At 41.7% G+C, this 55,454-nt stretch overlaps 2 protein-coding genes and 1 long non-coding RNA gene across 7 annotated transcripts; 2 read left to right on the top strand and 1 right to left on the bottom strand.

Annotated features, from left to right (window-relative positions):
• Nucleotides 1–15,585: 15,585 nt before the first annotated feature.
• LOC124959867 (uncharacterized) lies at nt 15,586–26,360 on the bottom strand. Of its 2 annotated transcripts, none has more exons than XR_007103998.1 (3): nt 26,223–26,360; nt 23,646–23,725; nt 15,586–15,757 (listed from the first exon to the last, which is right to left on the bottom strand). It is a non-coding gene; the product is annotated as an uncharacterized LOC124959867 (long non-coding RNA). The 2 variants fall into 2 exon arrangements; XR_007103999.1 differs by lacking the exon at nt 15,586–15,757 and adding an exon at nt 18,462–19,066.
• A 94-nt stretch (nt 26,361–26,454) lies between these two features.
• Nucleotides 26,455–31,737, top strand: Lipt2 (lipoyl(octanoyl) transferase 2). The gene is made up of 2 exons (XM_047517092.1): nt 26,455–26,939; nt 27,422–31,737. Exons 1-2 carry the CDS (start codon nt 26,474–26,476, stop codon nt 27,649–27,651), a joined length of 696 nt encoding a protein of 231 aa, XP_047373048.1. The 5' UTR covers nt 26,455–26,473; the 3' UTR covers nt 27,652–31,737.
• Nucleotides 31,738–46,356: 14,619 nt separating this feature from the next.
• Nucleotides 46,357–55,183, top strand: Kcne3 (potassium voltage-gated channel subfamily E regulatory subunit 3). 4 transcript variants are annotated; one of them, XR_007104006.1, is made up of 4 exons: nt 46,357–46,519; nt 53,243–53,371; nt 53,992–54,793; nt 54,879–55,183. XR_007104006.1 is itself a non-coding variant. In XM_047518403.1 (3 exons), exons 2-3 carry the CDS (start codon nt 53,350–53,352, stop codon nt 54,345–54,347), a joined length of 378 nt encoding a protein of 125 aa, XP_047374359.1. In that variant the 5' UTR covers nt 46,357–46,519; nt 53,243–53,349; the 3' UTR covers nt 54,348–55,183. The 4 variants fall into 4 exon arrangements, 3 of the variants coding, with proteins under 3 accessions (XP_047374359.1, XP_047374361.1, XP_047374360.1); XM_047518403.1 differs by having other exon boundaries at nt 53,992–55,183; XM_047518404.1 differs by lacking the exon at nt 46,357–46,519 and adding an exon at nt 51,001–51,183 and having other exon boundaries at nt 53,992–55,183.
• The last annotated feature ends 271 nt before the right edge of the window (nt 55,184–55,454 follow it).

Here is a 55,454-nt window from a genome sequence, read left to right as displayed (position 1 = left end):
GGAAGGCCCAGAATGAGAAAGTTTCTCCAGGACACTAGTGAATTAGCATAAGAACCAAGACTACAGCTGGAGTTCCTAAGTCCCACACCAGTGTCCTTTCTGCTGGGTGACCATCAATGCTCAGAGGAGGAAGTGGTATTCTCCTCCTTCCTTTAGCTAATGGAAATAGGAAGTTTCAAGAAAACCACTCAAAAAGCTTGACATCTGACAGGCCCTGAAGTTTGGGAATCCTAAGAGGAGTTTAACACATACTCAAGGAATTAAAAGCTGAGAGATTGAATGGAATTTGTAGGACAAAGAGAGAACCGGTTGTGGTGAGAACAAACTTCCCCCACTAACTGTGGGGCAAAGATGGATGTTCCCTCAGGGCTGAGGTGGACCTGGAAGAAGGGAGTTGACCTGTGATCTTAGACATGACCTGTCCTCAAAAGAATCTCATGGAGGGCACTATGACCCCCACAAGAGGAAGGACTGCTAGCAGTTCAAGAGCTAGTCCAGAGAACAGGCTTGGCTTGCCATGGGACGTGCAGTTGGAGGCTCAGGGATCCCCAAAGGACTGGATAAAACCTTCTAGAGAAAAAGAATCAGGGCTGGGCATCTGACCCACCCAAACAGCAATATCACATTGTAATTTATGTCCTTCCCACTTGTCTTCTCTTCCTGGAGGCAGAGATGGACTTATCTTGAAACTGATGGTGCTAAACATTCAGGACCCCTCACTTGTATGGACTCCTTTAGGCCCATTCATTTTGTATTTTTTCCAAGGGTTATTAATTTTCTATTGATGCATAAGTTATTACCACAAACTTAATGACTTAATATAAATTTGTTATCTCAGTTTCTGCATGGCAGAATTCTGATAGGGTATGACTGGGGTCTCTACTCAGGACTAAATGCAAGATGATGAATGTCTAGGGTTCAGCGTCCTCTTTCAAACTCACTATTATTGGCAAAATCTAGTTCCTTATGCTTTTAGGACTGAGATCCCTGTTTTCATGCTAGCTATTAGCTGGGGACCACTCTCAGTTCCCACAGGCCACTCACAGTACATTGTCATATGGACCCTGTGATGGTCTAAGTGTTTATGTTCCCTAAAACTCACATGTTGAAGCCCTAATCCCCAATGTGGTGGTAATTGGAGATGGGGTCTTTGGGAGGTAGTTAAGATTAGATGAGGTTTTGACGATGGGACCCTGATTCAGTAGGGAAGGAAGTACGTAGGAGTAGGGGAGGTGAAGAAGAGATAAAGGAGGTTTGTAACACTTGCTCTACCGCTGTGAACTACCTTTGAGTTTGGAGAAAGAACAAATCAACTTCCATGAACTTGGATTGGTAATCATGATTAGAATTTAGGTGATCACATAGACTGGACTGGATTTTTAATACTTACTGAACTGAAGAATTTTCAATAACTGAGAAATAAAACAAAACTAAAAGACTTTGTGGGATCAGGTCAATATTTCATCAAATGGTGGGGAAAGACCTATTTGATGAATTTTAGAGAAAATGCTCAGGAAAAACAAGTTTTTCTGGCTATGACAGAGTGAGTTCAGCTTGTTCAACAAAATACATTTACATGGGGCTGGGGTTAACATGTATGAGGCACTGGGTTCAATCCTCAGCACCACATAAAAATAAATTTTAAAAGAAGCATCCTGTCCATATATAACTACAAAAAAATATATTTACATTACAGCAAAGGAGGAATAAGCACAATAAAACAAATATGCACATAACAGTCCAGAGTGCAAAAATTTCCTAGCCTCAGGGTTGGGAGATTAGGTAGTAGTTCTAATTTTTTCATTGACCACTTAAAATTGCAGTGTGGCATGTATGCAAGAAAAATGAGGAAATAATAGAACAGTCAATTCACGAGAGGAATTGTGACCGAACAAAAACATGAAAAGTTGCTCAAACCTGGTAGTTGTCAGAGAAATTTAAATTTTAAAAATAGGATATAGTTTTTGACAATATGTCTGACAAAAATTAAAAGCTTGAGGACACCCAGCTCTTGTTACTGTAGGGGAAATAAGTGTTTTTCCTTAACATTTTAGCTTCATGTCTGAGGCTCCTGAAACAAGACAGATTAACAAGGGGGAAAGCATATAAACTTATTTGATATAAGTTTTAGGTGACTCGGGAGATTTCCTAAGGAAATAAAGACCAAAGAAATGGATAAACCTATGTATTCTTTTATGTATTGCCTGATGAAGAAGTGGATAATATTGAGTCTATGAGTGGAAACTGAGATAATAAGTTCGTATTAACTCATTAAGTTTGTGGTAATTGCTTATGCATCAATGGAAAATTAATACACCCTTTAAGAAAAAGAATACAAAGCTATAAGAAGAAATTTGATAGGCCTAAAGGAGCCTATGCTTTATGAGTGGTTCATGAAAATTATGCTGTAATGATAAAAAACTGGAGGGAAGGTAGCAAGACCTGTCTGTTCGTCTTTAGTGATAAGGAAGTTCTTTTCCTTTAGCTATGGGGGGCACACCTCTGAAATGCTTCAGGAGAAGGTCAGAAAATCTTTCCTAGTTTTCATGTACTGGTTTGGAGAGAGAAGGGCAGGAGAAAGGTGAGGACCTTCCTACTTCTGCTGTTTTCTCAGGTGCCTAGGTGCCATATTTTAGGGTACCATGTTCCAAACCTCATCATTACAGTAAGGAAATGGACATCATTCAGCATTGTTGGTGAAGCTACAACATATACCATACTCTGTTTGGAAAGTATTCTGGAAGAATCTATTAAATTTAAAATGTCTATACCTTTGGCCCAGGCATCTCTCTTGTTAGACTACACTGTCAGAACAGAAGTATCAGTGCCTAAACATTTATGTTCAAGGATGTTTGTAAGAACATAATTTATGGCGGCAAAAAAAAAAAAAAACAACTGGAAATAACCTAGATGTGTCCAGAAGCAGAGAAATGATTGAATATATTTTTGTGCACTTATATTACATTATAGAATATGACCTGGCTATTTAGAACACAGGCTAAATCTTAAACATGTTTAAATCAAGCTAAACACGAACCATCCAGGAGTGTCTATGAAATGCCATTAAGTAAAAAAGCAAGAAGAGGGCTGGGGTTGTAGCACACTTGACTAGCATGTGTGAGGCACTGGGTTCGAGCCTCAGCACCACATATAAATAAATAAATAAAATGAAGGTATAGTGTCCACCTTCAACTAAAAAAATTTTTCTTAAAGTTCTATTTCTTAAAAAAGCAAGTGGTACAGTAATGTTTGATGCTGTGAAACATTTTTGTTAAAAAATAGTAAAGAAAAAACCCTTCATATGCCTATATTTTTGAATTAGCAAAAAGAAGAATGGCTAGTTATGCAACACAGTGTTAATGTTGGTTGACTGGGGGTGGGTGGGGAACAGTGGTGAGAAAGCGGTGAAGATGTTAAAGGGAAGAAAATGGAAATTTTTTCTATGTAGAAGCTCATTTTATTTTCATCTTTTTTATTATTGTAATCGGTAGCACATATTAATTATAAAAATTAATGGGCCTCATGGCACATTTCCTTCCACACCTATATCATACCTTGATCATATCCACCTTCCCTTTTGCCCTCTCTTGCCCTTCCCATCCTCCCTGAAGGAGGAAATCAATCATGTGTTTTATATGTTAATTCTTCCATTGTTTGTCTTATAAAAAGCACGTATTGTTCTTCTAATTTTAAAAAGTACTTTGATAATCCCAGCAGCTCAGGAGGCTAAGACAGGAGGATTGTGAATCCAAAGCCAGCCTCAGCAACTTATCAAGGTCCTACGTAACTCAGCAAGACCCTGTCTCTGAATAAAATATTAAAAAGGGCTGGGGATGTGGCTCAGTGGTTAAGTGCCCCTGGGTTCAATCACCTGCACCAAAAAAAAAAAAAAAAAAAAAAAAGTACATTGAAAGAATTAAAAGGAAAGGAAGGAGGAGGAGGAGGAGGAGGAAGAACAACAACATCAACAACAACAAAAAAGCATGTTTGGCAGTCAGAAAAACACAAGTTTAAATCCTTGGGTTCTATCCCTTACTAACTGGGTAACTGTGAATGATTCATTTAAACTTCTCTGAGCTTTAGTTTTCTCAGATGTTAAAATGGGGGTAACACCTAATTCCCAGAGCTGATGTGAGGGTTACATGAGATAATACATTTAAATGCTGAGCACATGGTAGGTACTCAAAGGAATGGTACTTATTGGCCCCATGCAGGATTGAATTGACTTGAGGGGACCCTAAGCAGGTTAATGATTTTACATTTTGCAATAGTTAGGTCACTTCAATGAAAACATAATTCACACTAATCACAAAGAGAATTTAACAGGGATTTAGTTAAACGGGTATGAGCGGGTTGGAAAAAGGGAACAAGGAAATAATAGAATAATTGAACTATGTAGCTCCCTGTCCCAGGGAAGGGCCATAAATAATGTTGCTCATTATAATTGAATCCACATGGCTTCATTTCATATCACCCCCCTTGCTATCAGTGTGCCTCATTGTGTATGTTTCTCCTACCATGAGCCCTGGTGTAGAGGAGAGGCACCACTAAATTTTTAGTAGTGCTGGTACCTTTCTCACCAGCACATTCCTTGTGACTTTAGTAAATGGTATAAACTTCTTTGAAGCATAGTCTTCTGGTGAATCTTCTAGCCTAATATTCTATTTTCTTTTTTTTTTAATTTTAAAAAATTTTTTATTGTAAACAAATGGGGTACAACTTGTTTCTCTGTTTGTACATGAAGTAGAGGCAAACCATTTGTGTAATCATACATTTACATAGGGTAATGGTGTTTGATTCATTCTGTTATTTTTTTCCTCCCCCCCACCCCCCCCACCCCTCCTTTCCCTCTATACAGTCCCTCCTTCCTCCATTCTTGCCCCCTCCCACCCCCATTATGTATCATCATCCGCTTATCAGCAAGATCATTTGATATTCTATTTTCATTCCAGCATGAGTCATTTAATTCTTCCATGATTCATTTAATCCTTTCCTCTGTTATTTTATCAACATGTCTGACATTTTAAATTACTTAATGTGAGTCATCACTTTTACCATGCTTCTAGGAGCCATCCTAATAGTAGATTTGCATATCTACTAAGTCAATGAGCTTTCCTATCCAGTTTCAGGTTCCAGTCCCATTGATGAAGGTCCCACAGAATCTAGTCCTATGTATACCCTTACTCCTGCTAGTAATGATGGCTGATTCTGTGACTTTTTTGCTGAATAAGTCCTCCTTTTCTTCCCTTATCAGGGTTAACATCAATTATAGGATTAGTGGCCAGGAGGAGAGGTGGGGACAGATCCTGAGGGAGGCATATTGCCTGAAGATCTGAGTTTTCTGCATTGCTTTCAAATAAGAGGGATAAAGGGGAGTTCTAGCTTTTATAAGCAGAGGGGAGCTACTTCTACATGTTCAGAGGATTTAGAGGAGTCTGAGGATTCAGAATATACCCAGATGTCCCCAACCCAAGTGTCAGAGTCCCATAAACCTTGGTATATCTGACCTACCTTGGTTAGACATTTAATCTTCTCTGGAGATTTGGCTACTACATAAATTCCCAGTCTTCATCTTTCTCTGCCCTCCTGCTATAGAATATGACAGTCTTTCTGTAAATTTTCATAGTTGACTTTCATTACTTGTTAATTGCCTGTAGTTTTTCACTATCTTCTTCTAAGGTATATATAAACCTAGCAAAAGTCAATTCCATAACATTCAATTTCCATACTAAAAATTATTTCTGTTCCTTCTATATTTCTGCTGTGGGCTGAACACGTTTTGAAGTTGGTCCCTAGTGTGGCAATGTTGGGAGGTGGTGGAATCGTTAAGAGGTAGAACCCAGTGAAAGGTAATTAGATCACTGGGGTGCTGCCTCAGAAGGGATAAGCATAGCTCTTACAGAACATAAATGGGCTGTAGGACATCTTTAATCAGTCTAATATACATGTAATTGGAGTTCCCAAAGCAGAGAAAGAGAGAGTTGGAATAATTTGTAAAGAATAACAGTGGAAATTCTTAAAAATGAAAACCCACTGAAAATAAAGCTCAGTAAGTGCCAAACAGAAGAAACAGAGAAAACCACATTAAGACACATCATAGGACTGGGGATGTAGCCCAGTGGAACAGTACTTACCTAATGTGTAAAACTTGGGATTCTGTTCCCAACAAAAACCCCCTCACACACTCACAAAGATATATCATAGTCAGATTATTCAAAATCAGTGAGAAGATGTTGACAGCAACCAGAGTGTGTGGGGGAGGGCATGTTACATACAAAGGAAAAAAGACAAGGATAACAACAGATTTCTTGTTGAAAATAATGCAAGTGAGAAAGCAGTGTAGCAATATCATTAAGGTATTAAAAAATTGTGAACCAAATACTTTATAATCAGTGAAAACATCATTTTAAAAAATCAAAACAAAGTTTTTTTCAGACACATAAAAACTGAAAGAATTTATCATTAGGAAACAAGCACTGTAAGAAAGGTTGAATGAATCTATCCCATTTTTTGATTCTTGATTTTACTTCTTGCTCTTTAGGCATCTTGTTAAGGAAGTCAGATCCTAGGCCCACTGATGAAGATTTGGGGTAAGCGAAATAAGCCAATCCCCAAAAACCAAAGCTTGAATGTTTTCTCTGATATGCAGATGCTAATTCACAATAGATGGTGGCTAGGTAAGAATAGAGATACTTTGGACTAGGTAGAGGGGAGTGAAGAGAGGGGAGGGGGTTTGGGGGTAAGAAGGATTGTAGAAAGAATCAGACATTATTGACCTATGTGCATATATGATTACATGACTGGTGTAATTCTACATCGTGTACAACCAGAAGAATGAGAAGTTATACTCTATTTACATATGATGTGTCAAAGTGCAGTCTACTGCCATATATAACTAATTAGAACAAATTTTAAAAATTATTAAAGAAGGCTACATGAAATTCTTCAGCAAGAAGAAGAATAACACCAAAAGTAGTAGAAGACAGGAAATAATTAAAATCAGAGCTTTTGAAATCGATGAAATCAAAACAAAAGAAAAAATTTTAAAAATTGACAAAACAAAGTTGGTTCTTTGAAAAAGTAAACAAAATAGATAAGCCCTTAGCTACAATAACAAAGAGGAGAGCGAAAACTCAAATTACTAAAATTCAAGATGAAAAAGGCAATATTATGACAGATACCACTGAAATACATAACATAATTAGAAGCTACTTTGAAAATCTATACTCCAACAAAATAGAAAATATCAAAGACATCGACAAATTTCTAGAGACATATGATCCTCCCAAACTGAACCAGGAGGACATACACAATTTAAACAGATCAATTTCAAGCAATGAAATAGAAGAAACCATTAAAAGCCTACCAACCAAGAAAAGCCTGGGACCAGACGGATTCTCAGCTGAGTTCTACAAGACCTTCAAAGAAGAACTTATACCAATACTCCTTAAAGTGTTTCATGAAATAGAAAAGGAGGGGACCCTTCCAAATTCATTCTGATAACAAAACCAGACAAAGACACATCAAGGAAAGAAAACTTCAGACCAATATCTCTGATGAATATAGATGCAAAAATCCTTAACAAAATCCTGGCAAATCACATACAAAACATATTAAGAAGATAGTGCACCACAATAAAGTGAGGTTAATCCTGCGGATGCAAGGTTGGTTCAACATCTGGTAATCAATAAATTAAATTCATCACATCAATAGACTTAAAGTTAAGAATCATATGATTATTTCAATAGATGCAGAGAAAGAATTTGACAAAATACAACACCCCTCCATGCTCAAAACACTAGAAAAAATAGGGATAGTAGGAATATACCTCAATATTGTAAAGGTTATTTATGATAAGCGCATGGCCAATATCATTCTTTTTTTTTTTTTTTTGCGTGCTGGGTATCGAACCCAGGACCTTGTGCTTATAGGGCAAGCACTCTACTGACTGAGCTATCTCCCCAGCCCCCAACATCATTCTTAATGTAGAAAAACTGAAAGCATTCCCTTTTAAAACTGGAACAAGACAGGGATGCCCTCTTTCACCACTTCTATTCAACTTCTATTGTCCTTTAAATACTAGCCACAGCAATTAGATAGACCAAAGAAATTAAAGGGATACAAATAGGAAAAGAGGAACTCAAGCTGTCACTATTTGCCCATGACATGATTCTATATTCAAAGGATCCAAAAAACTCCACCAGAAAACTTCTAGACCTAATAAATAAATTCAGCAAAATAGCAGGATATAAAATCAACACACATAAATCTAAAGCATTTTTATTCATAAGTGATGAATCATCTGAAAGGGAAATAAGGAAAACAACTCCGTTTACAATAGCCTCAAAAAAAAAAACAACTTGGGAATCAGTCTAAACAAAGAGGTGAAAGATCTCTACAATGAAAACTATAGAATATTAAAGAAAGAAATTGAAGAAGGCCTTAGAAGATGGAAAGATCTCCTTTCTTGGAGAGGCAGAATTAATATTTTCAAAATGGCCGTACTTCCAAAGGCACTATACAGATTTAATGCAATTCCAATTAAAATCCCAATGACATTTCTCATAGAAATAGAGAAAGCAATCTTGAAATTCATCTGGAAGAACAAAAGACCCAAAATAGCCAAAGCAATCCTGGGCAGGAAGAATGATGCAGGAGGTATCACAACACCAGAACTTAAACTCTACTACAGAGCAATAGTAACAAAAACAGCATGGTATTGGCACCAAAATAAACAGGTAGACCAGGATAGAAGACAAAGAGATAAACGCACATAAGTACAGTTATCTCATACTAGACAAAGGTGCCAAAAATATGCAATGGAGAAAAGATAGCCTCTTCAACAAATGGTGCTGGCAAAACTGGAAATCCATATGCAGTAAAATGAAATTAAACCCCTATCTCTCACCCTGTACAAAACTCAACTCAAAATGGATCAAGGATCTAGGAATTAGTCCTGAGACCCTTCACCAAATAGGAGAAAAAGTAGGCCTGAATCTCCATCACCCTGGCTTAGGACAGACTTCCTTAACAAGACCCCCATAGCACAAGAAATAAAAGCAAGAATCAATAAGTGGGACAGATTCAAAGATTTTTCTCAGCAGAGGAAATAATCAATAATGTGAAAAGAGAACCTACAGAGTGGGAGAAAATCTTTTCCACACACACTTCAGACAGAGCACTAATCTCCAAAATTTATAAAGAACTTAAAAACTTTACACCAAAAATATAAAGAACCCAATTAATAAATGGGCTAAGGAACTGGGCAGACACTTCACAGAAGATATACAGGTGATCAATAAATACATGAAAAAGTACTCACCATCTCTAGTAATTAGGGAAATGCAAATTAAAACCACCCTAAGATTTCATCTAACTCCAATTAGAATGACTATTATCAAGAACACAAGCAATAATAAGTGTTGGCATGAATGTGGGGGAAAAGGCACACTCATGCATTGCTGGTGGAGTTCCATATGGATGCAGCCACTCTGGAAAGCAGTGTGGAGGTTCCTCAGAAAACTTGGAATGGACCCAACATTTGACCCAGCTATCCCACTCCTCAGTTTATACCCAAAGGACTTAAAATCAGCATACTACAGTGACACAGCCATGTCAATGTTCACAGTTGCTCAATTCACAATAGCTAGATTGTGGAACCAACTGAGATGGCCTTCAATTGATGAATGGATAAAGACACAGTGGTATATATACACAATGGAATATTACTCGACCATAAAGAAGAATTAAATTATGGCATTTGGGGGCTGGGGAGATAGCTCAGTCGGTAGAGGGCTTGCCTTGTAAGCACAAGGCCCTGGGTTCGATCCCCAACACCCCCCCCACATAAAAATATGGCATTTGCTGGTAAATGGATGAAGTTGGAAAATATCATGCTAAGTGAAATAGGACAAGCCAAAAAAACCAAAGGTCAAATGTTTTCTCTGCTAAGTGGATGACGATACATAACACATAACAAGGCGGGTGGCAGGGGGCGGGGGTGGGTGGAGAGAAGAATGAAGAAACTTTGGATGGTGTAGAGGAAAATGGGGTGGAAGGGGGTGGGGAAAGGAATGATAGTAGAACAAGACAGACAGTATTACCCTATGTACATGTATGATTACATGAATGGTGTGAACCTACATTGTATAACCATAGAAATGAAAAGTTGTACCCCATTTGTGTGCAGTGAATCAAAAATGCAGCCTGTAAAAATAAAAATTTAAATTAAAAAAATTATTAAAAGGCTGAATGAAATTATTCAGCATGAAAGAAAATAATGCCAAACGGAAAAATGAATCCCTACATAGGAATGAAGAGCAGCTGAAAGCCTACCTACATGGATAAAAAATCTTTATGTCTCTTTAAAAGAAAATTAACTGTTTAAAAATAAAATAGGTAGTGTAGAGTGATAACCCATGTAAAAAATGTGTGACAGCAATGGCACAAAGGGCAGAAGAAGAGAAATGGAAGTAGATTATTTTATGATTCTTATACCATATGTGAAATGGCACAGTATCACTTAATGGTAGACTGAAAATTAAAGATGTATATTCTAATGTCTAAAACAGCCCTAAAAGAACAACACAAAGTGTTACAGCTTATGAGTTCAAAAAAGGAGATGAAATGGAATCATTTTAAAAATTATACAAAAAATACAGTGAGGGAGAAAGAATTACCTTTCACATCCAAAAAGAGTTGATTATTTTTCTAGACAAAATTTTATCTTTATTGGAAACTAGGACATTCCTTGGAAGGCACACATGACTGATACATTTTGTTTTCAATATCCATTTTTTTCCTTCTTGCTACAATTCATGTACAATATATTTAATATAATAATATACCAATACAATAAATGTTTTGCTGCAAGAAGCTTAATCTGGTCACAGGTCTCATCCTGATGCTCACAGTTTTAAAAGCGTAGAATGTTAATGATTGGTAGGACTTCACCAAGCGCCCATTACATACAGCATTTTATAGAGTGTGAGGCCCAGAGAGCAGAAATGACTTGTTTGAATAAGACAGTGATCACAGAACAGGAGCTGGAGCCCAAGTCTCCTGGCTCTATTAAATTCCATTCAATGTAAAAAAAAAAAAAAAAAAAAAAAAAAAAAGCTCCGAAGTGGGCCCTGGGGACCCAGCCAAGGAAAAGGAGTGGTGGGGGTTTTCTGGGAAGGGGCTCTAGACGTGGGTGACTTCACTGGGTGGGGGCTCAGAGCCAGGGAACATTTGATTGTTTTACATAGTTGATAATCTGCCCCATCCCCACCCAACAGTGGGTGTGTCCTGGGTAAGTGACCCTGAATGATGCAAAGCTAGATTAAATTCCTGCAACCCAGGAGGCCAAGCATGAAAAAAAGAGGAGAGTGTACTTCTGGTAAGGGATTTTAAAAAGACAGACGCTTCCACAAGCGAAGTTGGCCACATGTGAGCCATGCATATGCCATAATCATGCCAAAAATGACTTGCATGTCTGAATTAGGTCTGAATGCCAGTTCAGCTATTTGAGCGAATTCTCTTCACTCTCTATGCCTATTTGTTGAGCTATAAATTTTAGAAAAACTATTTCCATGCAGTCTTGTTGGGAGGACTGAATAAGAAAAAGTAGGAAATGTGCCTAAAACTAATGGTGTAGATTAGAACTATTATTATTGTATTCCAGGCATTTGCCCAATTAATCCTCATAACCACCTCGAGAGAAAAAGAATTATTGGCATGACTGTTTTATAGATCAGAAAGGGTAGCATGGGGCAATGGGGGACCTTATCCAAGTCACTTAATACATACTGCTAAGGTATCAACCACAAGGTTGCAGAAGAGGGTACATATTGGGGGGCAGTGGAAAGTGGCAAAGAACAAAAAGTACAAAAGTCACACTGTTCCTGACCCTGGAAGATGCGCTTACCTCCCTGAGGCTCTGTGCACCTTTTTCTGGAACTATGTGATAACAGGTTATGGTTCAACTCTTTGGAAGTCCTTCTGACCTAAGGTGGCAGCAGGAAAGATTCCCTTTCAATTAGAGGAAGGAATTCTGAACAATGAGGATTACCAAGAGGCTAAGAGAATGTTTCTTGAACTCAGGTAATAGGTGGGTGTAAGGAAATCCCACGAAACCATGCCGGACATGGGAAATCACATATGGGAATTTATTAAGCAATCAGAGTGTCTCCCTGCAGGGTAAGAGAGAAAATGAGAGGAAAATAGAAAGGAAAAGGGTGCATGCTAGAGAGAGTGGAAAGCCAGGAGGATAGAGAAAGTGAGTAGGACAGACAGAAGAATGGAAAAAGATGGTGGGGAAGCTACAGTAAAACAGTTGAATTCCGCCTAGCTAACAGGGGACGAATATTGGAGAAGGATACTTGCAAGCTGACTGATGAACCAATAGCTAGCCAGGATGTTCACAGATTGACAAGTGGTTGGGAGGCAGGAAAAATTATTGCACCTGATGGGCGGGGAAGCAGCTTTATACATTACATTCCCCCATTTCTTTTTTTATAAGAAAATCTTTTGCCCTCCAGTTCTTTTTGAAGACTTCTGTCTCCTTCCTGCCTAAGTGACTGGGTCTGGTTTTGCAGGTGGGATGTAAAAAGTCCATTTTCCTTCCAGACTTCCAAAGGCAGATGGTCTTTATGAACTTCATTTCCTCGGTTTGACTGATTCCCTATTTCTACACTAACTGTCTGTCCCCAATTCTGACTTCATTTACCCCTCTAATTCTAGGAACTCCTTCACTGCCGTAGGGAAAGGGTGTCGATGACTGATCTGGCTTCTTTGAGCTGGAAGGGGGCAGCGTGGGGCAAGCAGTTTGGAGTTCCTTTTTTAGAAATCGGGTCAGTTGAGGGGTTCATGGTAGAAGTCTGATTGGGAAGAGCAGGTTGTAAAGGCATCTGGGGATGGGTGCTTCTATGAGAGAAGAACAAAAGACATGAGTACTGAAATGAGATTGATACAATATAAATGTTGCAGGATCTGGAACATGCCAATGCATATCATAAAGATGACAGAAGTCAATAATTCCTCACCAGGGGGTGGAAGAACTGAGAAGTCGTTCCCATAACAAGGCCTAGCAAAGGCTGGAGAGGACAAGGCCTTTATTTGGGAACTTTAACATTGTCTAGGTTATCAGGAATGTAAACACAACATTTAGTAGAGATACTAGCAAACATAGATTAAGCCTACCTGTGTCTGTAAGCCTTAAACTGACTAAAAACTTCTGACTCTGGCAGTTTCTCTTGGTAGTTATTAGGCATATTTGCCTAAGAATCTCTCTTTTGTAGCTTTTAGTCTTTATTCTAGTGGGCTAACACAAGTGTACATCTTAAGTTACATTTAAGTATTATTTCTTTTAAATGCCCAAGAATGGCTATATTTTGGTTTAACTGTTTTGCTAGGTGTTTAAGATCAAGTTGGTCAAAGTGACCTGTTCCTGTCCGTTAATGAGTCAGCTGAGTTCCCACAGGGGTCACTCATAGAGAACTTAAGAGCAGCTTCTTAGCTCCATTAGTGCCATTGGTTAGGCAGGGTCTTCTCGATGAGGTGGCTCCCTTTGGAAGCATTAGGGGTGTCTCCCTTTTTCCATGACCCTCCTCTGCAGCAGATGTACTGAGTGGCTTTTTCTCTAGCAGCCCCATCAATCTCCTTGATCAGGAGGTTGTGTGACCCAGAGTTGCAAAGCTCCTTGGAGAAGTCCTCTTGTTCCCTGGATTCAGGCTGACTTTGAGGGCAAGACCCAAATATGGACTTTTCTTGACCTCTGTATTTAATCTCAATCTCTAAGTTTGATCTTAACCATCAAGCAAGTCAGTCTCACCAGTCATAAAGCAAGAGTACTGGGCTTTAACTTCAATGTCTATGACTTTACAGTTATTTACCCCCTTTTATCTAATTGGGGTTTACATTATCTGTCCTACAGCTGATGGCTTACTATTCCAAGTTAATTTACATTGTTCACTCTTGAAGCAATACTTCTGCAAAATATTGATCAGGCAACAATTAGAGTTTACAAGGAAAATATAAAATGGAATTATCAACAGTAAAACATTCAGTTTGTGCATAGCTATTTTGAATTTTGGCTGAGTTCCTGTTTGAGATCACAGTAATCTTTACAACAAACATCAGACTTTTGAACACAACTTTAAATGAGTTAAAGTCTGGCTTACTTTGGAGCCATTCTGATGTGCAGCAGAGCTGTGAGGCAGAGCCTTATCTCAGGTAAGGTGAGGCTTTTCCTAAAGCTAATTTTTCCTCTTTTGCTATGACCAAATTCTCAAATTCAGTGAGGGGCAAAGGAATATTAGAAAATAAAGGTTTATAAACACAGATTTTGAAGATTAAGCTGAGATTAGATGGAACTGTGTTCTGTGATGGAAATGCAGATCTAAAGAGTTATGTCAGCAATGTTTTTATATGTATGTAAGCATTAAAGAAAAGCTGAGAGAACTTTTAACTGTCCTCTCAATAACTTTTAGAAATACATTTTTTTTTCTAGAAATACATTTAACAAATTTTACATATACCCTATTGATGACAGGTCCTATAATAGAACATTAAATGATAGGTTTACCATTACAGACAAGTTTAATTTGGACAATAGTAGCTTGATAAATTTTCTGCTTTAAAGGCTTGCATACCTGGAAAATATGAACACATTTAATATACAAAGAATAATGTTTTTAAGTATGTTAATCCATGGAATAACTTTATAAATTAATTAGATGTCTCTAACAAACACATCAGAGTAATCCCATACATGTCAACTTTAATTCACTCATCTTATTGTAGAAAAACCAAGATATCAGACAAGTGTACCAACAGTATTTGCCATCTCTTTCCTGTTGAAGAAAAGTCCTAGAAAAATTGATGTTAGACATTTTATAAACATCAACATGTTATTAGTTTGACCACTTAGAGACTTGTGAGTTAATTTTAAGGACATTTTACTTCTATTAGTTTACCCAATTTAAATTGAACCTCTTTAAATCACGTGAATTAAAAATATTTGGATCCATTTTTAAAATTTTAATTTTATGCACGCTTATATTTAACACAAAAGCAAAGGCCTTGTAATATTTATCTCTATTGCAATGTAATGGATGTTCAAAAATAACTCTAGATTTGGATAAAAATAACTGATCAAAAATCATTAACCTAGGTATGTAGGATCAAAATTGTGAGCTCAAAAATATAGCATTTAAGAAAAACAAGAGTCCTAGAAGAAAAATGATAATAGTTATTAATTAAAGCATGAGAAAATGAGAAGAAAGAAAAGGTGAAAGGGAGAAACGTATTCTGAGTTGTAGCCCAGGAGAAATTTAAAATGGACACTTTTTTCCTTGGGTTTGAGACTGGTTTCCCACTTAGCATTCTGGTTTCCTCCATTTACATCTCAATGTAAGCCTCAACTGAGATCTGGATCTGAAAGGGGCTAAAATGTTCTAGCAGAAACTTGATGCTGAGGTCCTTTTAATTTAGGTTTGGAGGCGCTTGAGCCTGCAGGAAGAGCCAAGAAGCGAGAAAGAAAAGACTTGAAAAATGGAAGCTGTGTGCCATTACACAACGGATTTTGATGGCTTTAAGTACCGGGGGTCGGGCGAAGGCTTCCCAGGGTGGAATCTGCTAGATTGGAGGACCCGGATTCCATGGTGGGGACTGATACAGCCAAGTCTGTGCCCCGGCGTCCTGAGGCCACAGAGTAATCGACTGGAGACGAGAAGGTGGCACATAGATGGTGTCTTCACACAAACATCCAAGTGAGCTAGGCAAAAGTCGAGAAGATATAAGGGTTTTCTATTGCGAATGCGAGTAGGAGATGAGCCTCAACCCTGAGAGAGATCTCCACCATAAAATCAGGAATCTACCCAGCAGATAAGACCGACTATAGGGCCTGCCGTAACTATAAATCGGCCTACTCACCACCTGAAGTCCGTGATAAACGCAGAGCAGAGCAACCAGGCAGAATGGAAGGTGGATCCGTGTCCGGGTGGCACTGGGGCTTAGATGGGGTTCCACTCACGGCAGTGGAAGGCCCATCCCAAGTCACGGCACCAGATGTATGGAAATCCCACAAAACCACGCCGGACATGGGAAATCACATAAGGGAATTTATTAAGCAATCAGAGTGTCTCCCTGCAGGGTAAGAGAGAAAATGAGAGGAAAATAGAAAGGAAAAGAAAGGGCACTGCTAGAAAGAGTGGAAAGCCAGGAGGATAGAGAAAGTAAGTAGGACAGACAGAAGAATGGAAAAAGATGGTGGGGAAGCTATAGTAAACAGTTGAATTCCGCCGGGTTAACAGGGGACCAATACTGGAGAAGGATACTTGCAAGCTGACTGATGAACCAATAGCTAGCCAGGATGTTCACAGATTGATAAGTGGTTGGGAGGTGGGAAAATGACTGCACCTGATGGGCGGGGGAGCAGCTTTATACATTACAGTGGGTCCCTGTTAAAAATGCTTACGGACCTATTCAAAACTTAAATTATTTTTATTTTAATACCACTTTCATGTTTATAAGCACACAACTCAGTACAAATTCCTCGTGCTTATAGCTATTCTAAAAATCTGAAGCAAAATAAGTGGGAAATAAATAAAACAAATATGCCAGATACCACTGCTTTGCTGAAAGTAAATTGCTAATTGCAACCTGAGTGTGCTGCAGATTGCTCTGGCACAAGGTCTTTTGCTTCTTTCACACCCACTGCTCTGTGCAATGCGGGCAGCTCCTACCATGCTGCTCTGATCAAACTCCTGAAAACCTTCTAACCACCCCTCATTGTTTTAGGTTTTTGTTTTTTTCTCTTTTGTTTTGCAGTGCTGGAGAATGAACCCAGGGCATGACCCCCTTTGACTTCCACTTGGCATGGAGGCATCTTGTACATCAAGTTCATCTCCCAATTTGCCTTGTTCAGGTTATCACAATTAATATGGCACTATCAGGCATCAAATAAAATCACAAAACATCAAAGTGCCAGGGCAGGTGAGGAAAATTTAGAATATGATTATTTTCATTTGATTGCATTATCGCCAAAATGAAAACATTCTAACATTTCATAGCTTAGTTTCAGTCTCCTAAAAATACAACTATTAACCACGAGGGAATCTACAGACACAGGTTTGAGACATTATGATGTAATCCTTCCTCAACCCCTGGGCCATCTTTTTTTTTTTTTTTTATTGTAAACAAATGGGATACATGTTGTTTCTGTTTGTACATGGAGTAACAGCATACTATTTGCATAATCATACATTTAATAGCGTAATGATGTTTGATTCATTCTGTTATTTTTTCCTCTCCCCCACCCCTCCCACCCCTCTTTTCCCTCTATACAGTCCCTCCTTCCTCCATTCTTGCCCCCCTCTCACCCCCCATTATGTGTCATCATCAGCTTATCAGTGAGATCATTCGTCCTTTGGTTTTTTGAGATTGGCTTATCTCACTTAGCATGATATTCTCCAATTTCATCCATTTGCCTGCAAATGCCATAATTTTATTCTTCTTTATAACTGAGTAATATTCCATTGTATATATATACCACAGTTTATTTATCCATTCATCAATTGAAGGACATCTCAGTTGGTTCCACAATCTGGCTATTGTGAATTGAGCAGCTATGAACATTGATGTGGCTGTATCTCTGTAGTATGCTGATTTTAAGTCCTTTGGGTATAGGCCAAGGAGTGGGATAGCTGGGTCAAATGGTGGGTCCATTCCAAGTTTTCTAAGGAATCTCCACACTGCTTTCCAGAGTGGCTGCACTAATTTGCAGACCCAACAGCAATGTACAAGTGTACCTTTTTCCCCACATCCTCTCCAACACCTACTGTTCCTTGTATTCTTGATAATCGCCATTCTAACTGGGGTGAGATGGAATCTTAGTGTAGTTTTGATTTGCATTTCTCTTATTACTAAAGATGGGGAACATTTTTTCATATGTTTGTTGATTGCTTGTAGATCTTCTTCTGTGAAGCATCTGTTCATATCCTTAGCCCATTTGTTGATTGGGTTATTTGTATTCTTCATGTTTAGTTTTTTGAGTTCTTTATATATTCTGGAAATTAGTGCTCTATCTGAAGTGTGAGTGGCAAAAATTTTCTCCCACTCTGTAGGCTCTCTCTTTGCATTGCTGATAGTTCCTTTGCTGAGAGAAAGCTATTTAGTTTGAATCTGTCCCAGTTATTGATTCTGCTTTTATTTCTTGTGCTATGGAATTCCTGTTAAGGAAGTCTGATCCTAAGTCAACAAGTTGAAGATTTGGACCTACTTTTTCTTCTATAAAATGCAGGGTCTCTGGTCTGATTTCAAGGTCCTTGATCCATTGTGAGTTGATTTTTGTGCAGGGTGAGAGATAGGGGTTTAGTTTCATTCTGCTGCATATCGATTTCCAGTTTTCCCAGCACCATTTGTTGAAGAGGCTATCTTTTCTCCATTGCATATTTTGGCACCTTTGTCTAGTATGAGAAAATTGTATTTATTTGGGTTTGTGTCTGTGTCCTTTATTCTGTACCACTGATCTACCTGTCCATTTTGGTGCCAGTACCATCCCCCTGGGCCATCTTTACCTTAACACTGTAAGGTAGGACACAGGTATTTGGAGATTGGAATGACTGAGTCACTCTGCAGCATCTGTGCTTATACTCTCCAGCTGTTTCCTTCTTTATCAGCTGTTGAACTTCCATTTACTCTGAGTAGATTCTTCCTCTGGCAGTGTTTTCTGACTTCTGCAAGCTGAAGAGGTTTCACCTCCTCTGCCCACTACTGTCCCAGGGAACACTCAGTCCCCAGCTCAGAGACTTGGGAGCACAATCATTCATTAAACTTCTTACCTCACCCCCAAGTCACCCCCTTTGTCCCCTAGACTGTGAGCTCCATGAAGGCAGGGACCAAGTCTGATCATTCCTCATCCTCACTTCCCTACACAGAGTTAGGCTTGGGTAGGAATACCCAACAAATGAGTGAGTGAGCTAGACCACCTCTCAGATTCTTTCAGCTCTGGGATATTCAACTCCATCACCCAGCTCAGCATTTTCTTTCTTCTCTCCAACTCCCATTTTTGTCTCTGCAAGGGCTTAAAAAGAGCACATCCATGGGCAGAAAGAACCAATCAAATATTAATACAAGAGCCTAAGGGAAAGGAAGTCTAGTAAAGGAAGGAGAATGAGAGAGGGGAAGGACAGGAAGGAAAAAAGGGAAGGGAAAAGGGAGGATCATGGACTGAAATTGAATTCCACGCATGTATGAGTTTGTTGAGAAGAACCCAACTACTATGTATGACTATAAAAGCTCTTAAAAAAAAAAAAAAAAAAAAGAGCACATCCTAGACTCTTTCGATGTGAGAGACAGATCCAGTCTCAGGTCATCTGGGGCCTCCCCTCAATCTGCACATGAAGCAGATGCATCTCTGATATGCAGAGATGGGGAGTGACCTGCCCCAGGATACCCAGCTTGGATAAAAATATGCCAGATGAGAAGTCATGTGCCCTGATACTCACTTGAGTGTTGCTGCTAGGACATGGTCTGTTTATCATTTACTCATTTATGTCTTTTGGTCAGGGCTGCCTTGGGGGAAAGCAATGTTCCCTATGACTTCACCTTCCCATGGCAGTGTTTTGAGAACAAACTAGATTCTCACGGTTTTCCCAATAGTGGCAGGGTGCCCATATCAGGCAAGGTATTTTTCACACTGAAAAAGAAACAAGGATAGCGTCAGACCTCATTTGTAATTTCCCCAGAGCAGCTGGAATCTAAAAATCTGTTTCCCTTCATAGCTTATAGTGTTATCCTCGTCCTTGGTAACATGGAGCAAGAAGGTGGGAGTTGGGGGCTTTAAAAAATCTGTACTTATTTATTTATGTATGTATTCATTTCCGGATGCATTTATTTTTGCAACATAGGCCAACATCCTGCAACTCCTGCCTGCCTTTCCTCCTTAATTTAGGTATTTCTCACTTCTTTCCCGTGGCCAAAAACACTAGTGTCATCCCTGACCCCCGGACATCCTTCTTCCTTCCAGGCAAGGAGGTAGCCTGCCTTCTTATGCCTGGCCTCCATTGGGCTGTCCTGTCTTTGACCTCACAACCACCAGACCCTCGTTCAACATTTAATCACTTCTGCTCTTGACATGCTGCCTGCTCTCCCTTACCCTGCCTTTTGACCATGGCCCTGGAACCCAGGTGGAGAGAAATTCACAGGGAGGAAGAAGAAAACACAGACCCATGGTCAAATATTACTATAGGAGCACACAATAAATTATAAAATACATAATAAATTTATAAATACATAATAAATTATAAATTTATAATTTATAAGTTTATAAATACATTTATAATTTATAAATTTATAAATACATAATAAATTTATAAATACATAATAAATTTATAAAAGTTACAAATGCATATAACAAATTGTTTAGTTTTATCACGTCACTACCACTTATATTGATTTTCATCATTCCTTAAAGCAATATCTAAGTTTATAAAGAATCAATATCACACATCCTCAACTAGACCTTCATATAAATAACTATAATAGTAGGAGGAACTGTTTAATATTGCAAAATATTTACTGATTCTCATGTGCAACTGTTTCAGATACTGAGTAATTCCTAAGTTTCACCCAGACCACAAATGGAAACACAAGAAGAAACAAGAAAATAAACTCTCTATTCCCCTAGAAATGATACCCTATTATGCACTTATGCTGTCAGAGAGGAAAAAATTTCACAGGACTTATGTGGTGGTGCACACCTGTAATCCCCAAGACTTGTGAAGCTGAGGCAGGAGGATCATAAGCTTGAGGTGAGCCTCAGCAATGTATCAAGATCCCGTCTCAAAAAATAAAAGGACTGGGGATATAGCTCAGTGGTAGAGCACCCCTGGGTTCAAACCCCACCCCAGTACAAAAAAAAGAAAAGATTTTACAGGACCAGTAAATTGATGTGTCTTTTTTCTTACCCTAGAGCTCTTGTCACTCACATGCTTTTCATATTCCAAAACAGTGGCCATTTTTGTTATGGATGGCAGATGAACCATGGAACATCAATCAGGGTTTGGAAATGGAAATGGTCTGTACTCATGATCAAGAGGGTGGTGGTTGCACAGATATATACATTTGTCCAAGTTGCTTGAACTAGGTACTTTGACATATGCATCTTATTTTATGCTTATGTAGTGTGTTTTGAGGACATAAGGCAAGACACAGAAGTGTTTCCATTGGCCTGAATGGGATTAGACAGGAAGAGTGTTAGGGACATAGAAAATGTAGTGCCAGTATTGAGCATAGCTCCTGAGTGTCACGGTAACCACACATTCATTATTAAGCTCTGCATTTGTTTGGGTAAGTGTCCCCTCTATGCAAGTCCATGGGTGCTACTGCTTCCTTGATTTTTTTTTTATTGTAAACAAATGGGATACATGTTGTTTCTCTGTTTGTACATGGAGCCAAGGCATACCATTTGTGTAATCACAAATTTACACAGGGTAATGTTGTTTGATTCATTCTGTTATTTTTTCCTTCCCCCCCACCCCTCCCACCCCTCTTTTCCCTCTATACAGTCCTTCCTTCCTCCATTCTTGCCCCACTCCTTAACCCTAACCCTAGACCTAACCCTAACCCTAACGCTAACCCCTCCCACCCCCCATTATATGTCATCATCCGCTTATCAGCGAGATCATTTGTCCTTTGGTTCTTTGAGATTGGCTTATCTCACTTAGCATGATATTCTCCAATTTCTATACCAAACCTACCAGCTGGTTCTGTGGATTTCACCACCTAAAATTTCTCCCCTCTCTCCATCTCAAGGGCCACCCTCCCCACAAGGCTAGGCAGTATTTTTCACTTGGATCACAACAACCTCTTCTTAATAGACCCCTCTGCCTCTACTCTTGCCTTCTTATAGCCAGCATGATCTTAGAATGTAAATGGTGCTATCATTGTTTTGGTTAAAACTATACAATAACATTACCTTTGCTCTGAAGATAAAGACCAATAACCTTAACGTGACTTTCAGGGCTCTCTGGTCTCATTTCACAGCAACCTTGACCACCCTTCTCATGTTTTCTTCAATCCACCATCCTGCACCTCCACACAAACTCTTCCCTTAGCCTGGAATAGTCTCCCAGATGACACTGGCTTGTCCTTCAGCTTCCTCAGAGACTGCCATATGGACATTGTCTCTGATTATCCTCCTGTTAGTTTCTATCACCACACCTTGTTTAGTGATTTGTTTGATTGTCAACAGGTTTGTGGGCTCCCTTACTTAACCCAAATAGGCAGACTATTATATTCATTCTACTTCTAGTGCTTATTCTAGTACCTTGCATGATGAAAGCACTTAATAAAGGTTGTTAGACAAATGGACAAATGCATGTTTTAAAACAGGAGGGTGGCATTGACAGGCCTGGGTCTTTGAAAGCTCTCTGGCTACAGTGTGGAAGGGGAAGGAAGTAGATAGGTACCGGCAGTAGGGAGGGAGGTGGCTACCAACTATGCTGGGCTTAAGATCTCAGTGAACCAACTGTCACTGTTGAGAGGCTCTGATTAAAAAAAAAAAAAAAAAAAAAAAAAAAAACAGGTTTTACACAAAGGCTGAGACAGAAAGGGAAAATTCAAGAGGGTGATCTGGGAGCCTTACTTAAATAGTGCCGTTCTGCTTTCTATAATGGAGACCTGTGTAATATTTATTATAAGCTGATTTCACACTTGCTCCCATAATGCAAAAAACACCAGACTAAAGGTCAAGAGTCCTGAGTTCCTGTCCTGTCTCTTTTACTGCATGCCCTTGGGTAAGTCCCTTGCCTGTCCTGAACCTTGAGATGGGCAAAGGATCCAGGCAATTTCTGAGGTTAGGCCAATGCTAACATAGTGTACAACAGTGTGGTTGCTCCAGCCAGAATCCTTGCTTAGTCTGACCTTCACCCTCCTTAGAGGTTGATGAAGAAAGGGCCAACGATACAGATCAGGAAACCAAGGACCCAAGTCTTGTATATTACCACATGCCTTGGTATGAAGGATCGGGGTCAGCTTCAGAATCAAAGTCCAAAGGGGTAGAAGTAGCTCAATCTAAGGGTACATTAGCAAGCAAGAACACCAGGATTCAGACTACAGACAGAACTCTGGATCTTCAGGGCAGGAGAGTAGCCAGCATCTGGGACAGGTTGTTCTGTTTCTGGATACGAGGGCTAGGGTCAGGCAGGACCCCAATCTGAATCTGTTCTATAGATTAAACAATGTTTCTTGATCACCCCTTTCTGCATACTGTGCTGCCATTGCCTGTGGACAAATATGAGTATACGCCAAGATTGGCAGCTTCTTCAGAACAAGGACAAAATCAGATTTTTTTTTTATGCCTGGCACTGTAAGGTGAGGGAAAGTGGGGGTAGGATAATAGCTATTCATTGGCTGGACGGGCACACAAACCACATATGTTGAGGGAAATCTGGGGCTAAACAAGGCACATTGGTAGTTAGGGAAACCTAATGCCCTTCTGATACCCAGCTGCCAAGCTTACTACAATCGAGTCCATTTATCCAGCAAACATTTGCTGCATACCTACTGTGTGTTGGACCATGAGATGTATGCAATGGGTTATTTAAAGATCAATAAGACAGGGTCCTGGTTAAGGTCAAAGATTCTGAATCCTAACTTACCAAATTTGAATCTTTTCCCTGCAGCTTTCTAGTAGTCCCATGGTTAGCAATTTACTCACTCTGGGCCTCAGTTTCCTCATCTGTAAAATGAAACAACTTGTAATACATATTTTATATGTCATTAAGATATTAAATGCATTGATGACTTGAAAGCTTTTAGAGTGTTCAACACATGGTAAGTACTACTTAAATATTAGTAATTAGTCTGTGTTCTCAGGTCAGGAATGGAGGTGATAAACCCAACTCAGAATAACCATGGCAGAATAGTCAGTAGAGGTACAGACACTTTGCTGGGGCAAAGGTTTGAGGAGACATGGTGGAGGAAGCAGGCTCTGAGCTGAGCCTTGTGGATTGAGTACAAATTTGACTCACCATGCTATAGTGTATCATCCTTAAAGAAAAGGGGGACATAAAACACCGTGTGCCTAATGCTCCTTTTCTGTTTCCAAAAAACCTAGCCAAGATAAGGGGAAAATGAGAGCACGCATGGGTCAGAATGTCCAGATACAAATTATCTTGAAGGAAATGGGCTTTCTCCTTGTACACTGGGAACTAGGTCAAGTTAGTGTTATCTGTAGAAAATTACTTTTTTACATGTACACCACAACAGTTGCTGCTTGTGATGCTAGTTACATAAGCAAACTAAGTAAGCTAATGCTAATGATGTCACTGCTTTTGCAGTCTAATATATAAAAGCCCTTTTGTGTGCTGACTGGAGAAACTGAGAGCAATTGGTAGAAAGTATATCTGTCGCTCCTCCAACTGGTTGCTGCTGGACAAAATGCTGTGAGGGACAGGAGCCACTGCTTGGCAAACCACCTTGAGGAATGGAGGTACTATCTGTTCAACCTGCTGCCACTGAACTCTTCCTGGAGCAGTCACTGATCTCTTATAGGCTTTTCCCAACAAATCGTATGTCCTGCATGCCATCTCCAGGCACTTTCTTTGGCCTCAGTAAATTACCCCACTTTCCTGACACACCTGGGCTTTGGACACAACATATGGATTGCATACTTTTTGCTGGTGATGCTAGTCAAATATTAGTCCTTGCATCCTGAGAACATGGGCTCATTAGGGACCTGGAGGCCACCTTGACCCTATGCTTTGTTTTTTTGGTTGGTACCTTGGTAAAAGATCTCAGTTCAAGGACACATAGTGTTATTTAACAAATCATTCATCTATTCTGCAAATATTTATTTAGAATTTACTGGGTGCCAGGCTCTAGGTAAGATGGGAACCCAGGGATAAAACTGTGTATTACCAACCCCCAAAGAGTTCATTCTCAAATAAACGGTGATGGAAATGGAACATGAATCCAGATCCCTGGTATCTCTGCTTAGGACTCCTATATGTCAGAACACATTTCAGGCTGAGGTCATCTTCTACAAGAACAAAGTCATTTGAGTTTCTTTCCCCACCTCAAACATATTTATAAGCTTTAGGTACCCTGGGACATGGCTCTTATGTAATCTAACCTCTTTTTCCCTCAGAGTCCCTGGCTACCTAAATGGTATGTTTATTTTTTCAACCAAAGAACTGCCACTAATGATTCACAATGACTTTTGTGATCTGGTCTGAAACCTACCATTGTGTACTTTTGCCCAGGCTATTCTGTCTTTCTTCCCAACTTTTTGGCCCTGAGCCTCACTGGTTGCTATTCTGTTCTCCCTCTCCCCACTTCCTGACCCACCCACCCCTGGGAACTGTTCCCCAAATACATGAGGATTAGTTAATAATTGAATGTCTACATTCCCTTAGTCCCACCAATTGCATATTGACTCTAACAATACACCCAGTGCAGGGGTTGCCTTTCTGTCAAGAAAGGGAATGGAGAGAGAGAGAGAGAGAGAGAGAGAGAGAGAGAGAGAGAGAGAGAGAGAGAGATAGATATTACACTTGCCCTGGTTTCTTCTCTTGGCTAGTGACCTCATAATTCACAAGAGTCTTATATGCCTTAGGCACAGCACCTGGGAATGACTTTTGAGGGGTTTTTAAAAAGGTTCAAATGTTTAAGAACAGCTCCTCACCTTTTAAAACAGATTTGTTCAAATGACACTCCAACTGCAACTCCGGGTGCTGTGTCCACTCCCAAAACTTAACTAGTCATTCCCCCAGCTTCTAGGACTGGGTTGCTAATGGCTCACAACTGAGTTCCTCTCTGGGACCTGACTGTCCATCACTAAAGGAAGCTAGCTTACCAAAAGTCACAGTGCCTTTCCAGGTGTAGCTTGTAACCATGCAAGGATATAAATTTCTGACCCCTTGCTTCACTTTGGAATAACTGAGGGTTCATACCAGGCTCACAGCACTCCTTGGAATTGGCTAAGGCCTCTGATGTAATTGTTTCGAAGTGCAACTTCTTTCGCCCCCAATCCTATCACCCTCTTACAGGTGATGGTCTTGAAGGATCCACACCCTCCTAACCCTCCTGAACGCTAATCTCCATCTCAGAATCTTCTAAGAAGTCAACCTAACACACATTACCGTGTTTTATTTTTCTTTTCATAACACTTATCACTTTGCGAAATGATGTAATTTAAAACTTGCTCGTTGTCTCCTGTAAGAATGTAAGCTTACCAGCACAGATCTTTCTTCCTCATACACACAGTACACCCCTGAATCGCACGCCTAGGACAGGGCCTGGAGAACACAGCACATACTAAATACCGAATACTGAAATGAATGAATGGATGAGGCTGAATCTTCTGATCTCACAGCTTCGCGCGAGCTTATATCACAACTCAGCAGCAGCTATTCGGGGCGTGGCCCTGAATCCCCGCCCGCAGGCCCGAGCAGGGGGCGGGGTCCCGGACGCTGCGGCCCGTAGGATGCGGCAGGCAGCGGTTCGGCTGGTGTGGTTGGGTCGCTTGCAGTATGCGGAGCTACTGGCGCTGCAAGAGCGCTGGCTGCGGCGACTGCAGGCCGAGCATGGAACAGAGGTCTTGTCGGGAATTGAGGCGGGCGCGCTCCTGCTGTGCGAGCCCGCAGGGCCAGTGTACACAACTGGGCTGCGCGGCGGTCTGACGCCCGAGGAAACGGCGCGGCTGCGGGCTTTGGGCGCCGAGGTCCGCGCCACAGGCCGCGGCGGCCTGGCCACTTTCCACGGCCCTGGCCAGCTGCTGTGCCACCCGGTGCTCGACTTGCGGTGCCTCGGCCTGCGCTTGCGCACCCACGTGGCGGCGCTGGAGGCGTGCGCTGTGCGCCTGTGCGAACTCCAAGGCCTAAAGGGCGCCCGCGCGCGGCCTCCGCCCTACACCGGCGTCTGGCTGGGCGAGCGCAAGGTTTGCGCGATAGGTGAGCGCCACGGGGCGGGGCCTGGGGCTGGACCAATGGAGGTGAGGGTGATCCCAGGGGAGCAGGTGCATCCCTAGTGGGCTTTGAATCCGTACTTCGCGCTGACGCGTTTGAGTTTTTTAGCCTCTTCGAAGATAGCTTATATTCAGAAGCCGTAGGGTCTTCAGAGGTCATCTAGTCCAACACTCATATTTATGGGTGAAGAGACATGAGATGTGAATCGGCAGGTTATTTGTGAATCACAATGTGACAAGAGGGCATTGGTTTTCAAACTCTTAAAGCTGTGATCTTTGTGTTAAAGGAATCCCCATAAGAAGACAGCTTGGTTTGGTGGCCCCCTTACCCCAATCTTTGCACAGTCCATGCTCCTCAACAAAACTTGAAAACCAGAAATCTGGGCCAGTTTCCTCTGCATTGAGAGAGATCCCAAGGCCCAGGAGGAGGAGGATATCTGTTCTAAAACCTTTTGACTTGCCTTGCAGGAGTTCGCTGTGGAAGGCACATCACAACCCATGGCCTGGCTCTGAACTGCTCAACCGACCTCACATGGTTTGAGCATATTGTACCATGTGGACTTGTTGGGACAGGCGTCACTTCCCTGAGTAAGGAGCTCCAGAGGCACATCACCGTGGATGAAGTAATGCCATCTTTCCTTGTGGCCTTTAAGGAGATGTACAAGTGCACATTGGTCTCATATGACAGTCCCAATTGAAGGACATTCATGTTACCCCAACCAGGATGGTTCTGTCTTGGAAAGCACCAAGTCTGACTTTAGTCACTGGAACCCCAATTTTAGACCTGGCCTGTTAGTCACTGACTATATAAGACCAGGGCAAATAATGAGCTCTGCCTATGTGTTGAGTTTATTTATATCATCTTCACCTACCTCAGGTACTAGATTGAAAACACTATGAAAAAAGAAACACATGCTGTATAACATTTGCATGGCCAGTTTCTCAGTCTAGAGAAATTCAGATATCATAGACTGTTATTCTCAGTTATTTGTTACTTTCTTTATACTGTATCTAACTGAATATTTTTGGTCTGGTTCCTTTGATTTTGTGGGAATCAAATCCCTGGATAGCCCACATTAAGGTGATGTGATGTTGTGCTTTTCTCATTCCCAAGAGACCTAGATGCCTTCTGCAATAAAGGGAAAAGCATCATCAAAGAAAAAAGCAGGGGACTGGGGTTGTGGCCCAGTGGTAGAGCATGCCTATCATGTGTGAGGCACTGGGTTCGATTCTTAGCATATAAACAAATTCTACATACAAACAAATGAATAAAATAAAAGTCATCAATAACTTAAAAAAAATACAGGATCTTGTCTTCCTGGGTTAGATTCTTTAAGTCTGATAATTTCTCTGTTTTGGGTTAGGATACCATGAACTGAGTCAAAGGTTACAGGAAGAAGAAGAATTTCTCACACTGTACAAATGCTGAAAAGGAAAGTGAGTGTTCCTACATGGGACCCTTAAGTTTATAATGCTGTATACTGGTTGCCTATTGCTGCATAATGAGTCACCAAAACTTAATGACTTAAAACAATAGTAAACATTAATTATCTCATATTTTTTGTGGGTCAAAAATTTGGGAGAAGCTTAGCTGGGCGTTTCTAGTTTAGGGTTTTATATGATTTTGGATTAAAGGTGTCAACTGTTATCTGAAATCTTGAGGGACTGGAGGACAGCTTCTGAGATGGTTCGCTCACTTGCCTGGTTGGTTCTGGTTGTTGAGAGGATGCCTCAGTTCCTCACATTGTGGACCCCTTGATAGGACTACTTGAAAGTTCTTATGATAGGGCACCTGGCTTCCCCAAGCAAGTGATTGTTAGAAAGAAGGTAGGAGCAACTATGACTTTTATGTACCATACTCAGAAGTCACACAGTAATTTTTGCAGTTAACAGATGAACCCTGTTTAGTATGAAAAGGATGTCACAGGGTCTACAAGTGGTGAGGATCTTTAGGAGCCATCTTGGAGACTGGCTTCCATAGCCCATTGAGAATAGAAAGAGCCTTGACCGAGAAGACAATCTCTCTCTGGACTTGTTTTCCCCTAGACCAGTGTTCACTAGAAATGTAATGGGAGCCACATTGTAATTTGACATTTCTAGGAGCCCCACTAAAAAGGTAAAAAAGTGGAGGGGCAGGTGATATTAGTTTTAATATATTTAACTTCAATTTACTAAAAATTCAATATGAAGCAATATAAACATTAATGAGATATTTTACTGTTTTTCATACTAACTCTTGGAGACCTGGTAAGTGTTTTGCAATTATAGCACATCTCATTTTGGACTAGCCACATTTTATAAGTGCTCATTAGTCACACAGGAGTAGCCTTAGACTGACTTATTGTATCTAAAGTCCTTTTGAGTTTCCAGGATTCTGTGGCTCCCTGGATTTTAGGAAGAAAGGCAAATTCTTTCTTCTGACATTTGATTTTTTTTTTAAGATTTAAAAAAATTTTTTTTAGTTGTACATGGACACAGTATCTTTATTTTATTTATTTATGTGGTGCTGAGGATTAAACCCAGTGCCTCATGCATGCTAGGCAAGTGCTCTACCACTGAGCTACAACCCCAGGCCCTGACATTTGATTTTTGAGTGCAAACAGTTTATATAAGTTGTTCACGATGAAATTACTTTAGAGGTTCCCCCTTCACCCATTGTATAGAGATGAAACCAAGGCTTAGGAAAAACCTGAAGTTTGCACAGTAAATCTAAGACAAAGCTGGAAATGGGTTTTGGGTGGAAACCCTTTCTCATCTTTTCCTGCTATGCACAGACTTAGAGCTCAGAACAATATGCTTTGTGACATGGACGCTCAGTCAGTATTAGTGAATTGATGATTTGTCTTCCTCTTTCCATGATTTGACTCATATCCTTTCTGGGCCTCAGTTTCCCATCCATGGGGCCGATACCACTGTTGTAGGTCAGCGGCAGGGTGGTGGGGTGCAGGTTGGGGAGTAGTTGATGATTACCTTGCAGTATTACTGCCAAGAAGGGAAATAATTATTTTAAGAAAAGATATTTTCATGCTTGGAAGGTCATGCACAGCGTTTCTACCCATCTAACACTTGGCCTTCCTCTCTAGCACCTCTAATAAGTGATTGTACAATTCATTCTTAAATAACTCCAGAGAGAAAATAAAAATTTACTCAGCACCCACTTACAGTGCCAGGTATTAGCTCTCTTAGGTACATTCTCTCTGTCCTGTCATTCATGGTGTAATGGCTGATTTACTTGACCTTTCTGAGCCTCACTTTCATTGCATGAAACAAGGAATGTTACAGCCTTTGCCTCAGAGTGTGGTAAGAATCAAGTGACTTAATGACAGGTAAAGCACAGAGTGTAGTGTTGGAACAGAGCAAATGCTCAGTAAATTATTATCATTATTCATAAAGTCTGTTTTCCATGAATCTTCTTGGGAGAATTATCCTCAGATCATTTAACTGACCCCTTTACCACCAAGGCCACAGGGTCCTTAAGAGTAGGGCTGTGGCTGTCCTCTTTCCACTAGTTATAAATACTGATAAATGGAATTGAACTATTTAAAGTTTCCCCCCATCCTGCCTACCTGCCTGCACACCAGCCTTGGCTCATGTGTGTCCTGTTAGGTGCAGTGGTCACAGCTGAGCACCACACCTTTGGTGTGGACAGACCAGTGTGTAGCAAGGCAAACTGGCATTCCTTGTGTTGGACTTGGGGGCACAAACTGGAACTCATGGGCTACTGCTGGCCCACAAATGTGTTCTTTTTGGCCTAGAGAATTTATGCATGTGTATTTAATAGTTGTTAACATTTAAGAATGGGCCATCTGCCTGACAATTAATGAAAACTGAGAAGTAGGTATGTTTTGAATTATGTTCTCCTGTTCGCTGCAGTACCCACCCCTCCTTTCCCCTCCAGCCCCTTGTTGACATTGGCTTTGCAACACCTAGAGGCATTTGAGTTGCTGACCCTTAATGTAGACGTTCCCTTATTTTGAGATGCCACAGAGGGTGGACTCCTCTATCACAGCACCAGTTCTGTACTGTTGTCATGGTGGAGAGGCCTTTGGAGAATCCTTGACTTCCAACAGGTATATGAAAAAATGCTCCACTTCACTAGCCCACAGGGGAATATAAATCCACACTACAAGAATACCGCCACACCAGCTGAAAAACTTTTATTGAAAATCAGAAGATGGGCTGGGGTTATAGCTCAGTCGGTAAAGTGCTTGCCTCATATGCTATAAGGCCCTGGGTTCTAATCCCCAGCACTGCAAAAACAAACAAAAAAAGAAATAGTAACAATGCAGGAATTCATGAGCTGGTAAAGAAAATATGGTGTGTGTATATATACACAATGGGCTATTATCCAGCCTTAAGTTAGAGAGAGATTCTGTCATTTACAACATGGAGGATATTATTTTAGATGAAATAAGTCAGACACAAAAACATACTGCATGATCTTACTTGTATGTGGAATCTAAAAACTGATCTCAGAAGTTAAGATTGGAATAGTGGTTAGCAGAGGCCAGAGAGCATAGGGGGGACGAAAGGTAAGGGGAGGTTGGTCAGCCTCTAACTATGTTATTGTTAGATAAGTTCTGGTGTTTTATTTTTGCACAGTAGGGTGTTAGTTAATAATGTAGTGTATATTTCAAGTAGCCAGGAGAGAGAACTTCGTTCTCACCACAAAGGAATGATAAATAACAGGTGATGCATGTTTATAACCCTGATTTGATTAGTGCACAATGTATACACTTTTCAAAATATCACATCACACCCCATAAAAATGTACAATTATTATGTCAATCAAAAATAAAAATTTAAAAATCTATTAAAACAAAGAAGACATGGCTTACTCATTTCTATCTCCTGGCTCCTAGCTCAAGGTCTGGCACAGACTAGACAGCAGGAAATGTGTGATAGTTATTAATGCTCACCGAATATTCCTGGCTCTCCGCCTTTTGGACACCTGGTAGAATTCTACTTCATGGCCCCCCTTGTGATTGGGAAGGGCCAGGTAACTTATTCCGGTTAATGAGTTATGAATGAAGATAGCATGTAACTTCTGAGCTGGAGCACTGAGTAGCTGGGACCAGACCCTTTGGAGTTTTTCTTTCCCTCTGGAACAGATACCAATAACATTAAAGGTGGTGGTTGCTTCCTGAGGGACTGCAATGAGCAGTGCCTCCTGCTGCTCACAGACACATGTAGGAGTTAAGCCATCTAAATGTGGAGGTTGTTAATTATCACAATGTAACTTAACCTATAATTCATTAATTAAAATGTATTAATCAGGACTCATATTTTCAAGTGTAGAAAACCAACTCTAACATTTTAAAAATCCCACTAAAAACAGACAGGGAGTGGGGAGGTTATGGGAAAAGGTTCTGGGGTCTTACGGAATCCAAGGGTAGGGCAGCAGCTGGACTCAAGAATAGGACCAGAGCATGAGGGCTTTTAGGGAACCCAGGTAGTCTTTTCTCTCCTATTTTCTCCTTCACCCCCTCATGCATGCTTCAGTCCAGCTTTCTCTATTTCCCAGGTTACATGATGGAAAATGGCTGCTTCGGCTCCTACTCCTGTTGCCATCTATGAATAGCAGCATACTGTTTGGGAAAGTCCCCAGATTTCTGACTTGAGTGGGAAGATGGATGCTAGAGGTAATGCTGGAATGGAGAACACTGAATGAAGACCAAATTGGGAGAGGAAGATGATGAGTTAGTTTTGATAAATCAAGTTTGAAACTCTAATGGGAAATGCAAGTGGAGGGAGCCAAGAAGCAGGGTGTATGGATCTGGAGCATGGGTGTGATGAGTGATGGTTTAGGTCTAGGATCTCTAGGAGACAGAAGAGGCAGATGATCAATAAATGTGAGGCACAGGCTGAGGAGGAGTAGGCCAAGGAGATGGAGAAGCAGGTGGCACAGAAGTGGTGCAAGGGAATAGAAAGAGATAATGTGTCTGTCTCATTCAGCCATCTCACAGCCTGGCAAGATAGGTAGGGTTATTGTATGGATGAGGAAACCAAGGCTCAGAGAGGCTAAGTGACTTGAATGAAATCATGAAGTTGAGAAGGGACAGGCTCAGTCTCAGGTTCCAGGTCTGGGATCTGAAGGGCATGTAGGGCTGGAATTCTGGACGAGTGGAGCCTCTAATAACAGGTGGGCAGGGCTGGGGAGGATATAGAGCTGAAGACCAGAGTTTGGCTAAGCTGGGCCTGTGGAATTGGGGCACTGTTTTGAACTCCTGACTCTCCTTCCTGTGGGGATGGATCCCACCTCCGGTTTCCCACTGTAGCCCTCCCTCCAGGAAGGAAGCTGAACATTTGAAGGAGGATATTTAACACCCTGGCTTTCCCCCTGGAGAAAGCCTATTCTTGTTTGTTCAGAGTCTTTTCCTCATAAATAAACAGATTGTCCAGGGCCCAGTGAACAAGGGCCAAAGGTATGGACGTGACCAACTGCAGTTACTGGTCCAAAATGGAGTTCCTCCAGTAAGGCTGGCAGGAAACCAGTTAGAACCTGCTCTGGCAGTATGACCAGGTGTACCTCACATTGTATAAACCTCTCTCTGAAACTTCCCATGAAAATCAGATTTTTGCAACCTAAATCTAAATTGGATTTTTTAAACCTAATTTTCATTTGCTGTACTGTACGTGTTTTCATACCGTACCATACCATACCATACTATAATATTTTATGTTAAAAGAAAAAAATAACACTGCATTCGTCTAACATATCCTTTGATTTGTGTGTTTCCCAGTAATTGATCATGGGGAAATGTATTCGTATGTACTTTTAATTATTACCTGGGTAAAACCAAACATAACACTACAAACATTGTCCAACACTGCTTTATGGTTTTTATAATTACATATTTCAGTGCCTTAATTTTTTATTTTTGAAAATCTTTGATCAGTTTTTAAAATCTCAGTAATGCACATGGAATAAAATTCAAAAGGTGCAGAGCAGTAGCATTAAAATATAGGTCTTATTTCCACCCCTTTTCCCTGTAAATGAAGTTCCCTTCCCTGGAGACCTACAAGATGATAAAATCTTTAGAGGTATTTCCCGTATGCATAAGCATATATACATATATACATTCTTTTTCTTGTAGTAGCATACTGTGTGCACAGTTCTGTACTTTGGCCATTGCTTCAGATCAGTAGATGAAGAGCATCCTCATTCTTTTTAATACTATTAAGTATTCTATTGAGTGGTTCACTAGGATTTATTTAGCTAGTCCTCATTGAAGACATTTAGAGTATTAGGAATCTTTTGATTCTAAAATAAGACTGCAATGAGAATCCATACACAAATGTGTGTTCAGATGCATGTATTATTTCACACATGTTGAATACAGAGGTTGCATTTCTAGAAATGATTTTCCAAGTCAAATGATATGTGTTTTTATTTTAATAGATATTGTTATATTGCCTTCCATAAAAATTATACCAATTTATACACGCATCAGCTATGTACAAGGGTGACAAGGAATTTTAAATGTCCAACATCTTAGAATTTTTTTCATTAAAAATGTTTTATAAAATATTTTCAACATAAGCCAGGTACAGTGGCATATGCCTGTAATCCCAGCAGCTCAGGAGACTGAGGCAGGAGGATAGGGAGTTCAAAGCCAGCCTCAGAAACTTAGTGAGCCCCTAAGCAACTTAGTAAGACCCTGTGTCAAAATAAAAAATAAAAAGGGCTGGGGATGTGGCTCAATGGTTAAAAGCCCCTGGGTTCAATCCCTGTTGCCAAATTTCCAAACAGTGAACCCAAGTGTACCCATTAGGCAGGCAAAATAATCTTCAACTCATAGCCAGTGTAGGGAATCCCACGGAAACCACACTGGACACGGGAAATCACATAAGGGAGTTTATTAAGCAAACAGAGTATCTCCCTACAGGGGTAAGAGAGAAAATGAGAGGAAAAGAAAGAGAATGAGAAAGGGCATGCACTACAGAGAGTGTGAAAGCCAGGAGGATAGAGAAAGTGAGGAGGAGAGACAGAAGGATGAGAAAAGATGGCGGGGTAGCTACAGTAAAGCAGTTGAATTGCGCCTGGCTAACAGGGGACCAATATCGGAGAAGGATACAAGGATTGCAAGCTGACTGATGAACCAATAGCTAGCTAGGATGTTCACAGACTGACAGTAGTTGGGAGGCGGGGAAAATGGCTGCACCGGAAAGATCGGGGGGAGCAGCTTTGTACATTACATTCCCCAGTTTCTGTTTTTATAAGAAAATCTTTTGTTCTCCAGTTCTTTCTGAAGCCTTCTCTCTCCTTTCTGCCTAAGTGACTGGGTCTGGTTTTGTAGGTGAGATGTAAAAAGTCCATTTTCCTAGGGGCAGTCTTCAACTTGTAGACTTCCAGAGGCAGATGGTTTTCATGGACTTCATTTCCTCGATTTGACTGATCCCCATCTCTACACTAACTGCCTGTCCCCAATTCTGGCTTCATTCACCCCCCTAATTTTAGGAACTCCTTTGCTGTAGGGAAAGGGTGTCGATGACTGCTCTGGCTTCTTCGAGCTGGAAGGGGGCAGCGTGGGGCAAGCAGTTTGGAGTTCCTTTTTTAGAAATCGGGTCAGTTGAGGGGTTCATGGTAGAAGTCTGATTGGGAAGAGCAGGTTGTAAAGGCATCTGGGGAGGGGTGCTTCTATGAGAGAAGAACAAAAAGACATGAGTACTGAAATGAGATTGATACAATATAAATGTTGCAGAATCTGGAACATGCCAATGCATATCATAAAGATGACAGAAGTTAATAATTCCTCACCAGGGGGTGGAAGAACTGAGAAGTCGTTCCCATAACAAGGCCTAGCAAAGGCTGGAGAGGACAAGGCCTTTATTTGGGAACTTTAACCTTGCCCAGGTTATCAGGAATATAAACACAACATTTAGTAGAGATCTCTATACTTCTGTTACTAGCAAACATAGATTAAACCTACCTGTGTCTGTAGGCCTTAAAGTGACTAAAACTTCTGACTCTGGCAGTTTCTCTTGATAGTTATTAGGCACATTTGCCTAAGAATCTCTCTTTTGTAGCTTTTAGTCTTTATTCTAGTGGGTTAACACAAGTGTATGTCTTTTTTTTTTTTTTTTTTTTTTTTGCGGTACTGGGGATCGAACTCAGGGCCTTGTGCTTGCGAGGCAAGCACTCTACCAGCTGAGCTATCTCCCCAGCCCACAAGTGTATGTCTTAGTTACATTTAAGTATTATTTCTTTTAAATGCCCAAGAATGGCTATATTTTGGTTTTAACTGTTTTGCTAGGTGTTTAAGATCAAGTTGGTCAAAGTGACCTGTTCCTGTCTGTTAAAGAGTCAGTTGAGTTCCCACAGGGGTCACTCATAGAGAACTTAAGAGCAGCTTCTTAGCTCCATTAGTGCCATTGGTTAGGCAGGGTCTTCTCGATGAGGTGGTTTCCCTTGAAATCACCAGGGATGTCTCCCTTTTTCCTTGACCCTCCCCTGCAGCAGGTGCAATGAGTGGCTTTTCCTCTAGTGGCCTCATCAATCTCCTTGATCAGGAGGTTGTGTGACCCAGAGTTGCAAAGCTCCTTGGAGAAGTCCTCTTGTTCCCTGGGTTCAGGCTGACTTTGAGGGCAAAACCCAAATATGGACTTTTCTTGACCTCTGTATTTAATCTCAATCTCTAAGTTTGATCTTAACCATCAAGCAAGTCAGTCTCACCAGTCATAAAGCAAGAGTACTGGGCTTTAACTTCAATGTCTATGACTTTACAGTTATTTACCCCCTTTTATCTAATTGGGGTTTACATTATCTGTCCTATAGGTGATGGCTTACTATTCCAAGTTAATTTACGGTGTACTTCTGCAAAATATTAATCAGGCAACAGAGTTTACAAGGAAAATACAAAATGGAATCACCAACAGTAAAACATTCAGTTTGTGCAATAGCTATCTTGAATTTTGGCTGAGTCATATCCCGTTTGAGATCACAGTAATCTTTACAACAAACATCAAACTTTTGAACACAACTTTAAATGAGTTAAAGTCTGGCTTACTTTGGAGCCATTCTAATGTGCAGCAGGGTTGTAAGGCAGAGCCTTATCTCAGGTAAGGCGGGGCTTTTCACAAATCTTAGGTAAAATGTTCTAATCCTGAAGCTAATTTTTCCTCTTTTGCCATGACCAGCATGACCAAATTCTCAAGTTCAGTGAGGGGCAAAGGATTATTAGAAAATAAAGGTTTATAAACACAGATTTTGAAGATTAAGCTGAGATCAGATGGAGCTCTGTTCTTTGATGGAAATGCAGATCTAAAGAGTTATGTCAGCAATCTTTATATATGTATGTAAGCATTATTCTTTGTTTTCAGGAGAGTTACAGAGACTAGGACATTAACATAACTTTTTTCAGAGCTGCAAAGTGCAATGTTAGGAGCTCTGTGTAGCTCTTAAGGAAGTCCACTGTTCAAAGTTACTGTAAGGTGGGCAGGAACCAGAGAAGTGAGCTGATGAAACACTGGTTATCTAGCAAAAGAATTCCTTCCTGCCCAAGAGCTGTGTGCCTGAGATCAATGTACTGCCATAGCAGTTAGGCATCTTGTGCCCCTGCAAACGAGCACTCCCAGGCACCAGGCATGCCACGACCATGAGGTCATCAGAGACCCCAATCTTAGTCACTATTGTCCCATTTTTGCTACTGCACATTACACTCTTTCTTAAATGTTATTTTAAGAAGTTTACATATATTGACTTCTGAGTCTATATGAATATTAGTTAACACAATTTAACATTATATCTGAAACATGAATTAAAGAAAGTTTGAGAGAGCTTTTAAGTTTCCTTTTGTGTGGCAAAGTGGCAAAATGTTTTCATGTTTAACCTTTAAATAAATCAGGCTTTCAATAACTTTTAGAAATACATTTAACAAATTTTACATATACCCTATTGATGACAGGTCCTATAATAGAACATTAAATGATAGGTTTACCATTACAGACAAGTTTAATTTGGAGAATAGTAGCTTGATAAATTTTCTGCTTTAAAAGCTTGTATACCTGGAAAATATGAACACATTTAATATACAAAGAATAATGTTTTTAAGTATGTTACTCCATAGAATAACTTTGTAAATTAATTAGATATCTCTAACAAACACGTTTGAGTAATCTCATACATGTCAACTCTAATTCACTCATCTTATTGTAAAAAAAAAACCCAAGATATCAGACAAGTGTAAAAAAAAACAAGATGTCAGACAAGTGTAAACAGTATTTGCCGTCTCTTTCCTGTTGAAGAAAAGTCCTAGAAAAATTGATGTTAGACATTTTATAAACATCAACATTTTATTAGTTTGACCACCTAGAGACTTGTGAGTTAATTTTAAAGACATTTTACTTCTATTAGTTTACCCAACTTAAATTGAACCTCTTTAAATCACGTGAATTAAAAGTATTTGAATTCATTTTTTTAAATTTTAATTTTTATGTGCACTTATATTTAACATAAAAGTAAAGACCTTGTAATGCTTATCTCCATTGCAATGTAATGGATGTTCAAAAATAACTCTAGATTTGGATAAAACTAACTGATCAAAAATCATTAACCTAGGTATGTAGGATCAAAATTGTGAGCTCAAAAATATAGCATTTAAGAAAAACAAAAGTCCTAGAAGAAAAATGATAATGGCCATTAATTATAGCATGAGAAAATGAGAAAGAGAGAAGAGGTGAAAGGGAGAAACGTATTCTAAGTTGTAGCCCAGGAGAAATTTAAAATGGACACTTTTTTCCTTGGGTTTGAGACTGGTTTCCCACTGAGCATTCTGGTTTCCTCCATTTACATCTCAATGTAAGCCTTGACTGAGATCTGGATCTGAAAGGGGCTAAAATGTTCTAGCAGAAACTTGATGCTTAGGGCCTTTTAAACCTTTTTCCTAGTTAGTAATTAATTTAGGCTTGGATGCAGAAAACTGTCAAACAATTATCTCCCACTAATTGTGGGGAATGGGGCTGCTTATATTACATGGGGAAGCAGGGGAAGACAGAGAAGCAGGGTCTGGAGGCGCTTGAGCCTGCAGGAAGAGCCAAGAAGCAAGAAAGAAGAGATTTGAAGATAAGGAATCCCTTTCCATCTGCCCGCTCGCTCACGGAAGCTGTGTACCATTACACAAACGAATTTTGATGGCTTTAAGTCGGGGGTTGGGCGAAGGGTTCCCAGGGTTGAATCTGTCAGAATTGAGGACCCAGATTCCATGGTGGGGACTGATGCAGCTAAGTCTGTGCCCCAGTGTCCCAAGGCCACAGAGTAGTTGACTGGAGACGAGAAGGCGGCACATAGATGGTGTCATCACACAAACATCAATGTGGGGCCAGGCAAAAGCTGAGAAGAGTTGAGGACCTGATATCAGGGTTTTCTATTGCGAATGCGAGTAGGAGATGAGCCTCAACCCTGAGAGAGAATCTCCACCATAAAATCAGGAATCCACCCGGCAGATAAGACTGACTATAGAGGCCTGCCGTAACTATAAAAGTTGTGGCTGGGGGTACCCCCACCCCTCAGCCGCCTCAAGGGTATAAATTGGCCTAGGGGAACCGGCCTAGAGGACTCCCCAATTTGAAGTTTGGTGATGAATGCAGAGCAGAGCGTCCGGGCAGAATGGAAAGTGGGGCTGTGTCCAGGGGGCACTGGGGCTTAGATGGGATTCCACTAGCTTAAGAGACAGTGGAAGATCCCATCCGAGTCACAGCACCAATGTAAGGAATCCCACGGAAACCACGCCGGACACAGGAAATCACATAAGGGAGTTTATTAAGCAAACAGAGTGTCTCTCTGCAGGGTAAGAGAGAAAATGAGAGGAAAAGAAAGGAAACAAGAAAGGGCGCATGCTAGAGAGAATGGAAAGCCAGGAGGATAGAGAAAGTGAGGAGGAGAGACAGAAGGATGAGAAAAGATGGCGGGGTAGCTACTGTGAAGCAGTTGAATTGCACCCGGCTAACAGGGGACCAATATCGGAGAAGGATACAAGGATTGCAAGCTGACTAATGAGCCAATAGCTAGCTAGGATGTTCACAGACTGACAGTAGTTGGGAAGCGGGGAAAATGGCTGCACCGGAAAGGTGGGGGGAGCAGCTTTGTACATTACAGCCAGTCTTCGTTTACCTAAAGTGGTACCCACTTCCTGCCTTTCCACTGAATTATAGTGAAGCAAATCACAGATACTATATTATTTTATTCATAATTTTTTTCAGGATATATTACCAAAAGATAAGGATTCTTTTTAACTCTGTTTAACCTCAATATCATTATCACACCTAAAAATATTTCATAATATCAACAGATATTCAGTTACTATCTACATCTCTCCAATTGATTTTTTGTTTTCTGACTTTTTATGTTGTTTTTAATCATTTGGTTTATTTAAATCTGGCTTCAAACTAATTCTACCTACGGCATTTGGTTCATGTGTATCATAAATGTCTCTTTAAAATTAAAAAAAAAAATTTTGTGTGGTTCTGGGGATTGAACCTGGGGCCTCCTGCAGGCTAGTCAAGTGCTTTACCACTAAGCTGTATCCCCAGTCCTGTCATAAATCTTTCTTAACTCTCTTTTCATCTATAGTTTCCCTCTCCACCTTTTAATCTTTTCCCTTCTTGCTATTTGTTGAAGAAATTGACATATTTTTGACAGTAAAGTTTTCCACAGTCTAAATTTTATTGATTATTCCTTGTGTTGGTATCATCTAACAAGTAAGTCTGTCCCCTGTATTCCCTGAAGATGGATTCTAAGACTTGGTATGATTTTGGGGGGTAAGTCTTCTTTGTAGGTACTGGTATGTTCTTATGTTGAGGGACATGTAATACCTATTTTTCCTCTTCTTTTTGTGATGATTATTCCTTTCGTCTCTTATTTTACTAGGGGCTTGAAAATTTGATACTATTTCTAGCATTCCTTTTTCATTTAATAGTTGGTATACTTCCACAGAATCAGTAGACTGATCTCAAAATAACATGAGAGGGAGCATTAATGTTACTAGCTTTTTGTTAATTTTTTAGTTTTGCTTACATTTAGTAAAAGCTTGTATTGAATAAAATTTACATAAAATATTTACTTTTTTCTCTTTAGAAAGGGGTGCATATATTATTAGTCAAGTTCAAGAGACTCTGGACTTAGACCATAATAGTCCATTTTTTCCAATTTCCCCAAAGTATGATCTTTTCTACACCAAAGACTGTTCTTTTTTATTTTTATTTTTGTCTTTGTTTCCCAGTACTTAATGCATAGAGACAAGCAGTGGTTTAATGACTTGTGTTATGAGGAAGTCCCTGCAGCCACCACACTGGTCCTTTGGTTGACAGACATCAATATCCAGTCTGTTTAGTGGCAACCTGGCTCAGATATGGAGGAGCACTTCCTGCCTCATGAGACTACCTTCCATTCTCACATAGTTCTGATACTTAGAAAATTATTTCTCATCCTAAATTGAAATCTACCTCTGACATTATCATACTTTTGCCCTTCTGGGAGGCCTCCCCATAGAGGCCTTTCCTGGACACATCCCATCCCTCCCTGGTGGCACTGACCACACTATATTGTAGCATCTTGTTTCAGTGTCTAACACCATCCAAACAGGAACTGTAGCTGGGTCCTCTGTGGCCTCCCCATGCACAGCCCGGTGCCTCATCCAGAGGAGGTGCTCAGAGATAGTCTGTTGAATCAGCAAATGAATTCTGTCTCAAAAGTGGTCTCCTTTAAAAGTTAAACATTCTTGATTCTTCTGTTCTTCATATAACATGGATTCCAGACCCCACACCACATCCTCTAGCCAATGGGCTCCCTATTGGCTAATATTCCCTTACTCTGTGTTGCTTGGAATTGAAGATAACATACCTGGTATGGTCTGGCAAGTGTAAGTGTGTCAGTTTGTCTTGGATTGCAAGGATGTAGAGGTGGATTAGACTCAGTCCCTGCTTTCAAGCACTTCACATTCTTGTGCAAGAGACACACTTATAAAGAAATATGTGCAATAAAATATACAGATGGAGAAAAGTGTGCATAGGAAACTGAGAGCATAAAAGAACTGATAAATTTTAAAAGGGAGGAACAGGGCAGTAAAGGCTGAAGGTGACACTGAATTAGTTAGAACTCTGGGCTGTAACCAACAAAACCCAACTCACATTAGCTCAAATAAAAAAAAGATTTTGGATCTCATAACTGAAAAGTCTAGGGATAAACTTCAGGCATGATTGATCCAGAGTCTCAAGTAATGGCATTGGGACTTGCTCTTTCTTCTCTGCTTATCTTGGAATTGATTTCTCTCGCTCTGTTGTGGTAGCAAAGATGACTGTAGATAATGTCACAGCTCAACTTTATAGTTTAACCATCCCTACTTTTGTATATGTTCAGCCAAAGTCCCAGGAAGGACTCTGTACAAATCCTTGTATCAAGAAGGGCTACATGGCAAGAGGGACTCATCCCCACCTGAACCACAGTCCCTAGGAGCAAGCGAGGGAGGGTAAGGTGACTTCACAAAAGAAAGAGAGGTTTTATTCCCAAATGAAGAGATTCAGGGCAGGCCAAGACATCAGATATCTACTCTGGCCTCAGAAGACAAGTAAGGAATCTGGGGATAGTCAAGAAGACAAGGGATGTTCCAAACAAAGGGACACACAGTGAGTCTCTGAGGTGTGAAGCTGTTTGGGGACTCAAGTGCCTGCCTTGCTCCAGATGACAACAGATGCTTCAGGTGCCCTTTCCATTCCTGGGTCACGGGTCTACTTTGACTCAGGTGCCAGGTTAGACACAGTGGAGAATTACTGTCCCTCAGGAACAGCTCTAGGACCAGTGACCCACTGTTTGCCCCTTGCCTCTAGAGAGGGATTACTGGGGGTGGGGGATGTTCTATATGGGCCTCTAGGGGTCCCTAGCAGGGTTAAGCTTGCCAAGGGGACACCCCTATCTCTCTTCCATATTCTCCTAATAGTGTTTCCTAGAATCACCTCACACATGAGCCTCTTGTGCTCAGATCCTTTCCTTAGGGTCTGCTTCTAGGAGATCCAGATTTACCTCACAACCATTCTTCTAAAAGGCAAACCTAAGTTGGTGCCAATGTGTTTGCTTTCTTTTGCTGCCACATTATCCTGTTGACTCATATGGGTTTACAAATATTTAAAACCTGAGGCATGGCCCTTTCTTCCAGAATCTCCTGGTCTCATGTGGTTATCAATAATAATCCCTCCAGAGCTTTCAAAGTGCTTTTCCAGCCATGACTTCCTTTGCTTCCTGGAACCCTATGAGGTTTGCAGGATCAAGATTCCTGTTTGGCAGGTAAGGAACCAGAGGTCTACAGTGGTGCAGTGACTTGGCCCAGGTCCTTAGCTGACCACTTCCTCTGCTTGCCCCTGTGTCAGCACCATGCAGGTGACCTCTTACCACTAGGAAGAGTTAGGGGATCCCACATTTCTCTGTGGGTTCAGAAGGAGCTACATCTGTTGCCTATTTCCCAAGTGTTTGATGAACTGGGAGGAGGGAGATCAGAAGCACCAAAAACTAAATGATGCTTTGATGGCCCCTTGGGACTACAACACCACTAATACATGCACAGACTAATACATGCACAAAAGGGGAAATTAGAGGGTTGCAGGGGTGTCTAGTCACACAGGCAAGGACACCCAATTTATTGCAGATGTTTCTGAGAGGAAGGGTTTCTAGGCAATGAGAATATCATAGGCAGAGGCCTGGAGGTGATGGAGAGCATGTGGGCATTCAGGAACCAAAGACTGTCTTCCTCCTTTCTTCTAAGGTGAATAACCCAGTTCATAGCCTCTTTCCACATTCCTTAGTTCTCCAACTCCTCCCTCTCACCCTTGTTCCAGGTCAGGCTGAAAGGGAATCAGGGAGGAGCCCACCCATCTGACAGTTGCCACTGTTTTCTCTAGATCCTTCCACTTGCCCCTCTACCTGCCATCACTCTTCTCTGCCCACATAGGCCTCCTTGCTCTCAAACTTCCTTCAGGATGGAGCCCATAAGGAGTCAGTGGCAGAAGATCACAGGGTAGGAGGGGAAGGAGGGGATGGTATTTATTCCTGGGGTCTCTCCCTGCTGGGTCAGTCTGGGTTGGTTGTAGTCTCTAGCAAAGGCCACAGCTCCAGCCTGACTGCCCTCCCCAACCCTTCCATCTCCAGGTTCTGGTAACCCCTTCATTCCCCTCACCCTTTCAGCTTAGTGTGGTTTCCCTCCCCACCACTGCTAGCTAGGTGTACTGCACTGCTCTTTGTTGGTTTTCTAAGCCTTCATCAGATTCTCTTGAAGTTGCTCAGTTTCATTTTAAGCAAAGACTTGAAGGAGATATATCTCCAGGTGAGTCTTCCCCTCATCACTTCAGTCAGCCAGCTGCAACTTCTACCTCTCTCCCCCACCATCCCCATCCCAAGGGCAGGGCCTTGTCTCTTTGGATTAGGGAGTTCCTTCAAGTTCCAATAGGCTTCCCAGGGATAAGAACTTTGTTTCTCTTTCCCTTTCTCATCCAGTGACAATAGAAGCTGTCATTTGTTAAGCACAAGCCTCATGCTAGGTCTAGCTCTGGGCATTTTATACACATTGTTTCATCTAATGAAACAGCCTCAGAGGAAGCTGTCAGGTACAGGTGAGGAAAATGAATCAGTTCAGTCCACTTTCCAACAGCCCCTTGGCCAGCTGCCTTCCCTAACAGGTTCCTGACCATCCTCACTCCAGAGGAGGGGCAGGGGGAGAAATAAAATCCTGAAGAGCTGAAAAAAGAAATAAAGGTCATACTTATATTTCATGTCTCATGGGTGCAAGGACCAAAGGATCCAAGTCAAAAGGAGGCAATTTTTGTTGAAATGTGAGAATATCTTAAAGATCTGAGCCACTTGACTGCCTGGGAGGCAATGATCTCCCTATTACTAGAAGTTTACCAAAAAGCTGGATAGCCTCATGTTAAACATGAAATATAGAGGCTTCATTAAATGAGAGATTTGACTAGAAAACTGTAAGAGTCCTTCCAACTTAGGGTCTATCACTAAATGACTCTAGCACTCTAAGTTGGTAAGAATTTAAAACTACGATTCTAAAATTGTATTAGAACAGGAGACAATCTCTGTCTTCAAAGAACTAACCATCTAGTAACCAATGAGGAGAAATAGTTTCTTTCCACTAACTGTAATAAGTAGTACTAAGGAGTGACTGCAAGGCCTGATCAGGATCTGGGAGGGAGTCCTGACTGAGCCAGGGCTATTTCCTCAAAGATAGTCTCAAACACCATTTGCATCAAAGTGTTTGGGAATCTTGTTAAAAATGCTGATTTCTGGGACATACTCCAGATCTCTTGAATCAGAACCTCTGGAATAGAGCCCAAAAGTCTACTTTAACAAGCTCCCTGGCTGATTCTTAGGCACACTGAACACTGAGACTGCACACCTAGGTTGTCAGGATGACTTCTCTGAGCAGTGATCACCAGACTGAGAAGAAGGAATAACTGGGTCAAAACATGTGACCACAGAAACAACCCAGAAATAATGGAGACTAGTAATTTTGTACAAAATGTCCACCATGTGGTAGGTCTTTTTTTAAATGATAGCATTTCTTAGATACTGTGAGATTTCTGAGATTCTGTGAACTGCAGATATCCTAGAACAGATCTTTGCAAAGGCTGAGTTTGTTACTAATTATTGCAAGGCCTTGGTCTGGTAAAGAGGACTTGGATAGTCCCCCCACAGAGTCCCTGAGAGATTGTTCCTTGTTTTTGTCTATTCCCCTCTGCTAGCCTTCTGGCCTTCATTTCTTAGCTGTTCTGGTTGCTTGTCTTCTCTGGAGAAGCAACCATGTCACCAGCAACCATGGCTGGAAAAGGAAGAGTGTTCTGGGACAGAGATAGGTTAAAATGTAACCAGGCACAAGCTGGTCAGGCATGTGAAGGACTACTGAGGCTTGGTGGAGGAGACACCTGCTGGGGCTAAGGAGAGGAATGTAGTGGATTCTGAGTCTGAATTCTGCCACTGACTTGCTGGGTAAAGCATGAGCAAATCCACTCCCCAGTTTGGGCGTCTGTCTCCTATCTGGAAAAAAGGATTTGTGTTACAATCAGGTGTTTTCTCTGGTGACTCTCCAACTTACAAATTTTGTACTCCGAGAACTCATCTGACCCCACCAAAAGATCGTGAAGAACGTATGTAGGAACCATACCCACTTCACAGACAGGAAGCCAAGGCTCAGCAAGGAGCAGTAATTTGCCCATCACCACACAGCCAAGGAATTCGGTCTCAGGTTCAGGAAGCAGGCGGTCCCAGCGACGGAAGGTCGGAGCCCACAGCCAGGAGAGGCTAAGGAGCTGGGCGGAGGCGCCTGAAGCCAGCCCGCGGAGAAGTGGGTGTGCTGAGACCGGGCGGGGTCGGGGGAGGAGACACCCTGGGGAAGGGAAAAGGAGCTGAGCGCGGGTTGGAGCGCAGAGCCGCAAGGGCGCAGGGCAGTGCTGGGCGCACGCGGAGCTCACCCGAGGGGGCAGAGCTCAGAGGGGCGCAGTGCCCAGGTCACCACGGGCACAGGGCGCCTCGTCTCACGAGCAAACCCGCGCCCTTGGAACCTTGCCAAGAGGCAGGTAAGGTGCACTCGCAGGGTTGGGAAGGCTGATCTGCAGCTGGAGATTTTAAAAGAGAGGCCCTTTTGGGCCTCTCTTCCTAGGGTCAAGGTGCGTTCTCCGTGAGAGCGCGGACCCAACATGAGTTGCAGTTCAAGTACCAAGCAGATCCTCCTGGCGGCGGAGAGCAGGTGTTCTGGGCATGGGGAGCTGGGCTCCCTGCATGCTAATGCTAAGCCTGGAAACCGTGTGTGTCCGTGTGTGTGTGTGTGTGTGTGTGTGTGTGTGGCGGGGGTGGGGGCTCGCACCGATGCCCCCAGGCCCCCGCAGGATGGCATAAAAAACTCCTCCATGCCTATAGATGTGCAAGAGAATACCTGGTCTGCAGCTAGGGCGCACGAGGAACTCCATTCCAGGGGCCAGTGCAATTAGTTTTCTGCTTGGCCAGAACTGCTGGCTCTGCAGAGTTGACTTGCTCATTCTGTACTCCATTGTGTCTCTCACCCTAACTGACCCAGTACTGGGGAAAGCATGCAGATTCGCCGAGGCATCTCCTGCTGCTAGTAACAAGATTAGGCTGGGGCTTGGGAGATTTGGGTTCTAGTTTGTAGGTTGTGTAAAGTCGTTCCACTTACTTGCCCATTCTGTGCCTTGTGATTTCTTATCCTGGTTCGCCACCAGTAAAATGGGTCTTTTGCTTCTGTTGCCTAGTACCCTATGGGACATGAGACGAAAGCAAGGGACTGGATCTGGAAGTCTCTTATCTAGAAAGTAGCCAAGCTCAGCCCTAGTGTGAGAGTCCACTGAGATTATCTTCTCTTAGTTTCCCTCCAAACTTCCCTGGACAACATGATTTACCTCGGGTCACACCAGGGACCAAACAAAATTAGAACCAAGTTCTTCACTCCTAATCCAGGGCTTTCTCCACATCATCTACAAAGGGATGTTGTAAGTGTAGAGAATATTATCTCCTGGCATCCAGCCACTTTGCCAGTTCAAATTGGAGGAGATAACATGCTAGAGGCATGGAAACTGCTTTCAGATTTTCTTGACTCCTTGGGATGAAAACCAATAACCTTCTCCATTCCTCTCACTTCACACTTCTCAAGTTTATGGATAGTATATTCCTATCCATAAACTTAATGTGTGGGTGCTTTGAATACCATCTAAGAGGAAGACAAGACAAGAAACCCCATCTTACTAAGGAAAATGAGGCCCAGAGGGGAGAAGTTCTTAACACATGGCTAGACATGTTGGCTAATGGAGGCAGAAACCCAAGTGTGTTGATTCTCAAGACTTACAGAATGGTCCCTCCCAATGGTAAGGGACAACAAGAATGATCAGAGAGGGCAGGAAACAAGGATGTTTCTGGAGGAGGTAAACATTTCAGAAAAAATCATGAGGAGTAATAAATACTTCCTGGTTTCTTCTGAGGGTAAGGAGAGCTAGAGTGGGGAGAAGGTAGCATCGAAATGGTCGGTCAAAGTAATATAGGGCAGAGGGAGATGTGGAGACAGGGAGGCAAACAGTGTGACCAGGCTCCCCAGTAATTTTCTTCCATGTTTACAGTTTCTAAAACACTTTCCCATCTGTTGTCTCCTTCAGTTTTCATGTGAGGTAAGCTGGGCAGGGGTAATTATTCCCATCACATAGACATGGTTCAGAGGAAATAAATGTGGTGCTCAAAGTCACACAACCAAACATACAGCCAAGATTGGAATCGTGAAAGGCACCCTTGAAAGGAAAGATCAGAGGCCAAGAATGAGACCTGGATTAAGTGTGTGTGAAGTGTAGTGGGTGTGTAGAGCCACACCCTCAGTAGGTATACAGGGAAGAAGACTGCAAAACCATTGCTGGTGTTTGGGGCCCAAGAATGTTTGCCCTTTGGATTAAATGGGGTTCAGGTGCAGGAAGTGTCTGGACTTCCAAAGGCCGCTCAGAATTCCTCCTCCCTTAATTAACCCCACCTGATAAAGGCGGCTTCTTTTCTTTGAACCTTCCCTTTCCCAGACTAAATGAAATCTGTTTTTGCCTGTCCTTGATGTTGCTTTTCTTTTTTTAAAAAGTATTATAAGCTGTTTTCATGAGACAGAGAGAGAGAGGGGGGAGAGTGTGTGCGCACACTGGAAGAAGGATGTCTGTATAGAAGAAGTGTTGGTTCATTTATTCCTGAGTGCCAGCTGTGTCCTCAGGCCTGGGGAATGAACTATGCTTGAGTCAGAGGTCCCGGCCCTCACCGCCTCACAGCACCTGCACACGCACACAATTTCAGTACAGCACAGTGCTCTAGTAGAGCTTTGTGCATAGCACTTTGGGAATAGATAAGAGGGAAAGAGTAACTGTCTAGGGAGTAGGGAAGGATTGAAAGAGTTGACATGGAAGCTGGATCCTGAAGGATGTTGAGTAGATGCTTGCTGAGTGGAAGGGAATTCCTGCTAAGAGAACAGCATAATCAAAGACAAGAGGTGTGCACGGGCAGGGAATATTGAGAGTGACCTGCAGCATGGAATGTGTAGAGAATGGGTAGAGGGATGTGTCAGTGTCACATCCAAAGAAGTTTGAATGATAATCAGAAGATTTTAGAAGTTTGAATGATAATCAGAAGATTTTAGAAGTTTGAATGATAATCAGAAGATTTTAGACACCACCTTATAGGAATGAGGGAACTTATAGTGGAAATGTCTGTGGAAGCAGAGTTGGAATACCTGATTTCTGGTCCCATCTCTGCCTCTAGTAGGCTGTAAGACCTTGAGCAAGTGATTCTTCAAGGTGTGGAGACTGTATCTTCCCACTGGTTGAATGAGGGGGTACACTCACAACCTGATCATTAAGATCCCTTCCAGCTCAGATTCCATTTCTGTATTTCTTCTCAACTAGATGTTGAGATCCACCCTTAAACTCCTCTCCCACTCCATAGGCTTTCCAGTCTACTGTAGTGACAAGACCATCAAAAGGAAAATGGCAACACTATACACCTCAGGGGTTATCTTTGGATCCCCTACTTGCTTTATGTCACTTTTTCTATCTGCCTCTCTCTACCTCAATTCCAGGGCCTTAAGACACTCATCCAGAAAGAGTAGTTGAAACAAAGCAACAAGGGAGCTAAAAGAACCAATGGTGGCATTTCACTTTTCCCCAGAGAAACCTGAAAGAAAATGTCACCAAGACTCTAAGTTTATCTTTGAGATCACAGTTGTGCCCCAACCTCCAAGTTAGAGGCTGGGTGAGGTCAAGTCAAGTACATTTACAGAGGACCCGTTCATGTGATGGAAATAGCAGGAGCACAGTGTAGACAGAGAGTGAGCCTGGGGTCAGGAGTAGGTCTGGAGCAGAGTGGCCATGGGAAATGAGACTACAGAGGAAGGCTGACTATCTTTCAAAACTTATCAACTCTACCCTTACTTGACTATGATTGGCAAAAATCTGTAATGCAGGAAAAGGGAGTGGTAATGGAACCAGGGGACGATGCCCCCTGTCTTGAGGAGGCAGTGTTTGGTGTAATATCCAGCTCAGATGCCAGGGAACACTGTCATCTGTAGTAGAAAAAGCAGCCAAACAGCACCCCCAAAGACCTGGATTCTCAACCAAGTTCTGCCACTTACTGGTCATTTCATTTTGGACTAGTTACTTACCCTTTCTGAGCATCAGTTTCCCCAGTTATGAAGGCAGGCTTGGGCCTAGAATCCAGACTGGAGATAATCTTTAAATTTCCTTTCAGCTTGCTCAGGAACTTTTTACCTTCCTTCTAAACTGGTCTCTCTCCTGTTTCAAGTCAAGGCTTCTCCATCCTGGGAACTTGGGCATCTATTGATGTCTCTCCTAGAGAGAGAAGCCAAGGAGCACAAGAAAGTAAAGCAAAATGCCCAAAGTTACTTACTGCCAATCCCTAACCTGGAATCAGAGGCAGGCAGGTCATAGAGAACCAATCTGTCCCTTCATCAGCTCTCTGCCTCTCCTGACTAAAACAGGATGCCCTTGTACCCAGGCCCTCATCCCTAGCACCTATGGCCTCTTTGCTCCTCCCATCAGAACCACAGTTTCCTGGATCTATTTAAGGAAGCCCTGGCAGGATGGCCTGATGATGAATCTTCACACCCTTCAGTGAACCCCACTCAGTGCCTACCCTGTCCTTCACACTCCCCCATCCACCACTTTCCACATGGTGTGCCTCCTTCCCAAGCTACACTACCAGGGAGGGAGGGAGGCTGCTAAGAGGAAAAATGAACAAGTCACTTGTTTTGGTCCTTAGCTTATATAGACTGGAATATTAGGCGTAGGTTGGTCCCAGGGCTCAGGAGTATCTTACCTGAGGAAAACATCTGCAGCCTTCTCTGTCTTGGGAATTGAGTGGCTCTAGAAAAACCATCAAAGTGCCTCTCCCACCAGCCTATGCACCCTCCCAAGATCTCACAGCATGGTTTGTGATTTGTACTGTCACAGGATGTTAGAGCTGATGAGGACCCCTTCATGTTACAGATGCACACAGAAACTGAGAGCCAAAAAAAGGATGTCACATGCCCAGTTGAGCCAAGGCACCTCCCTGGGTTTCCATTTCTCTCATAGACTAGATGGACTTTGAAGGTCCTCCCAGCCTCTGCTCTACAAAAATAAAACATCCACCACCACTTGTGGAGTGTCTAGTTCCATGTGCTTCATTATATTCTCCTTTATTTTTCCCAACAAAGGTGTGTACAAATAGTGTTAATTCTGAGACAAATGAATCTATTTGGATAGACAAGGTCCGAATAGATTTGATCCATAGCACATCATTTGTTCCTACATGACTGCTGACTACCATTCTAGCACTTGCATCATTCCCTCAGGATTCTAAAAGGCTCCTACTAAGGTACTCATACCCCTGGGTAGTGAATGTTTTAAGCTGCACCATTAGCTGATCCCAGAGCAGGAGTCCACATATTAAACTGAGGCTTCTCATGAAGTCATCCAGTTAAGTTATTGTGAGTCTGGAGCTGGGCAACCAAGGCCCTTGTCCACTGCAGAGTTCCTGTAACTATAGCCCCAGGCTGACCTGACCCAGCTGCTACAGGAAGGGGAGGGGAACCAGAAGGGGGTCAGAGCCCACAGTAAGACTATTGCACAACCTTTAGGAACTGGCCTTGAGTGATCCACCCTTGTTCTAAAGTTTGTTCTGTGTGTCTGGTTTCTTCCTCTTCTGTCTCCTTCCCATTTTCCAGCTTTGGCCCTCTCTAATTCCTAAAGTCAATCCTGAGACCCCAGACATGTTCAGAGACATCCTGAAGAGGCTGAGCAACTAAGGAGCCTTTGGGTAGCCACAAAGAGATTTCTGAAAAGCCATCTCAGAGTCAGTGAGTTTGCCTGCCATTTGTTGAGTTTTCTAGATTGAGGTTGCCCTCCTATGGTTGCTTTCTTTTTTTTTTTTCTTTTAATCCTACTACAGTATAGAGTCCAACTCTGCAGCATGGCACTCACAGCTCTCTGTGATCTGGCTCCAGTCAGTTTCTCCTGTCCCACATTCTGTCTTGCCCTTCCATGACCTTATGCTCTAACCTCTTATGCTACCTTCCATTCATCTAAGCATTTTATGCACTTTCTGTTGATGTACCTTTGTTCAACCCTTTCCTTCCCTTGTCTTCTCTAGTTCCTATAAATCTTTTGAGGTCCAATTGAAGTGTTTCCCTCACTGTGAACATTCTCTGAACACTGATCAGAATTCATCACTTCTTTTAAGCCTCAGTAGCTCCTGGCTTGAGCCCTGAACAATTTAAGACTGGAGATAAGCCTCTGAGTGCAGGGACTGGGTTCAAGCCTCCCCGAGGTCCCAGCACAGGGCCTGGCCTAGACGAATGATGACTGGCTAAGTGATTCATTGGCATGTACAAGCAAAGACACAAATTTCTTGCCTGTCAAGAGCAGTAGATGAGAACCTATGTTTCCTGGATCTTAACTGAATGAACCCTTGATCATTTCCCCTCCTCCATCCAGGTGAGACAGTAAAAGTCAGAGGGCCTTGCAAGAAGAATGGACCAATCCTGGGGGACTGATGTATTATTTAGATTCTTCTTCCCAACTTCTGCATTCAAAGAGACACTCACCAATATTCCTCATCTTCTCTGCGAGAGAGACCTTACAGTCATTATTAACTTTGACTTATGACAGTTCTACCTACATGAAGGAGGGCTTTGTAACCAGTGAGTGAATTGTGGGTGTTTGACGTATAAAGTCCTGAAAATAGACATCTTTACCAGAGACTGTTGAGAAGAGGGGAATACCCAGCCAGTCCCCTGTGAAAGAATACCCAATGAATCTCAGTGTAGTCTCCTAGACTTGGAGACTGCTAAATATGACCATGTGGTCTGATGATATGCTTATCAAAAAATAAGAGTACAGCCACTCATTGTCTTTTATGTAAATGCTGGGGGAAGGGAAAGCTGAGCTGGTAAAGCTTGTAGGGTATGATTGAGGGGTGGGAGCGCTGGACGAAGGCTTCCTGATGGAAGTAGGTGTGGAGCCTGGTTTAATGGGAATGATGTGTCTTTTTAGAGACAAGGATGCAAAGTTGTCTTAGGATGTTTTTCTATATTATAGACTAAGGGTTTCTGAGAGGAAGGAAAGGGAGCATTTATTATCACCTACTATTTACCAGGTAGTAGTGCCTTCGTTTCAGGAGGCAGGATAGTTGAGGTGCTGCAGGTAAACCCCCAAACAGACTAAACACTCCTTTTATTTCCTGCTGTCACCTGGATCTGTTCTCTTCTTCTCCAGTGCCTGAAGGAATCTCCCTGCTCCTCTAGCCCCCTCCTTTACAACACAATTTCCCCGAAGAGTTAGGAATACCTAGTATTTGACACCAAGGATGGTTGAGAGGTCAAATGATTCAAGTTTTGACTCCAGGTAGGTGAAATCTAAGCCATTCCCAAATATCCTCCAAATGGTGGCTGTGTGTTATATAAAAAAAGAATTGTTCTGCAGGAGAGTTCTGACAATTCTCTTCTAATGGTGCTGCATAGTCCTGTGGAGAGCTGGGATGGGAGGCAAAGGAGCTCTAAGTTGGTCTCCAAAGACTGGGACTTTATCTTGGCCATACCTCTCAGTCCCTGTGATCATGGACAAGCTACTTGTTTGTTGTGGGTCTTAGTTTCCCTGTGCATAAACTGGAAGGAGCTAGATTAAATAATCCCTAGGGCCCTTCTAGTCTAAAGTTCAGTGACTTATAGGATAAAAGAAAAAAGTGAGATTAATGTGGGTTACACTGAATGGTCAGAGAAGGTTTTATTCCATAGGTATCCCTGGAGCACTATGAAGTGCTGTCACAAGTGCTCGTATATATTAGTGAGTAAACAGAGGTAGTTCCTGCCTTTATTGAGCTTGTGGTATAGTGGAGAAGGCAGACAAGTCAAGTAGTGAGAGTGGACTATAATGTTAGGATTCTAACTGGGATCTGAAAAGTGGGGAAGTCACTCAAGCTGAAGGTAACAGAGTCTCCCTCTCCCTCTTTTCTCTCACCATCACAGCATCCACTGATTCTTCGTCAGCCTCAATTTCTGTTGCTATGGAAACTACCAATGGGACTGAGACCTGGTATGAGAGCCTGCATGCTGTGCTGAAGGCCTTAAATGCTACTCTTCACAGCAACTTACTTTGCCGACCAGGAACAGGACCAGGACCAGGGTCAGACAACCAGACTGAGGAGCGGCAGGTCAACCTCCCCGGCCGTGATGACAACTCCTACATGTATATTCTCTTTGTCATGTTCCTGTTTGCTGTCACTGTGGGCAGCCTCATCCTGGGATACACCCGTTCTCGCAAAGTGGACAAGCGTAGTGACCCCTATCATGTATACATCAAGAATCGTGTGTCTATGATCTGACACAAAGGGGCGGGGAATGGTGGAAGATTAAGACACCTGAGGATTGTCTTCCGCAACCTCCAGAACTCAGCTATGGACCACATCGGCCTTCTGTGTCTCTAGCTATAAAATCAACAAGAAAGTGCTAAGGGAGGTCATCACTAGGGTGGGAGAAGAAGGGCTAGTAGACGCGGGCCTTGTAGATAAGACTTTTTCCAGGCAAAGACAGACTTTATATAACAGTGGAAGCCTGTGAACGAACACATAAAAGTACAAAAAGATAATGACCAATGATTGGTCAAGTGGCTGGAATATTGGGGGCATGGGGTTTAAGGAAGGAGAAGAGGAAGTTGGAGCAAAAGGAAATGAAATAGGAAGATGCTCTGGAGACTTATTTTTTAACATGTTATCTTCAAAAACCATGAGATGCAGTGATGATTATCCCATATCACATATAGGAAGTCTGAGTAAATTTACTTATTTATATTAGTTCACATTTTTGGTGTTTTTAAAAAACACATTTAACATTTGTGATTTTACCTTTCTGCACAGAAAACTGGGCAAGTGCCATGCTGCCTGTTTGGGCTGGAGTGGTGCCCTGACTGGAACCAAGGAGTTCTGGTCTCCTTGCCTCGCACTTCAAAACTCTCTGTCACACTGGAGTGGAGCCAAACCTGAAGCCTATACAATTCTGGGGTTCTCTTAAGGAAAAGAATTCAGCCAGGCATCATGGCACATACCTGTAATTCCAGTGACTTGGGAGGCTGAAGCAGGAGGATCACGAGTTTGAGGGCAGCCTCAGCAACTTAGCAAGATCCTAAGCAACTCAGTAAGATCCTGTCTCAAAATAAAATATAAAAAAGGTCTGGGGATGTGGCTCATGGCTCAGTGGTAAAACACTCTTGTGGTCAATCCCTGGTACCAAAAAAAAAAAAAAAAAAAAAAAAAAGAAGAAGAAGAAGAAAAATCAGAAATATCTTAAAGATTACAAAAATGCCATGTTAATATGTTGCTAAGGATCCTCCTCCCTAAGACCTTAAGAAGAGGCCTATGCAAAGCAAGGCCCTGAATGAATGCTCCACTAGTTCTGTGGTTTATGTGCCTCTTGAGCTGTATCACAGTTCCTAT

This window comes from Sciurus carolinensis, chromosome 11 (genome assembly GCF_902686445.1).
Source record: "Sciurus carolinensis chromosome 11, mSciCar1.2, whole genome shotgun sequence".
In the NCBI taxonomy this organism is placed as follows: Eukaryota; Metazoa; Chordata; class Mammalia; order Rodentia; family Sciuridae; genus Sciurus; species Sciurus carolinensis.
This window is presented reverse-complemented; position numbering and strand designations above follow the sequence as displayed.

Excerpts from the sequence above, each read along its gene's own strand:
- Lipt2 (XM_047517092.1), top strand. The coding sequence starts at position 26,474 with ATGCGGCAGGCAGCGGTTCGGCTGGTGTGGTTGGGTCGCTTGCAGTAT. Across the intron at positions 26,940-27,421 it reads GCGCAAGGTTTGCGCGATAG|GAGTTCGCTGTGGAAGGCAC; the intron begins GTGAGCGCCACG and ends CTTGCCTTGCAG.
- Kcne3 (XM_047518403.1), top strand. The coding sequence starts at position 53,350 with ATGATTCAAGTTTTGACTCCAG. Across the intron at positions 53,372-53,991 it reads GATTCAAGTTTTGACTCCAG|CATCCACTGATTCTTCGTCA; the intron begins GTAGGTGAAATC and ends TCACCATCACAG.